At 32.8% G+C, this 61,152-nt stretch overlaps 1 protein-coding gene and 1 long non-coding RNA gene across 2 annotated transcripts; both read left to right on the top strand.

Moving 5' to 3' along the window:
* The first annotated feature begins 22,146 nt into the window (after positions 1-22,146).
* On the top strand, positions 22,147-29,184 carry LOC129226401 (uncharacterized). The gene is made up of 3 exons (XR_008580783.1): positions 22,147-22,499; positions 25,623-25,842; positions 28,900-29,184. It is a non-coding gene; the product is annotated as an uncharacterized LOC129226401 (long non-coding RNA).
* An 8,426-nt stretch (positions 29,185-37,610) lies between these two features.
* On the top strand, positions 37,611-50,561 carry LOC129234227 (paternally-expressed gene 3 protein-like). The gene is made up of 4 exons (XM_054868160.1): positions 37,611-37,762; positions 43,509-43,687; positions 47,809-48,759; positions 50,421-50,561. Exons 1-3 carry the CDS (start codon positions 37,751-37,753, stop codon positions 48,734-48,736), a joined length of 1,119 nt encoding a protein of 372 aa, XP_054724135.1. The 5' UTR covers positions 37,611-37,750; the 3' UTR covers positions 48,737-48,759; positions 50,421-50,561.
* Positions 50,562-61,152: the final 10,591 nt, after the last annotated feature.

Below are 61,152 nucleotides of genomic sequence, written 5' to 3'. Positions count from 1 at the left end.
AGAATGAACACAAATGAGTCAGTCAGAAGTAAAGGGATGTAAGAGGACATTTTCAAGTTTTGAGTAAAACGCGTTTAAAGATAACATCTTAGGTAGGCTTTCATTGATTTTTTTTTTCTAAATCATTCTGTACATCAGCACAAAACAGAGCTACGAATAATGCCTCTTGTTCTAAGATAGAGGAGAGGTTCCTTTTCTATTTGTACTGGTTATCTCCAAATTTTTAATTTTACCACTTGCATCCCTTTGCTTCTTACTGCGTCAAATGTATTAGACAACTTCAAGTCGGTAAGCCGTTTAAGATCTTAGATTTATCCATCCATCCATCCCTCTAGTCAGATTTATTATGTTTTTCTTCTTTGCTGTGAACTGCTAAGTCCTTTCTACACTCTCGAAGATTAACACTTTTCGATCCAATGTTTGACACTGTCATTTATGTCGGATTAACTGAAAAAAAAAAAAAAAGACGAGGCGAGTTTAATGAATAAATGGCAAATACCACGCTGTACCTGGTACAACTCTTTATCATGTAAAATCTCAATGAGTTCTCTTTTGTCTTCAATTAGGAAAGATGTTATCTTTGATCAGCATTCAGTAATTTTTTTAAAGACACCTCCTGACTTCAATTCCCTTAACCTACATTTTTGTGGTATTCTTCGCATACAAATCGATTGTCTGGAACAAATTCAGACATGAAACAAAAAAATTTAAAAAATCAGACCCGTCCTTGACTTTGGTATATCACTCACCGACAGATCGCACCATTTTGTCTGGAACATTTCTTTGTGGACGTGCCTTTCCTTTTAATTGCTAAAAATCTGCTTGTGCAACATCTTCGAGCTCTTTATCTTTCTAAAGATGCCTCAAGAAAGTTGCCCTCGCTCGTAACTCTTCCAAGATGATTTATCAAACTAAGCCAAGGTTGGAAACTGGTTCTATGCTCACACCTTTCTTCTTAGGTTCCCTAGGAACGAACACGTGTTTGTCAGGACAGACAGGTGAAGTATTTCTTCGTCTTTCCTTTTGAAGATGATCTTCGATTCTTCACCAACGATCAGAAGGCCAAAAAATCTTTCATTTTGTGTCGGAATAGAGATGACAAAGCCTACTTGAAATCGAAAGTTAAAAATTTAAATGAGGCGTTGTTAAAGATAATTTCAAAGGAGTTGCAACATGAAATATTCAAAGCATCCCTGCCAGTATATGCATAATATATCCACGTACATGTAACGAAAAGGAAAATATAATTTACGGAGAAAAGTCTTGAAAGGATAAAGCAATTGTTAAAGAAAATAAGATTAGCTGTTGATTCTAATTCATGTATTTCTTACTAGACAACATCTAGGTATAGTTTCTTCTCTTTGTTTCTTCTTGATTTTCTCGGAACAAGTCCATTTTTTAGGTTTAAGATATAATATATATTTTTTAAATAGATATTTTCCCGCATTACTCTATTTATAAGTACTCAAATCCAGGCCAGACATTTATCCAGGGGGAATGGAAAAGAAAAATATACTCAATGTAAATTATACCAAAAACCACGTCCACTTACTTGCAAAGCATGAATTTCAAAAAAAAAAAAAAAAAAAAAAAAAAAAAAAACAGGGAGGCAATCGACTTCATCTATTCCTTCTAAAGGACGGGCCTGTTGAAAATTCAAAATTCTTGTAGTTTTGATATATATGCGTACAGTTCTATCGCAAATTATTCCACAACATTTTTACTTCTTTTTACGAAGTAAAGGAAGTATTGTATTCACGAAAAAATATTGACCTAAAAACAGGCCTTAATATCCATTTTGCTCGCCCCGAATGAATGTTGAGCTTTTTTTTTTTTTCTTTTCAACCCGACCACACGCGGATGTATGTCTAAGAACGTATAGACACCCGAATTATCCATTTTGACGATCCCCGAATTAATTACCACGTGATTTCTCGTGACATCTGTATGTACGTATGTATATGCGTACGTATCATCTCGCATAACTCAAAAACGGTATATCCTAGAAAGTTGAAATTTGGTACGTAGACTTCTAGTGGGGTCTAGTTGTGCACCAGGGCCGCGCCGTCCCTATGTGCAAGGTCGTGCGACGCACGACGGCGCCAGAGTCAAAAAGGCGCCGAGCTCTACCAATCAAAAATGCTCCAAATGAGTGGAAAAAACTTCCAACCAAAAAAATAAAATTGAACTTTTCATTGTATCTAAGAGTAATGGTGAAATTATAATGCTCATTAAAACAAGCAATTCCACTCGCTGCCTTTCTTAAAAGAAAAATATTCCCTTGTTGTGTCTAAATATGCTATTCAAAAGCGCAATCTTTTACACTGAAAACACATGATACTAATTTATGCATGCATGACCATTTTTCTTCATATTTGGAGTCGCAAATGCTATTTCGATGTGTCTATATAATTTCACAAGGTTAAGCATCAAGAAATTTGCTATTTCCCATTTTGGTTCTTGCAATGAATATGTTGTATTATAATTTATGCACCTCCGGAATGCTGAGTGAATGTTTTTCAAAAATATTCTTTAGAAGAGAAAAAACAACGCTTCTTAGGAAAACAAAGTGATTTTGATAAGAAAAAATAATGATGTTGGGGAAAAACTTAAGTTTCTTTCAAAAAGAAATCTGAATTAAAAATTTTCAGCAGTTATAGCTAATTGTTCATCTACTCCGACCTCCGTTTTTTTTTTCCTTATTATCTTTCTTTTTTCTAGTTCGTCTGAAAGTAAGATTGTCTTCAAAAATGCTACTCTCCCGATTCTCTCCCTCTCCCGCCGCCAAAAGCATTACGGAGCATCTCAAATTCTGCGTTCGAAAATCACCTAAAATTGCGTTTTTGGAGCTTCAATTTCGAAAGATTGCCGGCCCTAATGTTACCAAATATGTTGTTACAATCGCGTTTTTAAGACTTCAATTTCAGAAAACATTCGGGCAAGGGCCTCCGAACCGCCTTCCTTTAATATCATTAAAATTTAGGTTCTTAAAACATGACTTATTAAAACTTAAGGGAAATATCTTCAGAACGTCTTCTCCTAATATCATAGAGAACTGCTTACGTTTTTAGGGCTTTAATTTTGAAACATTTTACAGGCGGGAGCTCCAAAATTTCCTTTCCTTTAAAAATCTTCAAAGTTATCTACAATTGCGTTTTTGGAAGTTCAATTTAAAAAAATTGGAGGGGAGAGGAGAAATTGATTTCTATCTGTTTTACAAAAAAAAAAAAAAAAAACAGGTAGAATCCCAGAGTTTCATCTTTTATTCTAACGTCAATAAATGTGGCCTATAATCGCGTTTTAAGGCTTCAACTTCTACAAGTTTCCACGGAACTCCTTGTACCGTTTTTCCCGTAACACCACCAAAGACCGTCTAAAACTGCGTTTTTAAAACTACAAATTTCAAAAAATTAAAAAAAAGAATTTTAATGTGCACCCCTAAAACTATTTTCTAGTTGCGCCACTGCTCCTTTGTCATGTTTTGACAGGCATAACTCTTTTATTAATTATTTATCACTTAGAGATTAGATAGATACTCACAGTGGCGTGCACTTTGATGTTTCAAACATTTTTCTTTTTCCAAAATGCATTATTAGCATATCAGAGGAGCTGCTGAACTCCAAATATTTTCGAGATATAAAGTAAAAACGTACACCATATTCCGAAATTAAATATTAACACGTTATTTTTTCAATAAATTAAGTGCCAAACGTATTTTTGTCCATTATATATTTGTTTACAAAACCTCTTTCCAGGTGTTACCTATATTTTCCCCTAACGCCAGAGCATAAAGGCGCTCAAAAGACATTTGCACGACAGCGCCGATCAGGCTTGGCGCGGCCCTGTTGTGCACCTTCCCTTTTGGTTGCATTCGGGGCTCTTTTACACCTTTTTGAGGGGAAATCATTGTTAATATTAATGCAAACTCAAGTGGTGTTATAATTTGGCAAACATTTGGCAACATATCGCCAAGCTTTTGGTCACCATTTTTTTTCGTCAACTTGGCGACAAAAAATTTGGCAGTTTTCCCTTTTTTTTTAATTTGGTTTCATCTTGGCCACTATTGGCGATATTTAGAGAGTTTGGGAAAATTAATCTGAATAAAACGTTTCTCTGCTTCAGTTCGCAACAAACTTGGGGCAAACATATTTAAAGTGTTTCTTTGCTTACTCCAATGCACTACCATTATCATTAAATTGGCGTAAAAGGAAGTCATGTGATGCACACATCAGCTTGTTTGATTTTTGATATGTGTCACAGAGAGACTGCTTAAAAAAAGTCCTATCGGGTCTATGATTAAATATAAAAATATCATATTTAACACCGAATGTATTTAAAAAAGCAAAGTCCCTCATTTAGATCAGGTAAAATTGTTTAAAGAATACTTAGATTCTCTCCTTAACAATGCTTAGTAAAAGCGGAGCAAATTGTTGAAACGAAGTATGAATTTTATTCTGAAACATACTCTCAACAAGAAATGGGGTGTTGCCATTCATTAAAACAATCAGCTTTATCGCGTAATGATTGCCAATTACAAAGAACTAGCCAAACTCATTATTAACGGAATTAATGAAATAAAGTCATAAATCATTGCTTTTGACCCACAAGAATCCTGGCAGGCTGGATTGCTTTTTGACCCGAAGTTGAACTTAGAATAAAATTTGTCACTTCAACCTGAGCAGTCCTCCCTTAAGGGTAATCGTACATTGTTGGTCACAAATGACTTCAGTGGCTACTTTAAATGAAAGAACTTTGAGCGAAGGACCTACATTTTTATATTCCATTTGCACATAATGTGGTCGTGATTTGTGTCTCATTAGGGATCCCTCACGTGTGAGCCTACTCGCTGTTGAGTAGATGAATTTTCCATTAGAGGCTCTTGAAAGTAGGTCAAAATAATGGAGTTTTGTGCTGTTCTTTAAAAGAAATTCATTTCCTTTTTTTGTTGTTTCTGACCATTTATTCTAGTATAGTTTAACTTTTATTACTTTCATGGGGGAAAAAAGTGAGGACGTTCGATAAAATGTGTTTTTTCAAGTTAAAGAACAAATTAATATACTTTTACTGGTGGATGAGTCCACTGTAACAGACGTATAAAATCGTTTCAGAAACCTGCTTACAATTACTCCAAGTAGAGGTCCTTGTTTCAATGCGTGAACTCTATGAAGAACAAGGATTCTACTTCTTTCTAAATGCAGTTAAATTTCGAACACTTCAATATATCAGGCGACCGGAAAGTGATGCCCTTTTTTTTCAAAAAAAAAAAAAAAGTTTTAAAGCGCTGTTTTTAATCAACGACATTAATTGACCTCGTTATCAACAGCTTTTTGCCATCTAGTGTGCGAATTTTCAATCCTGTATAGATAAAAATCAGTTGGTTTTTGGACCAAAATATCTGGAAATGGCATCTTGGATATCAGTCAAATTTTAAAGTTTTAGTTTCATAGAAAGTGCTTTAGCCATCGGAAGAAATCAGATGAGAATATTTCCACTACTATCAGCAGAAATGGACCGATCCTGAAAAATGATAATGCAAGGCCTCACTGCTCAAAACGAACGCTTTAAAAAAATATTGAGCTGCTTCACCCACCATAGGGGGAGCTGCTGTACCCACGGACAAAATTTGCATTTCAATTTTTGCTGGCCTCTGGGAATGGATAACCGATTGGAAAATTTTTCTGGCAGAATCTACAACTTATCATCGAATTTTTGTCAGGTGAAAATTTCAAAGCTTTCAACTTCAAAACATTTTTTTTTAAACAATCTTTTTTGTTCGTGGGTACAACACCCCGTTCACCCCGCGGACAGGTGCCTTTGTACTCATGGACATATAAAAAAATATATATAAATGGGTCTGAGGGATTCAGTTATACTCAATACATCTTCATAAACGATTTTATGTTGAAATACTTCAAACATCCATTGAAAATAACATTAAATAAAATATCCAACAGAAATTAAACTTTAAAAATTAATCGAAGGTTTTTTTCACTTTTTTTTTAATTTTCCTTAATTTTTAACATTAGTAAACTCTTTAAAAAATTTATTACTCTTAAGAGAGTAAATGATGTAATGAATAATTAATATGTTTTAAAAAAGAAAAAAAAATAACTAGATTCATGATAGTATGGCTCTCTATGTAATTACACAATAACTTCAATTTTTATGCAAATTGAACACTTTAACCAGAATTAACCCATTACAAAAAACTCAGTTTAGTTCACCAACAAAAATCTAAAAAAGTCTACTTCAAATGAAAACAGCCGGGATTGACGGTCTGTAGATCCTACAACAGGTGGGGGTTACTTCAACACTCTATCTTCAAGCCCTATCATCATCATTGTTGAAAAAAAAATTCGGACTTTGATGACAAGGCACCATTTTGAGGTACTTCACATTGTAAGGAGATTCGGGTGTGACCCAAGGAGACTAAAAATTGCCGTCCGTGGGTACGCATGGTTACGTGTCCTTGGGTACAAAGGTACGCCATTTTGGTTTTGCAAGCCAATCACATCGATAGAACCACAGATTTACAACATTAAAAATCAGAAACAAAACCTTCAAAATATAGGGAATAATGATATCTACAATAAAAATGAATAATACACTCCACGACGGAAGAAAAAAAAAAGAATTTGCTCATGTTTTTTTTTATTTTACTTAGGTACTACTAAAACCGAAAAAAATGTGATAGAATCTTAAATGTTCGTTTGATGGCGTTGAAACTTCCTGGGGTACTGGAGAGGGTTGTGACACAGTGGCGTAGCTAGACCCGACTTTCGGGGGGGGGGGTTACTTCTTATATATATATATATATATATATATATATATATATATATATATATATATATATATATATATATATATAACATATATATATATATATAACATATATATATATATATATAACATATATATATATATATATATATATATATGTGTGTGTGTGTGTGTGTGTGTGTGTGTGTGTATAATCGCTTGTAATTTTTTCCTTTTCTTCTTTTTTTTTCTTTCTCTTCTCTCTTCTTTTTCTCTTTTTTTTTTGAGACTAACTTTTCGGGGGGGGGGGGGGGGGTTTTGTCCCCAAAACCCCCCCCCCCTTAGCTACGCCCCTGTTGTGACACACACGTTGAGCCTCAATTAGGATCTCGCTCTACGATACCCGGAATTTCCCGACGAACGTCCGTAAGTACAACCGTTCGTGGGTACAGCAGCTTCCCCTACTCACTTGACATTGCACCTTCAGATTTTCCTTTATTCCGATTAATAAGTGACAAAAAAATTTAGAAGTTTGTCCGATATCCAAATCGCCCTCTCCAGGTGTTGTGTTCAAAAACAGATTTATTCCTATCTCTGGGGTTGAAAATGAGTGCACTACACAGGAAAAAGTTGTTGATATGGAGGGAGGTTATAAAAAAAAAAAAAAAAAACTTTAAACTTTTATTTGTTTGGGGAAAAAAGTCATCAATTTCCAGTCCCCCTAATACAATATTTGCATAATATTCCTATGCTCAGTAACTGAAATCACTGAAAAACTGAAAGATCACTGAAAAAACCGTGCGCTTTATTTAATTAAATAGTACACACTCAAAAGAAAAAAAAAAGCTTTCTACTCTGTTTCTTTAAGGATGCAAAATGTAGAGTTTCAAATGTTTAAACAACTTTAAACTCATGTCTGCTCCGGAGAAGCCTTGATTCAAAATTTTCATTATGAGTACTTTTATTATTGCTGTTGTTAGGCAACGAATTCGCAACTCCAACGAACTATAGGGGGCACTGAAGTCACTGTCTAATGGCGGACTTAAAAACTAAAACAAACGCACATGGTAACGAAGAAAATGCTAAAAGTGTTGTGATTTTTGTTCGTACGTATGATTTTTTCGCTTTATTCTTTTTAAATTAATTTTCAAAGTTTTGTGGATATTCTGGCCCACGTAGAAAGAAATGAGAATTCAAGAAGCATTACTAAACGTCAAAGATTAATGCAAACTACGTAGTTCGTAGTTCTAAGCAGCTATTTCCACGATGTTGAATTCGATATTTCTCAATTCTTGATAAAACTAAATAATAATTGTGGCATGACAAGAAAAACAATTAATGCTAGAAAATTCAATATGACATTACAAATTGTTATCGAAAGAAGATGATACTTTTTTGCCTTGCTTGGCTAGCGCTTATTGTTTTCCATTTGTAGCTGAGTTATTTCTCTCGAATTCCCGAATCGGTTAATTTAAAAATTTTCTGCTTCGATTTTTCTAATTTCTGAGTTACGATTTAATTGTGTCATGTTATGCAAATCATCAACAAAATTCTCACGGATATATGATGGTAGTTTTCTTTTCAGTTGATTGACCATTATTTCTTTTCACTTATCGAATTCTGTAATCTTACTACCATTTTATTCCACTCATGATAAAAATTAAAAATGGTTTAACTAAAAACGCGAAATCTCGCCAAGGCACTATACTAAAACTATAACCCTAAACAAATTTGGCGAAACCTTTCAGCTGAGAATAAAAGGAATAAAGTAAATTCTTTCTCGGTTATTCATTTTGTTCTACGATAATATATTCAAGAAAATATTTTGCATACTGTCCATTCCAACTAAATGCTGCTGGAAAATATAGTAAGTTTAATTAATTTAAGATTAAAAAACCCCCATATTCTTACAAATTCATACAAAACAATAAAAATTTTTACCTTGTATAACGTTATCCAAGTTTGTTAATCCAGAATTTTCGCTTTCACCAATTATTAAGGAAATAATGAAAACTAACATTATTTTGAGAAGCTCGAGAATACTACTAAGGGACGAATTAATTTCTGTAGCTGAAAGCAAACTAAGACACATCGATTTCGTTAATAAATACTCAGAACAAACTGCCTGTGTTTACGTCAACAGACACACGTGGAACGCAACGTGGCAATGTTTTAGTTTCATTTGCAGTTTTGTAAATCACTGCAAGGTAGCGTGCGCTGGAGTTCCGAATTTTTGTAGCAATGGGTTTTATATTCGCAACTTTAAAGCTGGAATACGCTACCTTGCGGTGATTACCAATACTAAAGAAAAAGGTAAAACATTCCATTCCACGAGTTTTCTTTGGGGTAAATTTCCGGCTTCAAGTATTTTGTTGTCACTAAACGTCAAAGCTAGTTATATGTTATGGCATTAGTTTGTTTCAGCTTTTTTCATCCGCCATATGGCTGCTGCGCCCCCCCCCCCCCTATAATCTATTGGAGTTTCGAATTTAATTATTTAATGGGGAAATGATATGAAATTTACTGTTTTCCACCATAACTTTTTACAACTAAGTTTTTAAGGAATAAATTACAGCCTAAGTTGCTCCCTCATAATGTATCTATCTATGGTGAAAAAATGGTTAAAATCCCTCCAGTAGTTTTGAAGTTTACCCCGGACATCCGGACAGAGATTAGCTCTTTATGTATAAAGATGAGGATGCAATTTCTAAGAAAGCAATGTCATGCTTGCTCCAGAGAGGCCTTGTTTCAAAATTTACATTATGATTACTTTTAGTATTGCTGTTGTTAGGCAACCAAGTTTCGAAACAATGGGTTTAATCTTTAATCATTTGATGGGGAAATTACATGACATTTACTGACTTCGATCACGACCTTCTTAAACTAAGTTTTTTAGCAATAAATTATAGCCTCAGTTGTTCCCCGATTATGTAGCTATCTTTGTTGAAAAAATGGTTAAAATACTGTACTGTAGTTTTGAAGTTTACCCCGGACATCCGGACAGAGATTAGCCCTTTATGTATAAAGATATATTACTCATTAACATTCTGTGCAATAGATAATGTTTTTCCCGCATGGAATACTAATTTGGTCAGTATAGGGATAACTATAAATTAGTAAATAATATTTTAATTCATTATTTTATTTACGTTTTCGCTAAATATAACTTTATTCCTGATGTTTCATTATCTGAGTAAGGGATTAAACAAGAAACATACCATGTTTTACCTTTATCTTTACTAAAAATATAGATGAAAGTCTCTCTGTCTGGATGTCTGGATCTCTGACTCGCACATAGCGCCTAGACCGTTCGGCTGATTTTCATGAAATTTGGCGCAAAGTTAGTTTGCAGCATGGGGGTGTGCACCTCGAAGCGGTTTTTCGAAAATTCGATTTTGTTCTTTTTCTATTCCAATTTTAAGAACATTTTACCGAACAAATTGCTATAACGTGGACGAGTAAATTACCAAATTATCATAACGTGGAACCGTAACATGGGCGAGCAAATGAACACAGCGAATTGGCGAGAAGTTCATCATCTATTATTTGTAAATATACAGGCGAACCAAAAGACCTTTTAATTTTCTACTACGGGCAAAGCCGTGAGGGTACCACTAGTTAATATTAAAGCTGAAAATCTGTGTCTCCGGATCTCTGTCTCTCTGTCTGGAGGTCTGTAACGCACATAGCGCCTAGACCATTCGGCCGATCTTCATGAAATTTGGCACAGAATTAGTTCGTGGCATGGGGTGAGCACCTCGAAGCGATTTTTCGAAAATTCGATTTTGTTCTTTTTCTATTCCAATTTTAAGAACATTTTACCGAACAAATTATTATAACGTGGTCGAGTAAATTACCAAATTATCATAACGTGGAATCGTAACATGGGCGAGCAAATAAACATAGCGAATTGGCGAGAAATTTATCATCCATTATATGTAAATATACAGGCGAACCAAATGATCTTTCAATTTTCTATTTCGGGCAAAACCGTGTGGGTACCGCTAGTTAAAAATAAAAGTAACTTTTGAGAACACATAATTCAACATAATGTGCTACGTTATCCCCCCTCCCCCTCCCACAAAAAAAAAAAAAAAAGAAAGAAAAAAGAAGACAACAGCAGCTTTTAACGATAACCTTCTGAGCTTTCTTTTTTTTTCTTTTTAAATTCCTCACTTTAATTTTGATAATTCGTTGTGAATTTTAAAAGAAAAAAGAAATCAACGATATCTGATTGCATAGCGATCGTCTGCTAATTAAGGCGCTGAGACACGTTCAGCATACATTTCTTGAAATGTTACTTAGTCAGATGACTCCTGAATAATGTGACAAATGATAAGTCATCCCGAGATACTGATAAATCTGCAATCTAAAACTGGGTGTTTAAAAAAACTTCAGATTTTTTTTCAAAAACTTAATATAAATAATTTATTGTTTCTGCCATATTTAACTCTCCCTAGGCATATAGTTGTTATTCGCTACCGTTTAATTTACAACCCGGGAAAACGGTATTTTCAGCCACCATTGTAAGTAATAAATGAAAAATTCCTTCTGGATTACAAATTCACAATAATTGCTTCAACGGTGGTTTCCTAAAAAAGTGAAGGATGTAATCATTTTGCTAATATTAAGGTACAGGTATGTGGGGCAAACTGGAAATGGTTAAGATCTCTTACTTTTCTCAATATGAACAAATTGGAATTTTGTTCTAAAATTTAAGGGTCATAAAGAAGGAATAATGTATTTTATAATAAAGCTTGCACTGAAACATTATTTTTTATTTTTGGCAGTAACTTTGTACCTCCAGAAAAAGTTGGGAAATTTTCTATTTCCCATGAGTGAAAAATGAAATTTTGTTTCGACTGAAATATTTTTTATTTGATTATTAAAGATATTTTTGATCAAATGAATGAGTAAATAAAAGGAAGAATGAATAAATAAAAGAAAAAATAAACATGAAATTAATTAATTAATTAATACATGAGAAAAAATAAATGAGTGAATAAAATAGTGAATGAAAAGGAATATTAGTGAATAAATGAATAAATAAGGGAATTATTAAATGGAAGAATGAAAATGAAATAAGTAATAAATAAATACGCAAGTGATTTGGTAAAGTATTGAATAAGAAAACAAAATGCGCTATTTCACTTTACCCCATCCACTTTGCCCATCACGCACTTGAATACTTGTACAAATAATTTAACAAATAAGGCTTCAAATTGAAATGAATTGCTTAAAAAACGTTTTTTATGTAATACTATGCTTTTTAGCCTACTTTCCCAGTAAAAGTCAGAGAAAGAAGAAAAAAGCATGAAATAATGCTTAATGCATCTTAAAAATATCGCGAAAAACAAAAAACAAGTCAAAATAAATGAAATAATTAGATAAATATCAAAAAATAGTAATAGGGGGTTATTTTTTCGATAACAGGGGCTTCAGGGTTATTTTTTCAAAAGAATTACTTTTTTAAGGGGGGGGGGGAATTCATTTTAAAGGAGCAAAGTATACCAAACAAAACAAAACAAAAAATAAAATAATAGTTTAAAAAACTAAAAAAACACGCTTTTGTAGCAAAATGAACTAAATAATCTTTGAATGATGGTAGTTTACCAATCACTTAATTTTAATGTAATACGAAAAACCGTGGGGTGCTGTCTATTTACATTTTTGCATGGACAACAAATGGAAGAAATTCAAGACAACTGATAAGAAGCCCCCCACGCTTTTTTGTATTACATTAAAATTAAATGATTGGTCAACTACAATCATTTAAAGATTATTTTTCACTTTTTAGTTCATTTTGCTACAAAAGCGTGTTTTTTTAGTTTTTTAAACTATTATTTTATTTTCTTCTTTTTAGTTTAACTTGTTTTACTAATGGAAATCATATCTACATTACTTTGAAAATTTGAGATGCATTTGAATAAAAGTTTTGTTCAACAATGGTCTGATCAGCAATAAATTTCCAATTGAAGGCTCATCTAAATTTTGGCATGAAATTAGTTAAAAACAAATATATTTCATGTTCAATTAATTACCTTGGAACGTTGGAACAAATTTTGTCTGATGTAGAAAAATTAAAGGTTTTTGTAGATATTTTTAAATAATTTTTGCGAGCATTTTTTAATGTATTTTTTTTTTTTAATTTTTCTTTTTTCACATTGTTGGATTTATGCCAAAATATTGATTAAAATAGGAGGAAACTGACGATTAAAAGAGTTAATTGATTAATTTGATTATATAATATTGCATTGTCATCGGGTCTGAGGTCGCGTGCCAAATTTCAAAAGAATCCAATCGCAGGAAGTGGGCGTCAATTTGAGCTGCAAGATTCCGTTACAAGATACATTACATACATACATACATACATACATAAAGGTGAAGCTAATAAAAGCGTGTTAAAAAAGGACATAATCGTGATCAATTCCAGTGAAAAAAGAATTTCAAAAAATTAGAAGCTGGCTGGCAAAGACGTTATGTATTTTGAATTTTAGCTTCATTTAAAATGTTTAACATTTTCAAAATAAATAAATAAATAAACAAGAATAAACACAAATGCAATATTTTTTACATTCCATTTACTTTTTTTTCTATGTTTTACAATGATAAATTTTTATCTATACTAATAATATGAAGCTGTAGAATTTGTTTGTTTGTTTGAACGAGCTAATCTCAGGAACTATTGGTTCGAATTAAAAGATTCTTTTTGTGTTGAATAGTCCATTTATTGAAGAAGGCTATATGATATTTTTTTTAAATAAGATTGACCGAAATATTTGTAATTGCTAATTAAATATTTAAGTAATTGTTTATTTATATGAGTTCCTAAAAGATGGCGGGGTAAATTTAGTTCTATAAATTCCTAATAGATGGCGGGTAAGTTAAGTTATTGAGAGGGTGCTGACCGACAGCGTCGATAGTTGAGAGGAACCATACAGCGCGGATCAGACGCGTGGGTCGGCTACGCTGTCGTGGTCAGCGAACTGATTTTTGAATGCATTTTTTTCCCGATATCCCGGTACATAATTTGATTTTGTAGGATTTTTCTATAGAGTTTTGTTTTCCTTATTTCTTCAACATTTGATTTTGTTCTTATACTTGAAGATAGTTACTTATTCTAAGAAAATAATTTGATTTGTCGTATTATTCAGTTGTGATTGTTCTTTATAATGTTTCATTATACTATTGTTCATTTGGCGAAACATTATAAATTGTAGGAAAAAAATGCTTCTCTCGCTAAAGGGCAGGGTTACGGTAGCGTGGTTGCTTGGCGCGTTAAGCGATGAACTATACAATTGAAGATTATTTTGATCCCTAAAGCTACTGTTAATCCCTTTATGTGTTTTAGCGAATAGTTTTGAATTAAAAAAATGGACTTTAATAGATTTTTTGAAATGGTGTGTACGCATTTTAGTTGAGCTAGTTTAGAATACAAAACGTAAAAATATGCTTGACTTAATTTTTAAAATTTATTTCTGGTTTTCAATTCGCTTCTAGAGGCTTTAAACATGTCTCTGATGACGTTAATTTAAATTTTGTACGTCTTTAAAGTTGTTTTTATCTTTTCATTTTCAGTACAAAGGCATGTCTCATTTTTCCATATGTTTTGGGGTTCGTTTCAAAACCTTTCTTTTTAACGAAGTAAACGGGAAATTTTTTTTCCAATTCAGCTCACGTGTTTAGTCACGTTCTATCTGAATTAATTGGAATATCAGGTACAGAACTGAATGGAGTCAATTAAACAATTTGCTGCTGAAAAGTACTGAATAAATTCATATTGCTTTTTTGAAAAGTTATTAACTGCAAAGAGTTACAAGTTCCTTTGATAAATGACAGCAGATGTCAGTCTTCCTCAAGGCGATTGATCCGGTTGCCGAAAGAGTTTCCAACGCCCAGGTGACCGATTTAAGATTTTCGGTTTGAAAAGAGTCTATAATATTAATGGACGATTTCACCATCGCGCGTGGGGAGAAAGTGCAATAAATGTTTCTTTACTTTTTAAAATATATTGTAGTGGAATCAACTTGTTGATGATTGCTATAGTAACTCCTAGCTACTAGCTCCAGTAAACTATAGGGGGCGCAGCAGACACTGTCTAATGGCGGATGAAAAAGATAAAACAAACAAATGCCGTAACTTATGACTTACTTTAACGCTTTGTGAATGGCAGTAATTTTTCATCCTGTTTGCGAGAAGATTTCTTTTCTATTCTTCTGAAATCACATTAAAGCATAAACTGTCTGAAGCCTGTAATTTATCCCAAAGAAAACACGTGGAATGGAATGTTTTACCTTTTTCGGTAGTATTGTTAATCACCGCAAGGTAGCGTATTCAAGCTCTGAAGTTGCGAATAACTAAAATTAAAAATTAAAAAAAATTCCCAACTGAGTCGCAAATGCAGAATCAAGAGGGATATGTTAAGATTCTTTTCAAAGCCTTTTCTTTTTAAAATCAATTACAAGTATTTTATTTGTTTACAAATATAAACTGGCAAAAGACAAAAATTTAAAATCATTGCATTTTCTTTCCTTGTCGATCAACAATGAATTCGATTGCCAATCACCTGAATAAAGGCTCAACCGTATTTAAAATCTGCTTAAAAAAAAAAAAAAAGTTATATTTCGAAATTTACAATAACATGGAAGTTCCTAACATATTCTATCAGGAGCAGAACAAATTACTTTTTATTTTGGTATTAAAATTTTAAATATGTTTTCACTGCAAAAATCAAGGAAAAACCTTTTAGAGGTTTTTAATTAATATCTGCGTTAATTAATGTCATACGAAGACGCAACCTAGCTAAAACACTCTCGATCAACTCTCCTTTCGAACAACAATTTTTTTTTAATCGGTCCATCCGTTTAGGCGCTAGAGTGCCACAGACAGATACACAAACACACACATACACAAGTACACACACACACACGTCAAACGTATACGCCCTTCCTTTGTGTGTCGGGGGTTAAAGATTTTGTCTGTCAACTAGTTGATTGACGTTTCCCGTTGTCTTTACTCGAGGCAGCTTAGTTGTACCAACTTTTCTTCTAATAAGACGAATTCATTCTAGCGGTTACTTCACAACGCTGTGTGAAAACTGAACCGAGGTGACTCTCACTTACTTTTACTCGTTACAGTGATGGTACAAAACATTGCATCACTCGCGCCGCAAAGTAGAGAAATATCATCTCGACTGCATTCAACACACAGTCAAGCATCCCGTATCCCAGATGATTTGGGGATGTATTTCTGATCAAGGAGTTGGTGGGCTTCACTCTGTGCAAGGTACAGTACAACAGTGAACGCTCAGGTGTATATTGGCATTTTGGAGGAGAAATTGCTTCCTACTATCCGGGATCCCTTTACTTCAGTTCCAAACGTCATTTTTCGGGATGGTTCTGCTCCGTGCCATAGGGCAAAACTGGTAAGTAACAATTTAGAAGCCTTTATAATACCATTAGACTTAAATTGCCATGGGGTTAAGTAATATTTTTTCTCTAAACTCACATGCGGGTTCAGAAATGGAAAAATGAGCATGGGGTCAGCAGTTTGCCTTGGCCCGGAAACAGCCCCGATCTACGTAAACAATGATCGGATTTCTGCTGTTAAATGTTTTTTTCATAAGTTTTGCAGAATTTCACATACATTCATCGTTAATCGGTCGACCAAAACTTCTCACATAATCCCATTGTTGTGAAAATGCGAGGGTGATGCATTTTTTTTTTAACCAGCACTGTAGAGTGAACGCTTGGCAGTGTCCCGATCAGGGGTGCCCAACCTAGGGGGAGAAGGGTCACGGTGCAAAGTGCGCCATTGAAATTTTTAGAGGGGAGGGGGGTTCTAAGGGGTATTTTCCCCTTTCTTTCGAGGAGGAGGCTCGCTCTGGGGAGGGTAGTTTGTTGTATTTGAGAGGGGTGCCCTTGCTCTTGGGGCGGGATTCTAGAGGGTACTCGTCACTGTAACGGCTAGAATGTCATTTCAAACAAGCAAAGTAGGAAAATTTAAAAAATCGCATTTTATGCAAACTGATGTTTTTGTACATTTTCAGTTACATCTAAAAGCATAGCACGCAAGTAAAATAGCTTTGAAGCAACGTAACTGAACAATAAAAAGTGTTTAGTTGTAATTTAGCTCAAATAGATTTGGAAAAAATTAAAATTATACTTATGTATAAAACAATACTGAGTGACTGCGTTTAAAATTAAATTGAACAGACAAAAGTATTTTATTCTTCCATTATAGGCTTCGAAAAGAAAAACAAATTTGAGCACTGTGTCGATTTAAAACCAATCCTCGCTATTTGCTCTTAAATATTTTCCCTAATTTGTTATGTCATTTAAATTTTATTCCTAAAGTCGTTACTAAATAAACTTTCTATGCAAGGATTTGTGTTTATATTCAGGTATGTGAGTATATCATTGATAGCTTTATGAACTTCAAGAAGGTTACTCAAAACTGTTGAAGGAAAGATTACTTCTTATATGCGGAAACTGAATAAATACCAATTTTAAAACATTAGCCTGTAGTCCACTAATATCTGATTTCCGTGAAAAAAGTATCATCCTTGAAATGTTCAAAAATTTCATTAGATGTTCATTGCAGCAATCCAGTAATAATAATTCGTGAAAATTAGATATTAGATAAGTGGTTTCCAAACCTTTTGCACCTGCGCCTCCCTTTGTTCATAAAGGTAATATTCTGCCCCTCTTGAATTTTGTAATAATTCATATTCATAAATACTTTCCAGACGTTACGGTTTGCGTTAAAGAACACTATCACATTTCATATCAAGTATTTTTTATGCATCAAAACATTGTGATAGATATGACTATTGATGATTTTGTTACATCTAACAAGTAGTAAAAAATTACAGAATAATGGATGTTGAAATACAACATTAGTGAAATATTAGTACATGGATGCGATGGGAGGGTTTGTAAACTGTTATTTAAAAAAAAAAAAACAGTAAGGATATTTTAATAAAATAATCTTTGTTCCCAAATATTTGTAGCACTGGAGTCAGAAAGGAGTATGAAAGAATACATTTAACTGACTTAATTCACTGATTTAGAATTTTCGAGTTCAAAGGTACATGTTATCGCGCTTCGTCCATTGATTGTCGTCGCTGGGTAAGTTACATGATGAATGTTGTAAATCATTTTCCACTCTAAAGTATTAGCTGGTTTTCATATTGAATACGTCGAAGCAGTAAGCTGCATCTGAAATTGCGGATGAATATCATTTTAGTTTTTCACCACAGAGGAAAGAAGATAGCACAATTGATTCAGCAGAGTTTTCGTGTCGGTTAAAGCCCAGTCCCCTCAGCCCTCTATTTTAGGAAATATTTCCAAGCATATATATATATATATAATATATATATATATATATATATATATATATATATATATATATATATATATATATATATATATATATATATATATATATATATGTATATATATATATATTTATCATATATATATATATATCATATATATATCTCATATATATCATATATATATATATATATATATATATATATATCATATATATATATATATATATATATATATATATATTTATCATATATATATATATATCATATATATATCTCATATATATCATATATATATATATATATATATATATATATATATATATATATATATATATATATCATATATATATATATATATATATATATATATATATAGAGAGAGAGAGAGAGAGAGAGAGAGAGAGATGTTTTTAACGCTTCTGGAAGCGTATTTCACGTATTAAAGTTCGGAAATACGCCTCAAAAATTTATTCAAAAGTATTTTTATTTTTTGTATTTTCCAAAAAATTTAGCATCGTGGAATGAAGAAAAGAAGAAGAAGAAAAAAGCTATTGAAATTAAAAATTAAAAAAAAGTTAATGTGTTGTTTTATTATTTTAATTACAAAATGTCAAACATTCCAAATGTTTGAAATCAAAACAGTACACATCCTTTCTTTCAGTACCTTCATCCACTTCATCCACAGAAAGTCTAATGGAATAAAAGATCACTAGTATTGCACTCACTGTTTCCATATGGTTCAGTTTTCCACACACAATGAATTTCACTCCTCTAAAATATATCGAAGAGTGCTCTTAGTTCTTGAAAAAATAAATCTTAATATCTCTGCTCTCTGCGTGTAATGACTTTTATGGACAATCCCCTCCAGGGAAAAATTCCAATTGAGCCACTACTACTACTCAAAATCTTTTGCATCATTTCCTTCACAATTTTCTAGACTTGTTAGGGGCTAGGGGCATCATCGCACTGGAGTCAATGCATGTGAACTGAAAAATGACGTCATCATGCATCGGCCGATCGTCAGCCATACTACTGTGTTACGGAAATCCTGTTACATGTTAAATTTTTCATATCACCGCTTCTTTTAATTTCCTAGTATTTGATATTTCAAAACAGAAAATCAAAGTTGGATTCAAAATCCGTAGTAAGCGATATTTTCCCAAAATTACACACAATTTTTTTTTTTGTGTAAATTATTGAAAATTTTAGAGTGATTTTCTTTGACATAATTTTTAACTTGGCGAGAATTTTTGATGTTATTCTTTGCCTCAATTTTTAGTCTAATTTATATAGAAACTACTTTGGAGAATCTACATATTTTGTTTTCTAATTTTTAACAAAACAATCAATAAAATGAGACTAAATTCTCCAATACAATGAAAAAATAGCCACCAAACAATTAAATTAAGGTTTTAAAATCCGCCAAATAAAAGCTAATTCATTAAATAACATAAAAAGTTGATTAAAATAAACCTGAAAACAAACAAATCAACATTAAAAAATCCATCAATAATAATCCGCCAAAATACTTTTTTATTATAGGTGCGTCACTTTACTTAGCAACTTGTTTATGTTCTACCTTGGCGAAACAAGAAAATATCGTTTATGTTTGCTCCTCTTTTTCGAGTTTTACATTTCTATGGAACTTTTAATATTAATTCTTGATGCAACTTATATGGCAATATGTTTTTGTTATAGTGCGTCATTTGACACAATATTTTTTTTCACGTCTTCACCTTCAACATAGAATAAAATATTTGGCCGTGAAAATGACCTTTCTTTTGATAAGGAAGGTATTATAAACACTTAACTTTTCAAGAAAGGTAAAAAGATTTACTTCTTTAAAATAAAAAGTTTGAATGTACTAGCAATTAAATCAAAAGCAAACATTTCTTACTTTTATTAAGAAGAAAACGGAAAATCTTCAAATTTCAAAATTTTAAGTATACTACATATAGTATATTTATACAGAAAATATATACCATGAAGGTATTGCAGATATTAGTGTAGCAGAAGTACAGTTTCAAAAGGCATATTCTTCATTTTGGCGATTATTTTTCGTTTTATTTACTGTTGCCAAGTTTGATAAACTTACAACAAAATTACTTTTTTTTTGGCGATACCATGTATTATTTTGTTTATTAATGGATTTATGATAAAACGAACCACTAAATAAGATTAAATGTTGTGTTACAATAAAAAGTAGTTCGCCTAATGATTGAATTAAGCTATTAAAAAGAAAATTGTCCGCCAAACAACAAAAAAAAAAACAAAAAAAAAAACAAGCTAAATGAAAACCGTGAATGGTTCTTCCGAAATAAATCGCCAATTAAACAAATCTTAAAGCTGTTTCTTCAGTGTCAGAAACTTCCGTTTCTAAGACTTATTAGACGTAGCAACAGAAGCAACTTTTCAAAATACAACAGGTTTCGTTAGATAAAATGTTCTTTCATTTACTATTCTATAGAATTAAATTAGTTCAAAGACTGTTGGTTAGGGGGAAAAGTCAAAATTATACTCATTGAGTGATAATATTGTAGATTGGCAAGTTTTTACTCCCTATATGAACACTTAAAAAATACTTACCCAAGTGGATAAGGTAGCAACTTTTGAATACCTAATGCTGCAACTATACAAAACTACTACATTTCTTACATGCAGGATAAAAGTAAATTATCCCTCTCTGTCAGGATTTTTTTTTTATCTAATGATGCGAGGAATTCGAAGATAATTTTCTATCGACGGTCAGTTTTTCTTGAGCCGACATCACATTTGAAACTTTAATGTAGAAAATGCAATGTCCAGTTAACTATAATATAACAGGTAACACAGAATCACAATTTTTTTTGTCATCATTATGTACTTGTACTTGAGGTAAAACATCTATAAGTTGAGACAGATTACTTATGTGCATCTCACTCGGCAATTCATCATAAAAATAATCATTCACAATGCTACAAAACTCTTATGGAGACATAAGACTCGTTTACAGTCTGCTGCAACCACACTTATGAATCGGATTCAAAGTTGTCTTATGTTATTATGATCCAGCTAATTAGCAATATTTCCCAAATCTTGCATCCAATGGATCACTTCGTATAGATCCAGGGCAAAAATGACGTTTTTTACTCTCTTTTCGAAACGAAAAAGTAATTTCCTTTGTGAAGTTAGGCAACACATTTATGGACTAAAAAAGATTTTCGTTGGATTAAAGAGAAATTTTAAAGGAAAACTGGCCGATCTGCGCTTACGTCATCAAATGTATCGTTGCCAGTTAGCAGGCATTGACTCTAGTACGGTGATGCTTGGGGGCGATAGCCAGTAAAACCAATATCATTTGCTATTAATAGCAGAAAAAATATTTGTATTACACGTGGTGTAATTGCCAAAGGGGTGTAGAAACAGTCACTCTCTTGAACCACTTTACAATTAGTAATTTGTGAGGAAGACAGCAGGTATTGAAGACGTCAAGAACTTAAATTACGAAAACTTCATGAAGAAAAAAGAAAACAAATATAATCCCCGCTGTCGGAGGGGACAGATGCCGGCATTTTGCACCCTCCCCTTCTGTTGAGGCAATAAAGTCGCCGGTTGTTCACGTTTTTTGACAGATCGTTCCAGAACAATGCCAAACCAGTCGAAATCTACCACTAAATCATTCACCACAAGTTCATTGAAAATATTTGAACTAAACGTAGTGAATTGCCAAAGGGAAGATGGGTAGTGGCAACAGTCAAGCTCCGAAAGCACTTTGCAGTTAGTAATCTGTGATGTGGGCAACAAGTGTTAGAAAAGTCAAGAACATCAAATTGCGAAAACGTCAGAAAAAAGTGGAAGAAGAAGCATAATCCCTGCTTCCCCGGGAGGCAGATGTTGCCTCCCCCCCCTCCACGCCATAAGATTCCCACCCGCCCCCTCTGTTGTGGCAATACAGTCGCTGGCTGTCCACGTTTTTTTCACACAGATCATTCCAGTGCAAAAGCAAACCAATCGAAATCTTCGACCATTCCTCATTAGAAGGCATGGCATGAGGCAAGGCGCTGCCGGAAACTTAACCCATCGAATGCAATTGAGATAAATTGCTTATAAGGCTACATAAAAAAGAGACACTATTCCATTGAACCGAATAAATGTTACGACATCGAGCGCCAAGCTTTCTAGCCCTGGACAAGAAAAATGTTAATATTGACCTCTCCGAAGGCCAGTAGCCGCGGACTTGGGTCATCGATTCAAGACTTTGATCACTTCGATGTAATTGAAATCGATCACTTTCGCTCTCTTAGCCAGAGGGCATTAATGGGTTGAGTATATAAATGGTAGGATTGACTTTCACTTCGTTGGATTAGCTCTTTGGTTTTCTTTTCTTTTGGCTTGCTTCGAAGGTCGGAAAATGAAGGTTCTGGTAAGCGACATTACTTATTTTTCAGTAAATTATGTACTTGAATCCTTTTTTCTAATGTGTAAATTTGAAGTAATGTAGTTATTCGAGATATAATGATAATGTTATTAGTTTTACTTTATCTAATTGATTTAAAAAAAAAAAAAACTATCAGTTGCATTGAACTCTTTTTGAAGTAAATCTTTACCATGGTGATGTAGAATCGAGAGCTTTCTTTTAATTTAATGATTTTCATCAAATCATATACTTTATGAAACGTAATGTGCTATTCATTTAATGATGAGCGTTTTGGATTTAAAAAAATGCATACTGTCGTTAAAAACTAGCATTTGGTAGACTAAAAATATTTTCATTAAGATATGCAATCTTAAATATTAAATGAACTTTTGTATTTCTGCTTTAGGTTTTTGGAGAGTTTGAATAAAAAAAGTGTGCCAACTCAGTGAATGATCAGCCCTAACCAGTGGACAAACACAACATTTTTTGTTTGTTTTCTTTTTGGAAAAGTAAAAAAGGAAGTTGCCACTGCCAATTTATATAATTTTTTTTTTTAATTTTACTTTTTTAAAAAACTACAAGCTCTTCGCTCACTGAGATGCTTCCATTCACTGGTTGGTCAAACCTGTCTCATTGTTTTTATTTGTGATATGTTACATTTAATGAATTCATAAAATCTGATTTCCAATACAGTGAAATCCCGTTACAACGAACTTCAAGGGACCGCAAATTTTGTTCACTGTAGCGGGGATTTCGTTGTAATGGAATTCAAATAATGTGATGGCAGTTATATAGGGACTGAAAATGTAGTTCGTTGAAACGGAAATTTCGTCGTATTGATATGCGTTATAACGGAATTTCACTGTATTTGAAAGATTGCATTTTTCAACCTATGATACTGAATCAAAACCAATTTATTTAAAAACACAATGCAGTTTTCTCCACAGAAAAAAATAGCAGGTCAAACAGACAGTATTTTATATTGTCATACATCTGCTTTAAATTTACGAAGGCGAAGGTCAAACTCAAAAAAAAAAAAAAAAGCATTTTTTTATTAGAACATTCAGGTTGCTTTTAAAATAAGATCAACTGTATTCCAAGCACAAAAACAATAACAGCTATCTCTTTCAAGGTCTAAAATCTGATAACTTTTTTTAAGAAAGAATTTTTCTGGAAAATTAAACAGCTTTAGTGTACTAAACGTATTCATTAAGTACTTATAATTATGTTGGAATCATAATGATGTTGCATGCTTTCTCATAAATGTCTCGTATTCCGGTTATTATTAACGTTCTACTTTACAGTAAACCTTCATTAATCAGAACGCTATTAAATTGAATTTTACTTAACCCGTACAGCCACTTAAATTACATGTTTTTACTGCGTATAAAATACAGTCGAACCTCGATTCAACGAACCTCTCTTTAACAAATTTCTCGATTCAGCGAGTTTTTCTTTTTCCGCGAATAAAATGAAGGCAAAAACCTCTTTTTAACGAATAATAAACCCCGAATTAACAAATTATTTTAACAGCCGAATTTTTTTTTTTTAAATTATTAATTTGAGTTTGCAAATACTGGATTGTTTTCCAAATAATACATCCACTTTGTCCGAAGCAGAGAAAGACTTTTTTTTTGGAATCAGCGAGTTTTGACGAGCGAGGGGGCAACCAACGAATGGCGATTATGATGCAGAAAGCGAAAATGAAACTCCTATTGACACTTACTTTTTCTAACGCAAAATCATAGCTCCTGCAGCAGGTTATAAATGATACAGTATTTTTTTCCTCTCCATAAAGTTGACAGAGAACTGTTTCGAGTCAAGTATCAAGGAAATTGTCAAACATCTACTACTCAGTACTTTAAAATTTCAAATTAACTAGTGTGTAATAAGTCGCGGAATCTTTACTAATATTAAGGCTGAAAGTCTCTCTGTCTGGATATCTGTCAGGATCTCTATGACGCGCATAGCGCCTAGACCGTTCGGCCGATTTTCATGAAATTTGGCAGAAAATTAGTTTGTAGCATTGGGGTGTGCACCTCGAAGCGATTTTTCGAAAATTCGATTTTGTTCTCTTTTTATTTCAATTTTAAGAACATTTTTCCTCTCAAATGATCATAACGTGGACGAGTACATTACCAAATTATCATAACGTGGAACCGTAACATGAGCGAGCAAATTGGCGAGAAATTCACCATCCATTATGTTTGTAAATATACAGGTGGACCAAATGACCTTTTAATTTTCTACTACGGGCAAAGCCGTGCAGGTACCACTAGTGTTGAATAAAAAGGGTACACTTTCTAACTATGGCTATTTTTATGCAGTTGCTTATTAGAACTTTCAGATAAGACACGTGAAATTTTTTTTCGCACCCCGATAATACGAATAACCCCAATTTAACGTATAAAAGTTTCAGTCCCTATGATTTCGTTAAATCGAGAGGATTGTACTTTAATTACGTATCTTGGCTCAGTTTATGTGTAATTTTGTTTAATTCGTACATTCTTTAATTCGGACGACCTGGATTCCCTATAAGATTAATGAGGTTCAACTGTTCTTATATAAAAGTTTCAGTAAACTATTAAAAGGTTACATCTAAGTTTTTTAGAACGATAACAACATCTTTGGTATGATTCAAAATTGTGACTCATTCTTTGATTCAAACTGTTTTAAAATTAATTTTAACTCTGTAACTTTCTGAACTGTAACTTACTGAAGATAACACGCCTTGCCTATAACCTTTGAGTTGAACCAAACCATTGCTTCGGTCACTCGTCTGGTCAGTGCTAATTCTATATTAGCTACCAGTTTGTTTGGAACTCTTGGCTTCCTTAAGAGGTTTTCCACCTCCAAGCTCAGTCACTTCCTATGCCGGGCTGATGAGTGCTAATAAGCAGGAAACTGCAGTCCTCGGCCGGAATGACAGAACTGGCGGTGTATTTCATGTATTTCTGCCTTAACCCTGGCTATAGGGTAACTTACTGAAAATAATAATTATTATTGCAAATGGAAGGTGACATAAGACACTTACTTTTCACAGCTTATTACAGTTATTAGTTCTTAGTCCTATTTAATAGACGGATACGCATGAATGTTTATAAGCATTCATCTTTTATTTCTTTTCAGGCTTGTTTGCTTTTCTTTGCTCTCGTCTGCAGCTCTTTGGCTATAATACATGTCGACTTAGGACACAGATACATCGTTCCATCCTACATACACAGTCACGGCTACCACGGACATAGCTATGGAAGCCATCACTATTACCCGGTCTACTCACATAGTCACAGCTATGGATATGGACATCATCATCCAGCTTTAAGCATCGGATTCGGCAAATGAGTTACTGGTAAATGCTATTTTTATTAACACGCTTTCATTAGCTTCACCTGTATGTATCTTGTAACGGAATCTTGCAGCTCAAATTTCGCCCACTTCCTGGGATCGGATTCTTTTGAAATTTGGCATGCGACCTCGGACCCGATGACAATGCAATGTTCTATAATCAAATTAATTAGTTAACACTTTTAATTGTTAGTTTCCTGCAATTTTAATCAATATTTTGGCATAAATCCAACAATGTGAAAAAGGAAAAATTTTTAAAAATACATTAAAAAATGCTCGCAAAAATTATTTAAAAATAACTACAAAAACCTTTAATTTTTCTGCATCAGACAAAATTTGTTCCAATGTTCCAAGGTAATTAGAACATGAAATTTTATTGTTTTTAACTAGTTTCAAGCCAAAATTTAGGTGAGCCTTCAATTGGAAATTCATTGCTGATCAGACCATTGTTGAACAAAACTTTTATTCAAATGCATCTGAAATTTTCAAAGTAATATAAATATGATTTCCGCAAACATACATCGATGACTTACAGTAGCTTCTCATCGGGGTGCCCTTGTCTTAATTTTAAGATCTTACCTCGCACTCGTTTTATAAATAATTTCGTCGCCTGATAATTCTCCAACATAAGACTAAAAACAGAAAAATAAAATAATAATAGTTTAAAAAACTAAAAAAAAACACGCTTTCATAACAAAATGAACTAAAAAGTGAAAAATAATCTTTGAATAATAGTAGTTGACCAATCACTTAATTTTAATGTAATACAAAAAAGCGTGGGGGCTTCTTATCAGTTGTCTTGAATTTCTTCCATTTGTTGTCCAAGCAAAAATGTAAATAGACAGCACCCCCACGCTTTTTTGTATAACATTAAAATTAAGTGATTGGTCAACTACTATCATTCAAAGATTATTTTTCACTTTTTAGTTCATTTTGCTATGAAAGCGTGTTTTTTTAATTACTATTATTTTATTTGTTAACGATTCACTATAAAGTCTCCTAATATGACGGTATGTCCTAATATAGGATAACTATGGTTTTTAATATGCGTCTAGCATCTACGGAAAGTGTCGAAACTGGTATAGGAGTTGGATGGTGCATAATGTTTATTTTTCAGTGAAAAAATTCAAAGTTAGATTAATATAGAAACATACACATAAAATATATTTGTGTTTTATAAACTAGGAAAGTAGTACTTCCAAGTAATATTTGACAAGCTTATCTTTATCTTTACTAATAATAAAGCTGAAAGTCTCTGTCAGGATCTCTGTATGTCAGGATCTCTATCTGTCAGGATCTCTGTGACGCGCCTAGACCGTTCGGCCGATTTTCATGAAATTTGGCACAAAGTTTGTAGCATGGGGGTGTGTACTTCGAAGCGATTTTTCGAAACTTCGATTTTGCTCTTTTGCTATTCCAATTTTAAGAAAATTTCTCCGAGCAAATTATCACGACGTGGAACAGTAAATTACGAAATCATCATAACGTGGAACCGTAACATGGGCGAGTCATTTAACATAGCGAATTGGCGAGAAATTCATCATCCATTATTTGTTAATAAACAGACGAACCAAATGACCTTTTCATTTGTTACTACGGGCAAAGCCGTGCGGGCACCACTAGCACTCAAAAATTTTAAGACAGAAAGCAGCATTTGCAGCAATTTACATGTTGAAGTCGGAAAAAAATCACATAGTTCACTCTAGCATTTGACCATCCAGTTGATTCTTTGTGTTGTGACCAGAAACAGTGGTTTGAGCTATAGTTGATAAGATTATCGGTGCTAGCTACTAGTACTTTTGTAATTCTGATTTTTTTTTTTTTTGCAGTGCTGCGGTATTCAGGTCGCACCGTTCGATTTTTATGTGTAGAAAATTATAACTTTATAAGCTGCCTATTCATATGTATTCACGTTAAGTATACGTATATTTTTTAGCATTTACAGTGAAACCCCGATTTTAGGTTTCTCAAGGGACGGTGCTAAAAAACGTAAAATGCGGAAAAATCGTAGAAACCAAAAATAAAAATAGAAAAATATAATAGTAGTAAAGATGACTCTTTTAAAAGGTATAACGTCCATATTTTACGAAAAGAACATTATTATACACACCATTTTGGATCATTTTAGCACATTTAGCTGTGAATCCGGGTGTTTAAGGTGAAAATATTTCGTTTATAGTGAAGTCCGTAATATAACCGAATAGAGCAGTACAGAGGCGGCAATTGGGACTGAAAAGTAGGGGGGGGGGGGCAACTAAAAGCCATAGGACTTTTAGCGAGAGCAAAAAATGAAAGAGAGAGGGAGAGTACAAAACTTTGCTAGGACTGGTTTTGAGAGCAGATGAGCGGTAATTGATGTAAATCTCGCAATTTAACTTACGTTATTAAGATTTTGATTAATTTTGCACACAATAACTTCCCCGAAGAAACACTTAGGCATGAATTAGACTTACATTATTTACCCCAAAGTATTTTGAGATGACACAAAATTTTTGAACAATGAATACATAAAACTAAAAATTACTGCTAGTGCTAAATAATGTTTCGCAAACAGATATAAAGTAAAACAAATAATTATGTTCCGAAAATTTTGACATTTCTGCTATTTTTTTAAATATAATTTCTAGTTTTGGTTTTTAAATCGAAAAATAAAATAAATGAAACATAAAATGTGGAGGCGGGGGCCCCCGTATTCCATAAATTTGGTCCTATTCCATAAATTTCGTTTCATTACGAAAAATAAATTACTGAAATCGTAATTGCTTATAAATAAGGACCAAATACTACTACTTTAAGACATAGTTAATGTTAATTTCTTTTGTTTTGCACTATTTTTTGTTCATCGCTTCAGTTATTATTCGTTCACTTGCATATTCATTATTTCATTTTTTATTCATTTGTTGAAAAATGAATTGTATATATAGCTATTATTTATCTTAATAATTTCGTTTTTTTTTTTTTTTTTGATATTTTGACTCATTAAATTATGAACATTTTATCAATTTCTTTAAAAAAAAATAATATTTATAGCATGCATTAATGCTCTTTTTTTTAATTTTAGAGAGATAGAAGAATTATACAAGATGCCTCTTTCTTTTCACGCCACTTGAACACTTGTAGATAATAACTCAATTACATCAATCAATCTATACAAGAGAAGAAAAAAAATGTCCAAGAGAAAACAATACGTTGTCAACAACTATGAATGCAGACATTTGATTCAGCGCATACTTATGTTTTCATCATTTGTATGATGTTCTTTCATAAATACAGAATAAATATGTGTTTTTTTTCCCACATGTTTTGAAGAATCTTCAGTGCTCTCCATATACCTCTTCCATTAATACATTTTAAGTGATAGTAAATAAATAAGTAAACTAAAATAATAATTCAAGAATCTTCGCACTGTAATAAACTTTTGAAAATGAGTTTGGTTTTTAAATATTTTTGTAATGTTGTGTAAGAAGTTCGTTGGAATCAGAAATCTCATATTTCACTTGTTTACAAACCTTAAATGTAAAACTTTGCAAGCTATAAAAAAGCACGGTTGTTGACACAAGATAATTCGTTAAAATATTTTTAATAACCAGTGTGACGATATACTCAATGCTTAAATGAGGTAATTTGTCTTCAGCTCTTTTATGGCTATTTCAGAGTTGTGAGCTCAAAATAAGAGTAAACTGCCGTCTCTGGATGCTACAACTAAGTTGTTCAGTAAAGCATTCAATTCTCCCTTATCTTCGTCTAAGGGTGGTAATTTGCAGCGATGACTAGAGAACTTAAACATGGCTCACTCAACAAGCCGTTTTAGGGAACAAAGCAGCCAGCAAGAAAAGTTCCAAGTACAATCTCAGAACAATACCAATTTGAAACATTCTGAATAATATCCAAGCAAGAACTAAAACCTATACAACACCATCAAGTAGTGGAGGACTTACACGTTTAGGGACCTGTTGAATTGTATTTTTGGAAACGCTCGAGAAACAAGAATTCATTAATAATTGTTGTCGCAACTTATCGTCGTATATTTTGACACCGTGTGTTCAGTGATATGAAAAAAAAAAAAACATTTTAGTTTTTTTTAAATGTTTTTGTATAAAATAATGCCTTAAGACATTAAAAGGTTCCGTCTCTTTCACTCGCTACGTATAAAAATTAATTCTGAAGATTATTAGGGCTTCCGCTTTTCTCAGAGCCGCAACCAGAAAATAATTTTGGGGCGGGGGGGGGGGGTGAAAAACTTTCATGCGGAGCTTTAGTACATTCTTGAAAACCAGCCTTGACTCACTAAAAGCGTTTTATACAATTAATATATATATAAAAGACATTTGAATTTTGGAACAATATTTTTTGGAAATTTTTAAATATAAACGAACATTTAAATGTCGAACCGAACTTTTCGGGAGGGGGGGGTGAACCCGAAGACCCCCCCCCCCTGTATACGGCCCTGGCTTTGGTTATGTTAGAAGCTGAGCAATGGTTACGAGGACAGAGGAGAAAATTAAAATAATCATTTTTCATAAACTTAAATAGTTTGAAATACATTTTATGACATAAATATACCAATTTTAAATAAAGAAAAGTGAAGAGGAAGAAGAAATGATAATAACTTGAATTCATATTTGACATTTTTAAGTTTTCACACCTAATTTTTGCAGCCAAGTGCAGCCTCCGTGACTTTAATAATTTTAAAAAAAAGATGAACTACAGCATTTTTAAAATTATATCATAATACCTTCAACAATTATCAAAAAATGAATGATCTATGCAGCAAGAAATGAGAGCGATTGTAATATTAGTAGGAGTACGGTAATGTGGTCGGGGCGAGTTTTCAAAAATCTTGGGGGCTACACCCATTCTAAAAGAATCCATAAAAAAAAAATGAAAATTCCAACAAGTAAATCAGTCAGACTACAAAAAGCGATAAACAGTTTCATCGAGTGAAAAAGTAATCCGTTAATAAATAAAGATGTAAAACATACATGAATTTACAAAAAATGATAGTAGAAATAAATAGGGAACAAACTTTCTATAACAAAAGAAAATGAGCATGTAACCCTCGATTTCCCAAACTTTTTCATACATCGATCCCGAAAAATTTTTTACCCAGGCCATTTTTTACCCTTTCTAAATCCCGCTAAGTCCTTTAAGAGTTTTTTTTTTTCTTTTTTAATAGAGAGCTGAAGAAAACGTAATATGCGTTTTCCTTCAGATGAGCAATATAGAGTGCAACTTGAACTATTCGATGACAAAGAAAAAAGTTTTAATCATCCAAAATGAATTTTAAAAGTAAAAGTTATTTTAATGTACTTTAGCATGGTATAGCACATTCTTATAAATGCCCCTGATATCTTTATGATGAATATGATATGAAAGAATTCCTCCTTTCAAGATAGTTATTTAATTTTACTAACGAATTTCTACTCAAGTATCCACTTACGGCTCCATTTACGTCTTTTAATGTTGCCTATTTAATAGTCTTATTATTTAATTGACAAAACCATTATATCTCTCATTTCGGACATTTGGTACCATGCTAACCTTATTCCTTTTAAACGTACGAAATTGGTGAAAGGATCGTTGGTGAATGGGAGTCCGTCGACAGCTCCCATAGTTCATTAATTTCTCTTACTCATAAAAAGAAGACGCCATCTCATTGTGGACTATACACTAGGGTGGGCCGAAATAAGCCGAATTTTTTTTTTTTTTTTTTTCGAAATCAATTTTTGGATAGCGCGCAAAAGTTGCGTGATGAGCTAGTTAGCACTCACAAAAAATTTCTTGGATATTAAAAAATATTTAGCCGGCGCTATTTGACACTAAAAAACGGAAAAAAATGAGAAAAATGAATTTTTGTCGAAATGTTTTTTAAAAAACTAAATTCCAAATATTTTGCTGGAATGCACCGAAAATGTTATATAATGAGCCAGTTCGAGCCCATTTTTTTTTTTTTTTTTTTTTTTTTTTTTTTTTTTTTGACTTATCTCGGGCATGTTTAGCAATGCTAAACAACCCCCATGAATCCAAATATCTGCAAAAAATCCAAGAACAGCAATGGGTCACTAAGGACCTCGTCCTTCGTAAAACCCAAACAAGATAGAAGTTCGAGCCCATAAAATGTTTCATTGATTTTAATGAGCATTTAACCGCTCCTTTCGGACATCAAAAAATTGGAGAAAAATGAAAAAATATTGATTTTTTTTAAAAACCATTGTGAAAATTATTTTTCAAAATTAAATCATAGACTAATTAATTAAATAGCACTATTAATCATAGTAATTATTATCACGCAATAATATCATGCATTTTCTAGAATTACATATAAAGATAATAAAATTTTGAAAAAGAATTCTTCAAATTTGATTTATAATACCTCATGCCTAATGAATATTATTTTTTGGAATAATATTGTCCCTTGTTATCAAATGATGGAAGTTCTTTCCTAGCTTGAAGTTTGGCACGAATGTATCCATCTTGTGCAGTTTCACCACGATTTTATATTGCAGCTTCGGTTATTAGTTTCACACAACGTTTCAGTTACCCGAATGTATTTTCTTGAATCAAACAACATTGTTAACAGTAGCTGTTCAGGATGAACGAAATATGCATTATTTGTTACCTTATCCACTTTTCCAATAGCCATTTTTCTTACTGTCCTTTGATTAATTAGAAATTGTTTTTCTCTATCAGGGATTTTGCTTTTTTTTCTGCAATTACACGAATATAAATCTGCGCATTTGCAGGCACAAACGTCAAACAAAGTCGTAGCCTCTGCTTTAAATTTGCCTAGCTTTGATTGTAAAAGTTGCGTCTTTATATTTTTAGCATTTTTTGTTGCGCTATTATGTTTAGAATAATAAGATAAAATCATGGCAATCACTCTTCTTATCGAAACAAGGGGAAGGGAAGCACGTCCCCAAATATCAATAACTTTTTTTTGCAACTACAGCGACCACACTTGCTGAAGATGGTTGCTTACTTCCTTCTCCCTTTATTTGCATCTTAGTGATTTGATAACATCTGATAATGTCCTCATATGTTGGAAGAAATAAAGCATCGGGAGGCGACAAATCTCTTCCAGGTCCAAATAGAAGACTACTTGTGCTTGCTCGCGTTACTTTTTTTTTTCGTGCGTTTCTACATAACAGTCGTGTTGTATACAAAACAAAGATAATAACGCAATGACATTCGAAATGTCCGGCTCCCGTTTAAAAGACTTCAGAGGATTCACATTTTTTTAATACTCAAGGGCTCTATTTGTCAAACATATATAAAATAGTTATACCATAATCTTAGGAATAATAGAAGCAGTTAAGCGCCGTTCATTATCCAGGAGAAACAATTGGAACCGAAGATTAAAAAATTAGCATCTTATGTAACTATTTTTTATTTGAGTGTGTGCATTTTTTAAAATTCGCGTACAAATGTCGCATAAAATTGATTGAATTTTCACTGTTTTTCCTAAGTAACGTATTGCGTAACATTTCAGTATTTACTTATTTTGAAACTACTTTAAAAAAAAAATTTTTTTTCATTTTTCCCATGTGTCAGTCTTAAAGGAGCGTAGCTAAATATTCTACGAAATGTATAAAAGTCTTTGAGGATTTCAACTAATTCACTGACAGATACTTCTAATGTTTGATGAAACTAGCTTCAAACTTTTATTTTTAACCTCCCCCCCCCCCCCATTTTTTTTTTTTTTTTGGAAAAAAGTGCATTTTTGCCCTTTTTTTCAGTTTTTCAAGGTCAAATAGCGCCGGCTAAATATTAAACAAATTTAGCGAATTTTTTTATGGGTAATAACGGGCCCATATAGCAACTTTTCCGCACTATCCAAAAACAGATTTCCAAAAAAAGGTTTTTCGGCCCACCCTACTATACACTCACTTTATTGATGCTCAACTCCCTTTAATGTTACACACACACTCTCACTCAAGTACTGGCGACAGCAGCGCCACTCTTTATAATACGCATTTGGCGTAGTCGTTTCACTCAACAGTTTGCAAGATATTTTTCTCCAACTACCCACCGTTTAACTTGAAACTTTATAACTGTCATACAATTCCATATTCATAATAAGTTTTTCCCATTGTGGGGATCGAGCCCGGGTTGTCTGAATGACAGTGACCTAATCACTGGACAGCATGGATCTCTTTGACATTATACTGCTGTGAAAATGTTAAAGTAACTTGACACGACTTTTTAAAAACATTTCAATCGTGAATTGTTCTTTTAACCGAAATCTGTTTTTAGCCTACTTTCCCAGTAAAAGTCAGAAAAAGAAGAAAAAAGCGTGAAAAAAGGCTTAATGCATCTTAAAAATATCGTGAAAAACAAAAAAAAGTCAAAAATAAATAAAATAATTAAATAAATATTGAAAAATTAAAAATTGGAAAGTAGGGTATTGAGATGGGGAAAAATGTCTGTCGGTCTGTCTGTCTGTCTGTCCCCCCCCCCCCCTAATAACTTTTGAATGAATAGTCCGATTCGAACAAACTTTTTTTTGTTCGAAAGATCTCGGCGAGGACACCTCATTCCCATATTTCACTTTTTGATTTGAACTATTTTTTGTTCAATTTTGAACAGTTCAAAAAAACTTAACATTAGCGCCTACGGGGAAATTCAAAGCAATTCCGAACTGTGAGGCGAATTTGCTTCAAACAAACTTTGTAGGAAAAAGCTTTTGATAAAAAACTTGTATATAAGATATCTTTTTGATTTGAACAATTTTCCGTTCAATTTTGAACAGTTCAAATCCCTTAACATTAGCGCCTACGGGGAAACTGAAAGTCAATGTAGATTCCGTACTTGAAGGCGGATTTACTTCAAACAAACTTTGTTGGAAATAGCTCTTGACGACCTACTCCCGACTCCGACTCCGAGAATTTAGGGGGACCTGACACCGACTCTGACTCCTGTTCCCGATAATTAATCGGACTCCGACTCCCCGACTTCGACTCTGACTTCGTAGCTTTGGCAAACATTTATACACGGAGGACAAATGACTGACTCCGATTCTTGGATATTCGACTCCGATTCTTTTATCCCAAAATGAGATTGACTCCGACTCCGCTGCTGTGGTTTTAACTGTGAAATAATTATTGTTGATATGATTTGCTTTTATTTTCACGCTAAAGTTTTAATTTAGGTATTTAGTTTTCGGTGAATAAACTCGAAAAATATGCGCAGACGATTTTTTTTTTTTTGACAATGAAAATTATTTCTTTAAGTTGACATTTTATTGTTTTTTTTTTTATTTTGGTAAGTGCATTAATTCGTTTAAAAAAATATTTTCGGCAACAGGGGAAAAAGAAACGATTTTTTTTATATGATGTATTTATTTTAATGAACTTATTATTATTTTTTCGTTTTGAAAGCTGTTAAAAAAAATTTTTAATGGAAAGAAGTGTATTAGCTGCTTTGTTTAAAAGGTGCTGCTATTTTATTTGTTCGTTTTTTTGAAGAAAAGTAAGGAATATTTTATTCCTAGAAATCAGCTTAAAATATTAAAAAAAAATATGTTTGAAAAAATTTGCGATTTTAGCTATTTTTGAGAATATTGATCAGGTACTAGAAAGTAGTATGGGTATACGGGAAAGTAGGCTCGTCTAGTTCTAGACGGAACTTCTTGTTATATCTTGATTGATACACCTTTAGCGGCCCGGTATCGACTCCTAAAGTTTCATCGACCCCCTATTGACAAATAGCGCTTTACTGACCCCTTTAAAAGCTTCATCTACCCCAGGGGGATCGGTATCGACCACTTTGAGCAATAAACTCGTAGCCAGTATTCATGATATTACCATACAGGTTAAAAACAATTTCAGAACATACTTTTATATATATAATTCTTGAGTATTTTATTTACATAAACAAATCCAGTTGTCCCTCTACACCTCATGGCCCCACTGCGCCCCGTGTCTCATTGTACCTTCTTACCCATCATAAGTACAGAACAAATGTAGATATTTTCTTTATATTTATTCTGCAGCTTGAGACAAGATAAACTTCCATTCCAGCTGCAGATAAACTTCCATTCGAGCTGCGGAGCAAAGTACTATTTTCGTCTACGGGGCGTAAAAAAATGGCGTGCTTGTAAACAGAGCCCCTTATTTTTTACATTGATTTCTTGTCAGATTGTTCCGAGGTCCCCTTTCCAATTTTTGTGAAGTTAAGAAAATAAAATCTTATAAATAAGTTTAAATGTCGCTTATTTTCATGCCGGGCCTCTTTTCCCCCATTGCTGCTGTAACCCTTCCCCCATCCCCCCTCATGTAGTAGTCATGCTTGTTAAACATTCAAATCCCTTTAATTTATCCAGAACAAATGGAGATTTCTTCTACAAACGTGAATTTGATAATAGATCGACATTTTGCAATTTTCGATATTATCAAATTTCAGAGTTACCTTTGGATGCTTTTATGGTGAAGAGGTACAGTGCGTCGCACATAAGTTTCGACCTGCAGACAACATGCACCTTCCGAATGGTGTATTCATAAAGCTTTCCACACCACCTGTAATAAAAGTTAGTACTCATTACAAATGCTGGTGGGTGCATAAATAAGCAATAAATATTGACAATATAATGTACGGCATAAGATTGGGCGTGCATCTTTGCTTTTTTTGTGTTAAAGATACGGAGTATTATCTGATATCAAAATTTGGAAAGTGGTTAATTTTTTTTTAAATCCTTGGAGTTCTTGAAGGATTGTAAAATTTTTAATGTCAAGAACAGCGCTGAATATCCTATGAATTTTAACATAAAGCTCAAGATTGTGAGATTAATTTCATAGAAAAAGTTAAATGAAATTTAAAATGATCATGTGACCAGTATCGACCAACTGCAAAGACAATACATTTGAGCAACTTGAGAAAAACGTCATGTTTTGGGCTAAGTGAGGAAAATAAGCATCTTTATCTGCTCAAAGAAAAAAAACCTTGGAGAAAGAGAAAAAAACAAAAAGACAGTCTTTTCATTCATAAAGCTCATTACTTTTTTCATTGCAAAAGGCGTTCCCTGCAACGCCGAAACACGTGTCTGCAGTAATCTGTAATTTGTGCTTTTTTGAAGTTTTTCTTTCTTACTTTAATGTAATTTAGGTCTACTAAAATAGAAAATGTCCGATAAGAGTTCGATCCATTAGTCTTTCTGCGCTCAAATTACATTAAAATACTATCAATCTTCATTAAGCGGTTATTTTCTTCTTACATCAAACAGCAAACATTATTCATTCACTTTACGATAACGAAAGGACTAAAATAACGTTACCAAACTGACTTCTTTTTTTTTCTGCGGTGGTGATTTACATCACATTTAGCAGGGTAAAATGCCAAATTGAGTCATTATCCCACCACAGACTACCAAGATCTATGCCTTGGGATGAGATTACAATTTCTCCGCACGGAGAAGAGGCCGTGGAGGAGAATTTCGAATCAGACTCCTATTTAAAAAAAGAGAAAGAAGCAGAATTTCTTAGTTTAGACAGGGAGTGAAAATCTCATCCCAAGGTTAAGGTATTCAATGTCACTTGATTCTTCAATATGGTGATTCGCTTTATCTAAAACCATCTCGGGACATTTCTAGTAACTGTCATTTTCACATAAGTCATAAACTAACACATTATCTTTAGGACTCACAGGGTTGGGCCATTAGCCCGCTTCGGTCACGTAACTTAGCTTCAGGCTAGTACTCGTTTCCATACTTTTTTTTTCTCGTTAACAATAATGAAATTAAGGCAAAAATTTGGCTAAAAAAAAGGACTCGACTTGCATGCATTTTGAGTGGGTTTTCCAAGGGATTGATTTGCACAAGGACATTGAAAAAACGGTTTGCTATAAAACGGAGGTTTGCAAGAGTTCCTCACTACCCACTTCTTCAACGTGGTTAGTAAGCAGGTTTAAGGAGCTTCAACATGAAATTTTTGGTAAGCTTAGACTCCTTTACTTAACTGTAACTGTAACGTAACTGAACATTTAAACTGGTCCAATGTGTTCATTACATCGCATGTATACCATAAGATAACTTTGACCGATTCATAGTGATTTAAATAGATTATCTTTAATTTTACTGACACAAAACTCTGCTTTGTGTTTTACTGCCTCTAAAACTCGTTCTAAGAGAATTTTTAACGAATTTTTCTGCTCCTCAAAATATTTAGTTTAATTTTAAAACCTTAGAAATACTGTTGTTAACACAATTTAGTACTTCTTCTGCTCGCCCTCTAAGGCAAAAAAAATGTGAAACTTTAGTAGGAATATATGTTACTAGTGGTACCCGCACGGCTTTGCCCGTAGTAGAAAATTAAAAGGTCATTTGGTTGGCCTGTATATTTACAAATAATGGATCATGCGTTTCTCGATAATTGGCTATGTTCATTTGCTGGCTTACGATAATTTTGCTCCGGAAAAAAGTTCTTAAAATTGGAATAGAAAAAAAACAAAATCGAATTTTCAAAAAATCGCTTCGAGGTGCACACCCCCATGATAAAAACTAATTTTGTGCCAAATTTCATGAAAATCGGCCGAACGGTCTAGGTGCTAGGCGCGTCACAGAGATCCGGACAGAAATCCAGACCGAAAGACTTTCAGCTTTATTATTAGTATCGATAACCTTTGATTCAAAACAATTTTATTTGTAAAATTATCTACTAATTAATCCTTTCCGTAAAATACAACAGCATTTTATGATGGGTACATTACACTTCAGTTTGAATAGAATTTCAAAGCCACGGAAATTAGTAAATTCTCTTTGATATACACGTGTGAGACAATTGTTGAGGCAAACCTAACCAAGAAGCATTGTGAAGGCTACGCAGATCCTAATCGCATCATTACTAGCTGCCAGGCTAGGTTTGCCCCAACAAAAGTTCAAAATTAGTATGATTTTTTATTATCATTTCAATACTTATTCTTCCATTAAAATTAATTATCGTTCAAATTGTAAAGAATTAAAAACATTCCGTCACATTGCAGTATCTAGTCTATTAGCGAATAAGAAATGCTTATTGAACGCAATTTCACAAGATACTTTATTTTCACTTTTTTTGCGGATAAGATTATGCAATAAGGCCTTTTTCGCGGATTTAAGTACAAATGGGTGTGCTTATATAAAAATTAGTAAAAATAATGTGCTAAAGTTTGCTCAAAAAAATGCATTAATAAACTTAAGAGTAGTAAATAGAATATTAATTTCAGTGGATTATTCTGCCATGGCAGGTAAAGGGCAGTAAGTGCAAATTTTTCAATTTTTTTTCTGTATTTTTGTCATGTATTATCGTTAGCTTTTTTGTACAAGCTTGATTATTTGATTTCCGTTCAAAAAACGAGCTAATGTGTGCATCACATGACTTCTTTTTTACTCCAGTTTAATGATGATAGTAACTCGGAGTAAGCAAAGAAACACTTTAAATGTTTTCACCCCAAGTTTGTTTCGAATCGAAGCGAAGAAAACGTTTTATACTGATAAATTTTCCCAATGTTGGTAGTTTTAATGTGATTTAATGGTTAATTCCCGAAATATGATCAAATTGAAATCAGATTGAAAAAATAAATAAATAAATAAAAAAATAAATAAATAAATATAAATTTGAAAAAAAAAAACGCCAAATTCGTCGCCAAGTTGGCGACAAAACTTGGTGACCAAAAGCTTGGCGATATATTGCCAAGTGTTTGCCAAATTAAATCAGCACGAGTTTGCATTGGAATTGGCAATGAATTCCCCCCCAAAAGGTGTAAAAGACCCCCTTTGGAACATCCGAATGCAACCAAAAGGGAAGGTGCACAACTAAATCCCACTAAGAGTCTACGCACCAAATTTCAACTTTCTGGGACATACCGTTTTTGAGTTATGCGAGATACATACGCATATACGTACATACACACATACGCACATACGTACATACGGACGTCACGAGAAAAGTCGTTGCAATTAACTCGGGGGTCGTCAAAATGGATAGTTCGGATGTCTATACGTTCTTAGGCATATATCCAGTTGTGGTCGGGTTGAAAAAAAAAAAAACTCAATATTCATTCGGGGGCGAGCAAAATGGAAATTAAGGCCGAGTTTTGAGTGAAATTTTTTTCGCGAATACAATACTTCCTTTTTTGTAAAAGGAAGTAAAAAGAAAGAAAAAATGCGGAGCAAATAGTCAGAATCCACAGCAACTTCTTCCTTTTTTGTAAAAGGAAATGAAAAGGGGGCAAACAAACGTCTAATTCCAACATTTTCCTATTGTTAGTATTGAATCTCAAGCGCGTTTCTTCAAATATCTCGAAAACTCATTTCTGCAGCTACGGCCATTTACCTGCCCATATTGAACTTGAACAGGGTGCATGATATTTTACGAGAGAAATTTCGTATGGGAGTACATTTTTAATGCAAAGTCTATGATTTGTCTGATAGTGAAAATCGTATTTAGTAAGTACTAGCTGCGTTGCCCGGTTTTGCTCGGTCTACCTTGAAAAAAAACCATTGCGTCAAGTGAAGTATCTTCAATAACCAGGATTAAATGAAAGAAAAAAAAACCATCATGCAAAATTTTCTCGCCAAACAATGACGACAGATACTAAAATACTTTTAAGAAATTAAAATAAAATGAGAAAGATGGATTTAAAAGGCGAAACCATGGAAACACAAAATGAAATAAGTTTAAGAATTGAAAATGAGAAAGATGGAAATAAACAAGCGATTCAAAAAGCGTTACCGTGGAAACGCAAAACAAAATGGTTAAAAACTTGAATAGAGAACAGATTTTTGAACTTCATTTAATTCGCTTGTAACTTTTTTTCTAATGGAGGTAGAGTGTTAAAACTTTCGACCTAAGTCCAGTTAGATCTGGAGTAAAAAAAGCAGCTCTTTCCAATGCTGTCAAAAAGAAAACTGTGGGACAATTCTTTCACTTTTTATTGATGAGTTTAATGAAGAAAGTAGTGCCTAAATTTCAGCTAAGCCTACAACAATTCAAGCTAAAAACCTAAAAAACTCCCGCTGCAATTAAGTTAGAGCATTGGAACAAATTGCGTAGAACTCGGAAAATTCTTCCCTTTCCAACGATACATAATATTACTATTTGTGAGTAATTTTTCACCCCCATAATCGGAAATTTAAGTGAAAATTAGGCCTAAATTTGAATAAAAAAAAGAACTATTCATCGAATTGTTTTCGAACTGGTCTGCAAACCTTTTCAGGACTTAAAGGAACAAACTGAAAATTTCAGCAAAATCGGCCGGGTAGTTCTCGAGTTTTGCGAGTTCAAACACACAGACGCTTTTTGGAGACTTCATTTTATACTATGTAGAGATTATTACAGGAATTATCAATGCCAAAAATTTTCGTAGGTTTCTTAAAAGAAGTTTTTAAAGCAGTGAGTTCAAACTTTTTGTGCATGGATATTGATAGTCTTTGTACGTTTAAAAACTTGTATGAATTTTCAGAAAAATAGATGTTTAAAATACAAAATTAGTAAATATTAATAAAATTTTAATGCAATAGGTGGACTTGCTTTTGAGTAGAAATTGCTGACGCAAACCGTGGTGACATGGAACAGATATCGCTATTCTCAGTTCTCTCTGCTCTCCTTTCTTAGCGATGACGTTTTGCTAATTCTTATTTTCAGACATCGATTTTACTTTCGCCCCCAAATATTTTGATGACAGCTGCGTGACCCCCATTTCCTTAAAAACATTCTATGCCTCCCTTGTAAGGCGGGCCCCGCAGATTCGAAATCACTTTCTTAAAGTATAAAAAATAAAAATCTTTTTCTCTCTCTTTTTTTTTTGAAACAAAAAAAAAAATCCATTTCAATTTTAAATTTCTATTTAAAATTCACATCTGTCAAAGTGAACGAAGTCCTGTAATGCCAACAATTCTAATAAAAAATGTAAATGAAGAGAATTACAAAATGATAAAAAAGAAGTCAAGCCTATATTGCATTATTGTAACTCCATAAATTCATTGCAAAAATTACTAATGCTCCCGGGTAATTTCTCCAGGGTAAGCAGCCTTCTCCAGGGGGTCCTCTTTAAGAAACTTTCATGTGGGGGAAATAAGTATTGTACATCTTCTGAACTCCATGTAAATGATTTTTCTAAATTTGGGCAAAACTGGGGAGATTACTTGAATGTAAACCTTTAAAAATTTTCGAAACGTCGAAAAAATCCGAAACGTAAAAAATCCGAAACGTCAAAAATCCGAACGTCAAAATCTGAAACGTCAAAAAATACCGAACGTCAGAAATGTGAAACGTCGAAAATCCGAACGTCAGAAATCCGAAACGTCAAAAATCCGGACGTCAGAAATCAGAAACGTCAAAAAAAATCCGAAACGTAAAAAATCCGAACGTCAGAAATGTGAAACGTCGAAAATCCGAACGTCAGAAATCCGAAACGTCAAAAATCCAAACGCACTTACGTTAAGTTTTGGTAACTTTGCTGGAAAATTGTTGAGGAACAGATGCATTTCGTGAAAAAAATAATGATACGCAATGATTCTAAAAAATAATTTAAGTACATAATGTGAGAGAGGTAGAGTATGATATTTGCCATGCAAAATGGTACAGATTTTTTTTCACATGGAAAATTGGAATAAGAAAAAATTGCCAGAAAGTAATGAAGCTCAACTTTTACTACTTAAGGAAATGAAGGACTTGGCAGGTAGGGAAGGAATTATTTCAAAGCTCTGTCAGTCGAAAATCAGCATTTTTTTTTCTTTTTTGGAGCAATCACGATTGCTAATTGTTTTCATTTAACCGTCCGTGGCGTTTAATTCCTTTTTCACCCCCACCGTCTTCTGAAGGCGCGGCTCTTTCGATCCTGAGCACTGTCCCCCGGAATCCGCTTCTCCTGGTCGGTGGCGTCCATGTTCTACGCACCCACACGAACGCTCATACACACTCACACACACACTACACACACGCCAACGTGCATTCACACAGGTCTACGCACACACACTAGTCTACACATACACAACTATACACACGCAACCGCACAAGAGGAGGGGCAGGCTTGGGGGAACAGGAGCCATATCTAGAACCAGTAACTCCAATGAGTAGGGTCCTGTCGCAGCTCGTGATTGCGAAAATCAAAATTTCAGAATTCAAATTAATTTTTTTATATTTTTGTTTCTTTTTTTTTTTTTTTTACATGAGTTTAAGTGTTCCTTACAGAAATGATTCAACTGTCTTTGTGTAAAACCGCTGTATTTTCCCGAAGTTCGCTCCACTTTCATCGTTCAATTACTATTAATTCCTCAGAAAGTACATACAGTACTGTAAATATTTTTCACTTTTCTTTCGTGTTTTGTAAACATTAAGAACGGATTTTTGTTAAATTTTATTTAAAAACTGCTATTGCATATTGTAGCGTCATACACTGTGTTGCGTGTTATATTGCATATTGTAGCGTCATGTACTGTGTTGCCATGTTGTGTACATACATATTGTATGATCACTTTATTCCATTAAATATCATACTATTTTCCTTAACGGTATTTTCTTGGCTGTTTTCAAAAATCCGAACAATTTGAAAATCGGAAATGCCCATGGTCAATATTAGTTCGTACTTTCAACGTGCAACTGTATTTGTAAATACAATGGGTGACCCCAATAATTACTAAAAAACTCCTAAATGATTTAAAATGGTAGATGCTATTAATTTTTTTTCTTCCATCTTTAGATTTTTGCCCTTCTGGTCCTATCGGTGAGTGCCGATTACCACTCCTATTCTCCATATTCCTATGGTTCTTATAACATTCCATCGTCGTACTCTCAAGGACTAGGCTATGGATTAGGCTACGGCAGCTCTTTGTATGGTTCTTCCTATGGCGGATATGGAAGCTACTACCAACCAGCCAGGTAAAGGAGTTTTTCTGAAAATGCTTTATCTTTCCACATGCTCATATAAATAATAGCCTATGATGGAGCAACCCGCGTGCTTCAACAATGAAACTCGCGCCACGGCATGATCATTTGATAATATGTTTTTGGTAATGTTTAACATGCAGGGAAAAGCTTTATCGTGACGAGGCTGAACTGGATCCCGTAACTCAACTGTTTTACTGGTAAGACTGTGTCTTTTCAGGGGAATGAAGAAACGAAAACAATTAACGCTATCTACTGGAATTTAGGGTTAATACACTGGAGTTAGGGTTAAAATTTCAACCATCAAAATATCACCAAACAGGCAATGACTTCGTTCAAATGTAGAAGAGTAGAAGAAATATCCCCTGTCATACCTTGACGGGCAACTTTCTAGTAATTAAATATTTATATAACAACTAGCAAAAATACCCGGCGTTGCCTGGGTCAGTAATAATTATGAGAAAAAATCGTTACTTGCTTTTGTTTTCTGTTTTAAGTGAAAGAATTTAAAACACATCTTTTTGACGTGATTAAAAATCGAGTTTCTTCCTTACCCATAAAACTAAAATAGCAATAACAATAAAGAACAAATTAGTATTGATTTAGAAACGAAAGCACTATATTTAAGCATACACAAATTTCCAAAACATGAAATTAATCTTCTCGTGTTTAAAAAAATCTTGATACTTTTTTTTTAACATGGAGTCTAAAACCTTCTCTGTATAGCTATTGAAGTACGCAGTTTTAAAAAAAATATAGCCGCGTTCGTAATCCCCTTATACTTGCTTTAGTTATTTTGGGAAATTTCAATCATTGTGGGCTCTTGGTGCGATTTTACCGAATTTGCTTGAATCGTTTTTGGGATACCTTCGATGATGCTCCCCCCTTGTTTCCTTACTTTGTAGAACGATATGATATTAATTTTCGTTGAGATATTATCGCCAGGTGCTGAGATACTTTTGGTCACCATAAAATGGCGCTAAAGAGTTTCATCCGAAATGTTTCCAAAATAAGTAGTAAAATTTGGCGATTGTTTGACATTGTGCAAAAAGGAAAATTAATGGAAGTTTTTGTGCTGTTTATCGATTTGCCTAATTTAGTTGCTGGATTATTTAACACAGTAAAAGAAGTTTTTTAAAGATTCTTTGATTGGCGATATTTTGTTTACATGGTGAAAGCTGAGAAACATTATAACGTAGTTTTCGGCTTCAAAAACAGCGACGTTGAAAAAAACTGCCAAATGCATCAGCTACGGAAATCTTTCTGCAAAAATTTTGGCGATCTGCTGATTGATTAGATAATGAGTAAGTGTTCAATCAACATAAATATTAATAAAAACCATTAATTACATTAAAGCTCCGTTTAAATGGAAAATGATCAGCCAAATCATGTATTATTTGCCAATCTTGTGCAAAAATCTTACTTCACGATTTGACTTGAGAAAAGCCTTGAACAGTCACGAAAAGCAAAGATAGCCAACAATACAACAATTGCCGCTATCGACAGGGAGTTGAGATGATACACCAAATACTGTATTGAGTTGAGGAAAGCCTTCGAACATGGAACTAAAAAGCTCATAACTCGTTTTTTATTCTACTTAGAAATTTCGAACAGGTGCCATCTTCAGCAGAAAAATCAGAGCTTTCGATGGACATATAATGTAAATATGTGCAAGTATTTTTTCATCCCTATATTAGAGAATTTATACGAAAATTGTATTTTATTGCCCTCCTAAGGGGGTTTTTCCCCCCATAACGGGACGAAAACTACCCTATGTGTTATTCGGATGCATAAGCTATATTATTGTAAAGTTTCATAAAAATCCGTTCAGTAGTTTTTGCGTGAAAGAGTAACAAACATCCATCCATACATCCATACATCCATACAGACAAACTTTCGCATATATAATAGTAGTAAGAAGCAACATTCATGGAGGTATAAACACTGAAATTTATCAGATTTCGTATTTGTAAATGATAGTAGTAGAAGAGTGTGGTGCAAGGAAAACTCAAGACGTTTTCGCAAAATTCCATCTTTTTCTTTTTTTCGAATTTACTTATGAGCAAATTTGCCAGTATTGTTAATTAAAAGAAATAATGAACTTTTCCGTTAAGGCTACGACGTCACTTGGCATTTCTTTTCTTTTGGTAATTTGAATTTATTTATCGCCATTGCAAACTAAAAATTTCGTTGTTAGTGACATTCAGCACCTTTTATTTCTAAATTCTAGGGTTGCCCTGTACTTGCAAATATCAAAAATGAACAAGCTGCTCAGCCAAGCGATGTATCTTTAACGACAAAATACTAAAATTAAAGGGGAAAAAACGTTGATTATACCGCAGTACCTTTTGATTATACCAGTAATTTTGGCTCTTATCTCGCGCGGTTGGTGTCAGCTGCTGCCCCAGGCAGGCAATGCACGGTCTTCGACCAGGGAAGTACATCCTTTTTGACGGCATTCTCGATTCCAGACAGCAATTCATTGCAACAAAACTTTTATTAGTATCATATTGAGAGATCAGAAAGTCAACCGTCAAGGTATGACGAATGAAAATTGCTTCTATATTTGAACGAACCTGTTTGGTGATATTTTGATAGTTGAAATTGTAACCCTAACTCCAGTGGAAGAACCCTAAACTCCAGTGGATAGTGTTAAATTTCAATCGCTTTTTCGTTTCTTCATTCCCCTGAAATGACACAGTCTTACCAGTAAAGCAGTTAAGTGACCGGATCGAGTTCAGCCTTGTCACAATAAATCCTTTCCCTGCATGTTAAACATTACCAAAGCATATTATCAAATTATCATGACGTGGCGCGAGTTTCATTGTTGAAGCACGCGGGTTACTCGATCATCGACTATTATTAATATGAGGATAGTATTGACTGGTAGTTAAAGAAAGCTGTTGAAATTATATTTATACGAAAGAAAGCGATGATTTCACAAGTGTTCCAGAATTTTTTACCAATCTGTTCTCAAATTTGCCCCCAATGATTTCCCAAAAATTAAATTTAACAAATATCCAGAGCGGGATACATTTGGAGTAGATTCAAAATACATTTTAGTACACTTTATTTTTAACGAAGCACATTTGAAACGCATTTTAGTGCACATTCAGGCAATTGGGAAACTTTTTCTCAATTAAAGGTCTTCAATCATGCTTCCAAAATGTATACTGAGAATTCGCATGGATTATCCTTTTTTTATCTTTCTTTCTTCTTTTTTAATATTTTTTAAATATGTTTTCACTTCCATTTGAAAGTAAACATTTAACGTTGTCTTCACGGCTTATAGCAACTTATTTTTAAATGTCAAAATCCTACACATTATTTATTCCAAAAAGTTTGAAGACAGCACTTAACAAAAGATTGTTCGAAAGTTCTCTTGAACTTATTTATATTTATTAGTCTTCATTAATCAAAAATTTTATATGAATTTTTTATATATTCCAGAAATTTTCAAGCTTACTGATGAAAAAGTACATTTCTTATCTCAAAAGCGTTAACATATATAAATTCATGTTCAAGTACTGTCTTACATTCAAAAATTAATTCCATAATAAGATCGATAAATATTTCGATAGAAATATGTCAAATTAAAATAATTTGTTTTAGTATAAATTGAACTAGTATAAGAATGTCAAAAAAGATTTTCTACGTACGAAAAACTTAGATTTTTAATTTGCTTTTTTCATTATATTTAATATCATCCGAAAAAACAGCGTATCTAAAGCGAGCGACCAACCTTTTTAATTTAAGCCAAATCCTGATGCATTCGAGCTCGATAAATATGTCTGTACCAATAGCTTCTCTAAAATATCTTGTTTTATTTTTTGCTGATTTCTAAAATTACGACAGGACGTCGCCAGTACTACAGTTATTAAAAAACAAAGAGTTTGAGTGTTATATTAAAAAAAGATATAAATTAAATTTAGGACACTGACATTTCATTTTATGAAGTCCAAAAAATTTTATTGGAGCTTTTAAAATATTTTTTTTTCCTTCCGCTTTTCTTTTTCACTTAAAAACACTTTAACAAAACATAAAACTTCGGTGGGAATAATGTTTAATGATCCTTATGAAATGTAAAATTACAAAAAGTAACTTTTCTGTTTCAGCTATTCATCTGGAAGTTATTATGAGACTGCCGATGTTGAACCAATGTTGGACACGGTTTATGAAGCTCCCAAGTATCACTACAAGAATGTTGCCGTTGCACCCAAATACACAACTTCTTACGTTAGCAAGCCAGCCGCAAGATCTTACGCTGCTCCTGCAGTAAGCTACATTCAAGAAGCTAAACCAGCTGTCACTTCTTACGTATCCCCTGCCATTAGCTATGCTAAACCTGCTCGAACATCCTACGTGGCACCTGCCGTAAGCTATGCCAAGCCCGCAGTCACATCCTACGTGGCACCAGCCGTAACCTACGCTAAGCCTGCTGTTCAATCCTACGTAGCACCGTCCTTCCGCTACACCAAGCCTGCAGCCAGATCTTACGTAGCACCCGCCATCACCTATGAAAAGCCTTCAGTCACCTCCTACGTGGCCCCCACCGTCACATATGAAAAGCCTTCAGTCACCTCCTACGTGGCACCCGCTGTCACCCACACCCACGTCCAACCAGCAGTCACATCTTACGTAGCACCAGCCGTGAGCTACGCCAAGCCAGCAGTGACGTCCTACGTAGCACCAGCCGTGAGCTACGCCAAGCCAGCAGTGACATCCTACGTTGCACCCGCCATCAGCTACGCCAAGCCAGCTGTCACATCCTACGTTGCACCAGCCGTCAGCTACGCCAAGCCAGCAGTCGCATCATACAGTTACGTTGAAGATGCTAAACCAGCTGTCGTAAGCTACAGTGCAGACCTTGGAGATTCCTCTTACAATAGGTATTACGAAAACGCCTCTCCCATTTACAGCTTCTCGGCTGATAGTTATCCTTCATACACATACTCCTCCTCTTCAATCCTAAACCCATTCTCCTACACTAATTCGTACGGCTCTTACGGCTCTTCTCCTTACAGCTATTACTACAAGAAGTAAAGTGAAACTAGGAAAAATGAAATGTAAGTACCATTTTTCTTACTCAATTTTTTTATATGACATTTAAAATGTTAACGTTTTTCCGTTGTTAGTCCTGCAAAAGCTAAACGTTAATTTTTACAGGTTTAGAAATTCGATATTCACAAAAAAATTTACTCAACTGCAAACATCTACAAAATGAGGTCTCATTTCTTTGAAGTGCTATAGTAAAAATTAATTTGTATATCCGATTATAGCAGATAGGGATGTTCAATAAAAAAACGCTACCCCGTTTCCTGTAAGAAAAATAATATATATTTAAAGAGGGTAGGTAAAGCATTCACTTTTGTTTCAAAAATTTAACTAATAGTTCTAACAAAATTATCAAAAATGAAACTGAAACAAACTAATAACCTTTCATTATTTCCCCATAACTATCTCTAATTCCAGAGTGAGACTAATTGCAGCAGATGTTGAAAAAATTTCAAGACAATTCTCTTTTGAATATTCCTATATCAAAATTAATGAAATTATCACAAACTTGTAGAAAGCAATCAATAATGATCTGCGATGAAAAGGCATCGAATACATTATAATAACTAAAAAAAGCTTTTCTGTAATGGAAAAATGGTAAGCTGTTTATAGCAAAACTTGAATTTACTCGAAATACGTGTTAAATTTTTGCGAAACACTCAAAGCTAAGATTAAGTGCTTGGAACTGTAAATGGTTTCTACGAGACAATTCGTTCTTTTAGATTTTTAACTACAACTGTATTTGACACTAAATATAAAGTTATAAAATTCTCAATGAAAGAAAATTATTTTTAAACATACACGCAAAACTTTTTTAACTAAATGGAAATTAACAAAAAGTTTTTGTATTGTGTTTGTTGTCGTGCTTAATACTATAAAAACAATGATAAAAATTAGCATAAGTTTAAAAAACTTTATATTTTCGAGGCATTCCACAGTATTTACCTTTACATCTTCGAAAAATAATTTTCTGAAACATATCAAATATTACCCTTTATTTTAAAGGTTCTGTAGTTAATTCATATATTTATTCGTTTCCAACAAGCACGTTTACAAATATTTTATTGAAAGTAATTTTCCTGTTGAAATTGGCGTTGAAGTACATTTTAGTAGTTGTGTTGTTTTTCATCAATTATCTCGTAAGTACCGCAAGTAATTAAACTTCATTAGTAAATGAAATAGATAATTTACGAAATTATTTTGATGTTTATTGTTTAAAATGCGTGATTCTGTTTCCGGAAATAAAATCTCGGTGAAAGTTCATAAAAGTTCAAGCATACTGAAGAATCTAGAAACTATCGGGGATACCCCATACGTGAAAAAAGTCAAATATTATTGTAATAAAAATGTTGTAACTATTACATAGAACGTTTATGCTAATGTTGCTGATGGGGAAAAAATAAAAAAATCATTTAGAAAGCGCTTTATAATTATTAGTGATGACTGTAAAGACAAATCGTCAAACTAAAAAACCACGTCGTATGAATACTGTGGAATTGCCCTTAAAATGCTGATTATACTTTAAAACAATATCAGAAAGCTATGTGTGAAATTTAGAAAAAATTATTTCTCGGGTAACTTTCGCACGCACGTGATTTAGACTAATTTCCATTATTATTTGTAACATAATAAGAATATATTGAAAATAATAATGGATTTCTTTTCATTACAGGTCTTTCGATGCTTTGAGGAACTCTTTATATCCAAGTTCGTAGAACTGCCCCTTTGCTTTAAAAATGACTTTCTTTGTGAATATTTCAAACTAAAAAAAGACAAAAAATAAAGAAAAAACTCGTGCCATTATTTTGTTTCAGTTTCTTATTTTCCTTCTTCATGACACCAACATTTAGAATGTGGATAATTATAAATAAATCTACAGATATATTAAACTGAATTAAGTAAGAGATAGGCTCAAAATTGAATAAAGAATTACATCATAGAAATTAATACATCTTAAGTATGTGTATCTAAGTATGTTTTTGAACTATAAATTTAAAATGTTATGGCCGTAACTGATTTTAACAGTATAAAATTTTCTAATTCACTTATAAACTTATGACAAATTCATTTTTAAAAATATTAAAGACAAAATTATATTAAGTCAAAATATGTCCAAGAATGTTACTCACAACTTTTTATTTTGGGGAAAGTATAATTATTTGTTAAATTTTTCAATATAATGGCTAAGTTCTAAGCAACAGAATCAACGCGATCAATTACTGTCCAACCACGGATTGCATGGAATTTTCAAACGTCCAGATAAGACGAATCTATGTGAATGAGGGGGAAGAGTAAAAATTTGATGCGCGTATTCCGCTAATTAAATGAGACTCGGCTTCTGCAAAAGCTGACATCGGTAAAAAAAAAATAATAGATTCGTCCATTTCCGGCTGTAAAACGGATGTTTGTCTTTCCATACAATCCGTGGTCAGACAGTAAGTCATTTCAATACCAATAAAACAAATTTTAACCTTACTAAAACTGTTTGCCATAGGGATATTTTTTTTAACTACTAACAGAAATTTTACTTCGAAGCACTTTGCCTTTTTCAAATTTACTTTTCTATTTCCTAAAATCAATTTCGTTCTGATTACCAATTTACTGAATAGATCTTATTTAAACGTTCGTTTAAACGAAACGAAATTAAATAAAGACCATTTTCACTCAACCTTTAAACATAAGCACACTGTTAAAAATTCAGGAAGATTTTCTGGTAATTGTTACTGTAAAATTGCATCGCTAACGCATCTCTGATTTTTACGGTAATTTATACCGGAGAAATAAGCGATCCCAGCGCCAACTGGTTGCTGTGGCCTACCGAGGAAACCGTAAAATTTTACAGTAACATTTGATTTTTACGGTAATAGTTACTGGCAACATGGAGGCCAGTAACAATTACCGTAAATTTTCCGGAAAATTTTTAACAGTGCAGAAATAAGCAATTCAAAATTGTAAAAACTAAAGAATCGCAAAAAGTTCTGATTGACGAAGTTAGCTTCGTAACGTCAGCCTAAGCTTAAGATTTCTGGCCCTGCTTAAACGAATACCGTCTCTTCAAACATATACAATTCCATTGGCGGAGTATTTCATTATGTGAGTGAATATTCCTTCATTTTTTATCTTACTCACCTAAGGATAACATTTTTCTACAAACTTATTGATAAATTAGTAGCTATTTAAAACAAGAAACGAGTTTTAGTAGTAAAAAGCTTTTGAAATGAACTCAATAAACAGTTAAATAATACAATAATTAAATATTTAAATTATAAATATATTTTTAAAAAATGTTAGTAACTTGGAACTTAAATTACAAAATTTTGTTTTGGTAACCCGTTCCCTGCATTATTTTTTGCAAAAGTTCATAAGACGCTATTTCTTTCACAAAGTGTTTAGGCAACACTTTGGTATCTCATTTCTACACTATCTTTACTAATAATAAAGCTGAAAGTCTCCCTTCTGGATGTCCGGAGGATGTCTGGATGTCTGTAGGATGTCTGGATCTCTGTGACGCGCATAGCGCCTAGACCGTTCTGCCGATTTTCATGAAATTTGGCACAAAGTTAGTCTGTAGCATGGGGGTGTGCACCTAGATTTCTCGAAAATTCGATGTGGTTCTTTTTCTATTCCAATTTTAAGAACAAAATTATCATAAGATGTACGAGTAAATTACGAAATTATCATAACGTGGAACCGTAACATGGGTACAAGCCAATTGGCGAGAAAATTCACCATACATTATTTGTAAATATACAGGCGAATCAAAGGGCCTTTTAATTTTTCTATTGCGGGCAAAGCCGTGCGGGTACCACTAGTAAAGAATATAATAATAACTATAATCACCAAACTATAAAGAATATATTAGTATCAACTTATAGATTCACACAGTGCTTATTATTTCATGGCTATGGAGCTACATTTTGGAAAAATCTATGCCTCAGAACCAGAGTGATGTAAATCCAATAGTTGCGATCTCCCGTTCATTAGTGCATAAGCCTATTTTACATCGAGTCATGTGAACGTCATTCTTAAAAAAAAAAACCTTTTAAATTTTTTTACCAGGGTTAAAAGATTGCACGTCCCATCCTTCGCATGGGTCAGAAAAATATTTTTCCTCTCTGTTGTAAAATTACCATAATGTGACTTTCGCCCTTCTAACTCTGAGGTACAGAAATGACGCCATCGCATTCATAAATATTGTGGAACCCTCCACTTAATGCTTACAACATTGCCCATAAAAAAATCCTTCTGTTTTCTTTTTATGTTTCAAGATTTAAAAAAAAAAACCAAAATTTTCTTTAGCTAAAATATTTGCAAAAGCAGAGCAATTGTGTTGGGGAAATGCTTCGATTAAACAGGGTTATTTAACGTTATATCTATGGGGAAATGAGCAAGGCGATAGATAGCTTTAAGCGGGCCATTGATCTTCACTAGGGATCAATAAATTGACTAGGTCCAGCCTTGCTAGTCCCTAACCTGTTGCGGGTCGTATTTGTATTTTAATATTCGCTCATGTAGATTTTATTTTTATAAACGTGGTGTTCGTTTATCCGTTACCCGATTAAACGAGGCTGACAGTTCCCAACAAAATTGAAGTCGGGAAGCTAATCATGGCTTAGAAGATAGGGATATAAAATTGCATCTAAACTGGACAACATGTCTAATGGCAATGAGTTCTACTAGCTGATGTTACGATTCAGGTGGGGATAAAATATGTAGCTTAACTAGAAAACATTGATTTAATTTTATATTAGCGTTATAAATATTATAATACAATCTTAATGACTTTTCTTTGTAAAATATTAGCTACGAAATTTCTTTATGATCATCTAAATTAAACGTAAAATTACACCCTACTTCATATCCTAACTTGTTAACATACAAATTTACAGCTAAAAAATTTAAATATTTATTATTTTCTACGAAATCTGAATGAAATATATTTCTCCAAGTAGATGCCAGTAAAATTGAACAAAATAAATAAATAAATAAGGGGGAAAGATTGATTTTTACTTTAACTATAGCCCGGATTATATGCAGAAAAATCTTACTAATATTATATATGCGAAAGTTTGTCTGTATGGATGTATGGATGTATGGATGTTTGTTACTCTTTCACGCAAAAACTACTGAACGGATTTTGATGAAACTTTACAATAATATAGCTTATGCATCCGAATAACACATAGGGTAGTTTTCGTCCCGTTATGGGGGGCAAAACCCCCTTAGGGGGGCAATAAAACACAATTTTTGTATAAATTCTCTAATATTGGGATGAAAAAATACTTGCACATATTTACATTATATGACCATAGAAAGCTCTGATTTTTCTGCTGAAGATGGCACCTGTTCGAAATTTCTAAGTAGAATAAAAAACGAGTTATGAGCTTTTTAGATCCATGTTCGAAGGCTTTCCTCAACTCAATACAGTATTTAGTGTATCATCTCAACTCCCTGTCGATAGCGACAATTGTTGTATTGTTGACTTTCTTTGCTTTTCGTGATTGTTCAAGGCTTTTCTCAAGTCAAATCTTGAAGTAAGATTTTTGCACAAGATTGGCAAATAATACATGATTTGGCTGATGATTTTCCATTTAAACGGAACTTAAATGTAATTAATGGTTTTTATTATTATTTATGCTGATTGAACACTTACTCATTATCCAAACAACCAGCAGATCGCCAAAATTTTTGCAGAAAGATTTCCGTAGCTGATGCATTTGGCAGTTTTTTCAACGTCGCTGTTTTTGAAGCCGAAGACTACGTCATAATGTTTCTCAGCTTTCACCATGTAAACAAAATATCGCCAATCAAAGAATTTTCGAAAGACTTTTTTTACCGTGTTAAATAATCCAGCAACTAAATTAGGCAAATCCATAAACAGCACAAAAACTTCCATTAATTTTCCTTTTTGCACAATTTCAAACAATCACCAAATTTTATTACTTAGTTTGGTAACATTTCGGATGAAACTGTTTAGCGCCATTTTATGTTGACCAAAAATATCTCAGCATCTGGCGACGATATCTCTGTAACGAAAATTAATATCATATCGTTTTACAAAGTAAGGAAAGAATGGGGGAGCATCATCGAAGGTACCCCGAAACGACTTTCGCAAATTCGGTAAAATCGCACCAAGAGCCACAATGATTGAAATCTCCCGAAATAACTAAAGCAAGTATAAGGGGATTACGAGCGCAGCTACTTTTTTTTAATCACTTCGTACTTCATTAGCCATACAGAGAAGGTTTTAGACTCCATGTTAAAAAAAAAGTATCAACAGATGAATCTTTTTAAACATGAGAAGATTAATTTCATGTTTTTTAAATTTGTATATGCTTAAATATAGTGCTTTCGTTTCTAAATCAATACTACTTTGTTCTTTATACTTATTGCTATTTTAGTTTTATGGGTAAGGAAGAAACTCGATTTTTAAACACGCCAAAAAGATGTGTTTTAAATTCTTTCACTTAAAGCAGAAAACAAAAGCAAGTAACGATTTTTTCTAATAATTATTACTGACTCAGGCAACGCCGGGTATTTTTGCTAGTCATTAAATATACATGCACACATACATAAAAAAATTCCCTAAACATGTACTAAAATTTTAAAAATGTGCACTTAATGAATGTTTTTATTTTAATCGAGAAAAGTTGTCACCTCTGAATAAGAAATAATTGACCTATTTCCTTTTGCATTTTGTTATTAAATTGATATTCAGACAATTGTTTGCACAGAAAAATGGCATTAACGTTATTACTTTGATTGCAATAATGCATTCTTCTGGGTTTTCTCCAGCGCTTCCATATGTACTTAATTGGGCAATATTTAAGTAATTTAAATTCTTCCAGTGTCGTTTTACATTTATTTATTTATTTATTTATTTTACTCTCATTTGTTTCCATTATCAGAAATCGAACTCTTCGCAAAAATACGTTTACAGCTAAAATATATTTGCCAGGAAAAACTAAAAAAAAAATATATTCTGAAGATGGCATAGTTTTGTAATTCCAAAATCCCAGTCGCTCCTACCCAATAGATTATTTTTTTTTTTGTGAAAAATATTTTCTTTTTTTTTTAAGTTTTCTTATACAGTATGTGAACCCCAATTTTGGAATTCTGACTTTTTAATTAAAATATTTATTTATTTTATTTAAACCAAAAAAAATCTCCTTTTTTTCAAGTTTCAAAGATTCGGCTCTAAATGTAACCACAAGCTTTTACTTTTTCAATAATAGTTTTAAAAATTTCTTCGAATGCGATGTTGTACAATTCTTATTGTCTGATTTTCGATTTTCTCAACATAATTCAAAGTGGTATATATTTCTTTTTCATCTCGGTACTAAACTACGGACTCAAAAATTACTGCCTTCTCAACACACGAGGGTTTAAAACTAAATTACAATTTTAAGCTTCAATAGTATAAAAACAGAAATATCGCATAAGAAAAAAAAATATCATGCAAAAATTAATAAATGAACAAAAAAGAAACACTCTTAAATTTTACAGATGCTTAATGGCAGCAAATAATTTAATTAATAAACAATTACATAAAAGTTCTTAAATTTAAAATAGAATTTTTTTTATGCGTTGAATTCTCAATATCCTTCAAAAAAGCAGCATCCTCGAAGATATATATAATAGCGAATGATTCAGTAACACTGACGTCATCAACAATGAAACTCGTGCCACTTTATGACAATTAGATAATATGTTTTGATAATATTTGACGTGCAGGGAAAGGCTTTAATGTGACAAGGTTGAGCTGGATCCGGTCACTTAACTGTTTTACTGATAAAACTGTTAATTTAGGAGAGTGAAGAAACGAAAAGGGTTCAACTATTAACCCTATCTACTGTTTAGGGTTAATCCACTGGAGTTAGGTTTAAGGTTTCAACTATCAAAATATCACCAAACAGGATTGCTTCATTCAAATGTAGAAAAGTAAAAGCATACCTTGACCGGTGACTTTCTAGTTTTAAATAAATATATATTATTTGAATCAAGATATTTGTTTGAGTTAAAGATAAAATCGGTTTGCCTTCTTGAAGGCTATACGCGAAAGTTTCAAAACTTAGTAATCTCCTAAATTAAATCCTGCGTATTATTTATTTAAAGGGAATTTACATTCTTTTGCTCCTCTTATAACTCTTTAAAATTTTTGTCATTTTATAAACTTAATTCAATTTAGTTTTTAGCAGTTCAAAAAAACAAAAGGTTTGACAATTTTAGGTTTAATAATTTAAAAATGGAGGTCTGAAAAGTTGCACTTTTTCTTTCCCGCAGTTCATTGCTCTTGAGAGAACAATACTGAAGTTATTTCTCTATTAGATAGTAGCTACAAGGATATACTTCAGAAGAAAATTTTATTTTTACATTGTTCAAACACATACAATCTGATCTAAAAACTAATACCCTACTGACCCCAGCACAAATTTCTCAAAATGGACGTCACTATGGCTAAACCATCCAATACAATTTTTCATAACCGAACTTTTAAATCTACACCGCATTGCATTTTTCAAAAACATAGATATTCGTTTTCATACTGCTTTCAATTTTTGCAAACAAAGCAAGAATTAGCTTTTTTAAGACACGATCTTCAATTACTTCCGGAATCTCAATTTTTAAATTAACTGGATTCTAACCTTCCACAGCCACCTCATTGATATCATGTCGTCAAAAGTCTTAAATCACGACTAGGTTTAAGACTAGTCAACGTGAAATTGTTTCCATCTCAGTAATTGAAAAAAAGCCGAAGTACTACATAATCCTAATACAAGTGAATTGCACAGATCTGTTCTTATCGCAAATTTCAGAATAACAACTAGACATGTTATGTTAGGCAACATATACTTAAAGTTGAACTTGCAGACTCTCCAAAATGCCAACTGTGCTCAGCTAATTTCAAAACAAGTGGAGATCACTTAAACTCCAACCCTGGAGTTTATGATGTAGTATTTGAAAATATTGCTAATGGTTTTAACCGTTTAAGATGATTTTCTGAACTGTATTGGGCTGCCCGACCAAGACCGTTGGTAGTTGTGCTTAGGTCTGGCGTAGGTTAAAAAAGTATTTTAAATTGTCCACACATAAATGCTAATTTAGTTTAGTTTTACCAACGAGAAATCTATGTGGTATGACAGATCCGGTTAATAAGTTGATATGATAGCAATTGCATTTGACTTGTATTCCTTCGAACTACAATATTTCAAGATTAATTACTACCGTTTAAAAATATATATATAAACCAGTGATAATACAGGCTAACAGATTTCGTGGGAGAGCGGGGTCCTTTCTGTCTGCTTTGAACCGAGCAAGTTATACAACGGTTGAAAATTCTGCCATATATAATACCGATTATCTTTGAAATAGAACCACTGCCACTGTCAAAAAAAAAAAAAAAGGAAAGAAAAGAAAAAATCTATCGGACAGTTTTCGAATTAGTTCTGTGTGGCTAAATCGGAAAAGCTTTTACTGAATGCAGGGAATTTTGTACCAAAATGTTTGTAGATATTTAACAGTAAACTTTTAAGCCCGCTTATGACTTAAATTCTGAACTAAGATCAACATTTTTTATTTTTTCCATTCATTTACCACGCAAACACTATAATTTCAGACCAAGAAACAAATGACATGCATAAATATATAGGTCTTAATGAGGCGTTGGGAAAGCAAATTGAAATACACAGTGAAAGTTTTGTATAAATCTGGAGTCCAACGATCCCGGATCTATACCGAATATATAAAAAAATAAAACAACTTTCTATCATATCAAAGCTTTAGCTTTTATTTCCTTAATTTTTTGAATTAAATAATACAGAGCGAATACTTGTAGCTATTGTCAAAGCTTGAATTTCGTCTTTGAGAGAATAACAAATGGATATTATTACCATTTACAGCCCCAATGGAACCTGAAGCACTGATACTTTCTTTTGAATAAAAGCACACGTAATGATCTTATCTCTTAATTTTTATACTTAAATGATTATTTTCCTTTAAAAAAAAAATCTTCCTTTATCGAAGCCTTTTGCTACGACTCCAAATTTTGTTTTATTTTCCCCATGTAATGTTCGAAACTCATTCCCTAGTAGGGTAGGCCGACCATGAATGAACATTTAAGTGCAGTTAAACTGCACCATTTTGCACATGAAAAATAAAAACATATTTATTAATATATGATTTTTTTTCAAGTGGGAGAACTTCTAAGGGTTTCAGTCAGGTTTTTTAGAGGTTGAAAAAAAAACGTGTACCAATTCAGCAACTGAACACCCCAACTAGCAACAAACACCGCATCTTCTGGAAGGAAATGCGCAAAAAGAAGTTATGAATGCTAATTCCACTAAGAAGATACTTTAAAACCTTCTTTTTTTTTTAAAGTAATAACGCTCTTTTCATTCACTAGTTGGTATCCCATTACGAAAATAGACAAATCATTTGAGAATCACATTTATCATTATCATGGAAAATCACAAGCACTGATAAGTACGCAATTGTAGTCTCTTATTTATTTGAAAAACAATCTATTAAACACAATTAAATCTAAAAAGCTTTTCTCGAAATTGATTTTTAAAAATTTCTTCTTGTTCTTCTGTCTCATCATAAATGGAGAAGATTTTTACATTTAATCAAATATGTTAACATTTTGAATGTAATTTTTTCCACACACATTATAAATAAAATATGTAAATTACAGAAAGGTTAAACTTCGATAGAAATCTAGTATACCCGATAAACAACATCAAAACGAAATATTTTGTGTTTTAAATCCAAGAAATATCAGTTTACACATATCATTTTACAGCATACAACAAGCAGCGAGAAATATTTGAAGGTACAAGAGTAATAATGTCAAGTTCACATTTTTGATCATATTCACAGTCGTGTACTTTTAAGCGTCAGAAGTAATAATCTTAGGCATTGATTTTCTGAGAAAGTGACACCTTGACTTGAAGTTATCAAGATACATTTTTACACTTACAAACCATGTTACATTTTTACACTTACAAACCATCTCAAAAAGCTCATCTTCTCCAAATTTTTAAAAATGAAATCAAACCAGTCTTGACGCAATAACGTCACATGTTGAAACAAACATGTTTTCAATAGTGTGTAGAATAAGGTCGCATTGGTGACATAATGGATTTGTCGCTATTAGAAATTATGGAATTCCTTGTTGCGACTTTCTATAATTGTACGACAACCATGATATTTGCCACCATGTTTGGTCAAAGTTACGTGAAAACTACCTACTAGTTTGAAGATTCCATACACTATATTGAGACTTGAAGGACTTTCAAATAAAACATGGTTATGAATTTCAATTAAATGTAAAATACTCCGTAAAAAATAAATTAATCGAATTGAAACCATTAGAATATAAAATTGTCCGACGAGTAAATAATATTAAAAGTTTCATTAAAAAGTAAAACAATTTGTCGAAGAAATATATCAAGCCACTAAAAAATATTAAAATTTCCATAAAAAGGTAAAATAATTTGTCGAACAAATATATCAAGCCATTAAAAAATATTAAAATTTCCATAAAAAGCTAAAATAATTTGTCGAGCAAATGTATCGAGAAATTAAAAAACATTAAGTTCCGTTAAAAGATAATTGATATGTTTGCTCGACAAATTATTTTAAGATACATTGCAAGCTCATTTTGAACGTAAAATGATGAGAAAACATGACGACGACGTGAATAGTATTTTTGCTTTCGCCAAGTTAGAAAGCATACGAGTCATCAAGTGTCTAGCTATTTTATTAAACTCTTACCACATAATTTTCATAAAATCGAAAATGATCCACCCCATGTTTTGATTTCCCAGACAGTGAAATTATCGCTTCTTGCTAAAATCAATATAATCTGCTTGATAAATGACGGCGATACTTGAGTTTTCTACCATGTTATTTTGCATGATGAGATGATACATTTTGACCATGACGGTTAGTCCAAAGCTGACGATTGTATATTGAATAATATGAGTGCGAGATAATCATTAATTATAACGCAAACTGTTTCATTGCCAATTAATTAAAGGTAAATTAAAAGCAATGTCGTACAGTTCAGTTAGTGTCCAGAAACGGCAGTTTCGCCTTTGTTTTGGGCTCATTAGTGAAGAATAGCCATAACACAATTGCAGAAAAATAGCGCGTGCTGTAATTGGGGGAAGCAGGGGGATGCCGTCCCCCAAAATATTGGTTTTATATATATATATATATATATATATATTGAGGGAACTAACCTTGGAGTCTTGGGTACTCACCAAAAGAAAAAGTGGTTAGAAAACAATTTGCATCACTTTTGTAATATTTTCGCTATATATATATATATATATATATATATATATATATATATATATATATATATATATATATATATATATATATATATATATATATAT

Source organism: Uloborus diversus, chromosome 1 (assembly GCF_026930045.1).
Source record: "Uloborus diversus isolate 005 chromosome 1, Udiv.v.3.1, whole genome shotgun sequence".
NCBI lineage: Eukaryota > Metazoa > Arthropoda > Arachnida > Araneae > Uloboridae > Uloborus > Uloborus diversus.
The sequence above is the reverse complement of the archived record's forward strand: the minus strand, read 5'-3'. Positions and strand labels throughout refer to the sequence as shown.

What these genes read in the sequence shown, in the direction of transcription:
- LOC129234227 (XM_054868160.1), top strand. An exon ending in AGCTACTACCAACCAGCCAG is followed by an intron (nt 43,688 to 47,808) that starts GTAAAGGAGTTT and finishes TTTCTGTTTCAG; the next exon opens with CTATTCATCTGGAAGTTATT.